Source organism: Nicotiana tomentosiformis, chromosome 6 (genome assembly GCF_000390325.3).
Source record: "Nicotiana tomentosiformis chromosome 6, ASM39032v3, whole genome shotgun sequence".
NCBI lineage: Eukaryota > Viridiplantae > Streptophyta > Magnoliopsida > Solanales > Solanaceae > Nicotiana > Nicotiana tomentosiformis.
The window spans coordinates 8,985,120-9,055,621 of NC_090817.1; the positions used below are offsets into that span (position 1 = coordinate 8,985,120).

The 70,502-nt window shown below is 38.4% G+C and overlaps 4 protein-coding genes across 4 annotated transcripts in view; 2 read left to right on the forward strand and 2 right to left on the reverse strand.

Moving 5' to 3' along the window:
- LOC138893543 (uncharacterized) overlaps window positions 1-8,715 on the reverse strand; it is a gene marked incomplete at its 3' end in the record, with an annotated part of 12,595 nt that extends 3,880 nt beyond the window's left edge. Inside the window, exon 1 of the mRNA XM_070178162.1 lies at window positions 7,819-8,715. Within this exon, the coding sequence (XP_070034263.1) occupies window positions 7,819-8,715 (897 nt within the window). The remainder of the gene's footprint in view (window positions 1-7,818) is intronic.
- A 10,512-nt stretch (window positions 8,716-19,227) lies between these two features.
- Window positions 19,228-20,712, reverse strand: LOC138893544 (uncharacterized). Its single transcript, XM_070178163.1, has 2 exons — window positions 20,427-20,712; window positions 19,228-20,156 (listed from the first exon to the last, which is right to left on the reverse strand). Exons 1-2 carry the CDS (start codon window positions 20,710-20,712, stop codon window positions 19,228-19,230), a joined length of 1,215 nt encoding a protein of 404 aa, XP_070034264.1.
- An 11,712-nt stretch (window positions 20,713-32,424) lies between these two features.
- Window positions 32,425-34,628, forward strand: LOC104113370 (probable xyloglucan endotransglucosylase/hydrolase protein 26). Its single transcript, XM_009623507.4, has 4 exons — window positions 32,425-32,620; window positions 32,956-33,056; window positions 33,236-33,429; window positions 33,941-34,628. The coding sequence occupies exons 1-4, from the start codon at window positions 32,455-32,457 to the stop codon at window positions 34,347-34,349; spliced, it is 870 nt and encodes a 289-aa protein (XP_009621802.1). The 5' UTR covers window positions 32,425-32,454; the 3' UTR covers window positions 34,350-34,628.
- Window positions 34,629-37,852: 3,224 nt separating this feature from the next.
- Window positions 37,853-40,771, forward strand: LOC104113369 (probable xyloglucan endotransglucosylase/hydrolase protein 26). Its single transcript, XM_009623506.4, has 4 exons — window positions 37,853-38,174; window positions 39,113-39,213; window positions 39,337-39,530; window positions 40,112-40,771. The coding sequence occupies exons 1-4, from the start codon at window positions 37,994-37,996 to the stop codon at window positions 40,518-40,520; spliced, it is 885 nt and encodes a 294-aa protein (XP_009621801.1). The 5' UTR covers window positions 37,853-37,993; the 3' UTR covers window positions 40,521-40,771.
- The last annotated feature ends 29,731 nt before the right edge of the window (window positions 40,772-70,502 follow it).

A 70,502-nucleotide genomic window follows, 5' to 3' on the forward strand; every position in this document is an offset into this window, starting at 1 on the left:
ACATATATATATACATAAACGTTTAAAACATATGCCTTTGTGGGCATCATCATCATCATATCGTACCCGGCCATAATAGGCTCGGTAAAACGTACCCGGCCATCATAGGGCTCGGTAGAATCGTACCCGGCCACGTGGAGCTCGGTAAAACCCAACTGATCAGTGGTTGCACAATAGGTGCCATACCCGGCCAACTATAGCGCGGCTCGGTAGAGTAAAATAGATACATATATATGATGCATGCTGGACTCATTGGAATCACATTTTGAACCTTTCGGAGTGACGTAAGGTCGGTATCCTTCGTACACGTTATTAGGATTAACTCTTCATCAAGAATCTTATAAGAATCAGGAACTACCAACAACATTGATAATATAAGAATAAGAGAAGTAACATCAATATCAATCGTTTCATAAGAAGGGCAGCAATGTAAGTACTGCTAGCTTCTAAGAGTAGAGTATCTTTGGGAGCTCGTTCATTACATTATGTACAATTGGAGTCGTGCAAAAGAATGAAGGGGATAGCCTCACATACCTTGTATATACTGCCCAACCTCAAGCTATGCAAATATCACGACTCCTTAGTCTACAATAAGATAAATAACACTATCATTATCGTTTAAGCGTCGTAACTGTTATGTATCGACCACAACCTATTTTACGATGAAACGGACAGCACCTCCCCTATTTATATGACTTCCCACAAGTCAATACAATCACCAAACAGCCCAAACAACATCATTAATAATCATATTGAGCCTCCAAAACAGTCCACAAACCAACAACATTACTACCAAGCTTTTCGATATATATTTCACAAGTTCTAGCTTCAACGACTTAGCTGCAACTTGGATAATCTTAAATATATATAGAGTAAGAGGTTACTTACCTTTAAACAGAAAGAACAACTCCAATTTGACCTTAATTTTCTACGAAATATCCCTTCAATTCTGCCACAAGAACAAGGAAGCGAAACTAGCAATTAATTCGGGTTTTTCGGCACTAGAATTACTTTAGAAGACTTGAAATCACCTAGGGTTGATATTAAAAACTTGAAGGTGTATTTACAGAACATAAAGCACTTAAAACAACCTCCCACACGAGCTGGAACAACACAAAAATCAGCAACAACAAGAAAAACAAGAAACTTACTAGCACCACGGGATTCCCGACATTTGATTTGTGTTGTTTGCCCTTTGTTTGGGTCTTGGATCATGAGAGAACCTTGAGAGAATGTTTTTAGGGTTATAAGGTCTGAATATACTGAAAAATAATGACTTAAAACGGGGTTGAGTTATCTTATATATGTCCAAATGTCTTAAACCGCCTTTGTGGGCCCCATAGAGAGCAGCTTGGCGCACTCTCGCAAAAATGCGAATATCTCTCTATTCCGAGATCGTATCGACGAACGGTTTAATGCGTTGGAAACTAGACTCATAGATCTTCAATTTGATAGGTAGATCACCCCATAATTCCAAGCACATTGGGAGTAAAATGCAGTAACATTTGACCTAAAGTTTAAGTAAAATTATAAACCTAAGTTGCGACAACTTTTATCAACTTTTGTTTCATAACTCGCTTGACTTCAAGACTTATGATGCGGATATTATATGATTCAAATACATTAAAACAAGACCTCTTGGGACAGTTAATCACCTCTAGTGTTACCCGAAAATACGGGTTACAACATCCTTGATTCGCTTAACTTCAAATACTTGTTAACCACTCTTATACACCCTTGTATCGTTTAAGACCAATAGGATTAACTTATTATCATCTCAAAGATAATCTCTTCTTGGATTTACGTCGACTACCTTACGGCGTGATCTATGATATGCGAATTTGGGTTGTAACACTCGCTTCTTAAATCGTGAGACCTAAGTGAACCTAGTGCTCTGATACTATATTGTCACAACCCCAAATCCATTAAAGGTCGTGATGGTGCCTAATACCAATGTCAGGCAAGCCAACACTAAAAGTTTAACTTAATTACTCATTTTTAGTATTTTTGAAATCATAAATTTCCTTCAATTAAATGGTAAGAGATAAAATTTTACAGAGTAAATGATAATATCTTCACAACAACAATACGGAACAACCCATAATCATCCCCAAAATCTAGTGTCATAAGTGCATGAGCTTTTACTAGGAAGTAAAATAAAATACAACATCTGTCCGAAATACAAATTGGACAGGAGAATATATACAACTCTGAAGGAGACTCTGCTGGCTGCGGATCATAACATGAAATGCAATTCACGGTAAGTCCCTGCATCATCCGCACCTCCACGCCCAAAGGACCACCAGACATAAAAGTACTTGCACAAAATTGTGCAGCAAGTGTAGTATGAGTATGTAAATCCACGTGTACCCAGTAGTTATCTAGCCTAACCCTGGAGGAGTAGTGACGAGGGGTCGACATCAACACTCACTAGTTGTCCAATAATATCAGGTACAGTAAAGAGGTGAACAAATATGAGGCAGAGTAAATAAATAAAATAAATGAGTATAAATACGTGGTACAATTCTCCTCTTTACAATAGGTTCAAGCTCTCAATTAGCTAATTTTCTCCTCAACCGGAGCATATATATAAATATATAGTGGACCTCACCAAAATGGGTCGTTATACTTAAAATCAGGAAGAACTCACAGATACACTGGCTTCTTGCCAAATGTTACGCACGATTTCATGAGGATATTTTATAGTAATGCTGAGGCGTACGACCGATCCAACATAAATATTAAACTGTGCACTGCCGAGGGTTGAATGGCACGAACCATAGATGCATCTATTAACCTGCCGAGGCGAACGACCCACTCCCATGAGAGTGTGAAATATAAATCCTGCCAAGGTTAATGGCCCGATCCTATTAGAATAATAAGCTTTAATGGGTCCTTGAACCCTCTCACGAATAAACGTGTGAGTCATAATTTCTTTAAAGAAAAACCTTTCAATGAAACATACATACATATATCGCAGACATAATTTCATAAGAGGAGTACAATTGTTTCATGACTAATCATGAAACTCGTGAAGTCTCTACAATAACGAGTCTTCCACTCTACGCATGTCTAGTCTCAAGTCATAATGCAAAATAAATGAATTAAACAAGCAAAGATAATCTCTATAGTGCAAGTATAGCATGGTGTGAACCTAAGTCTACTCGGACAATAACATGAATCTAGCTACGTTCGGACTCTCATCACCTCGTACGTACGTAGCCCCCACATGAAGTTACACATATTAAATATATCACCTACGGGTAGTCCCCCTCTCACAGAGTTAGACAGGAGACTTACCTCGCCTCAAAGCTTACTTTTCGGTCCACAATGGTGCTTTAAACCCTCAGCTCGGTGCCAAACGACCCGAAACTAGTCAATGTTATTTAAAATAGTCAATACATGTTTAAGAGTTCATATCCTAACTATTAAAGTGATTTCCCAACCCAAATTGAAGAATTCCTAAAATTCACCCCTGGCCCACGTGCTCGGATTTTGAAACTTTTTGGGGAAAATTGTTACCCATAACCTCATCAACTCAAATATATGATTTTTATCAAATTCCATAACCATTTTTGTGTTAAATCCCATTTTATCAAAACCTTAGGTTTTCCTCAAAAATCTCATAAATCCCACCATTTTCCATGTTAACTCTACTTATGATTCGTGTATTTAGCTAAAGAATCAATAGGGATCACTTATCTCTTGGTGTTGATGGAACCCCTCTCAAAAATGCTCTCAAAATCGTTCAAGACCATATGGGAAATGGGGAAAATAAAGCTATGTCCTGCATTAAAAACTGCTGCACAGGTTGCAGGTGTCGCATTTGCGACACCTCATTCGCAAATGCGACAAAACGATTGCAAATGTGAAGGCTGGCCATATCTGCCATGGTCGCAAATGCGACCAAACACTTCGCAAATGCGAAGAGGGCCAGTTCGCAAAAGCGGCGGGTTTTTCTCAAATGTGAAACTCTCAGAGCCTTCCCAACTTCGCAAATGCGAATGGCTCTTCACACATGCGATCAAAGCTTCGCATTTGCGAGACCTGCAACTCCAGCCCAGAAACACCAGAAAACTGGAGCTTTTCCTCATCCTTCTGAACGTCCGAAACTCACCTGAGCCCTCGGGGCTCCACACCAAACATCCTTACAAGTCTAAAAATATCACACAAACTCGCTCGCGCGATCGAAACACTGAAATAACATCAAAAATTACGAATCGGCCCAAAACGTATGGATTAACTCATGAACTCAAAAACTTCTATAAACACTTCCGCGCGTCTGATTCCTACCAAATCAAATCGAAATGACGCCAAATTTTACGTGCAAGTCTTAAATGACATTACGGACCTACTCCAACTTCCAGAATTATAATCCAAACCCGATATCTGTCACGACCCAAAATCTAACCATGGTCGTGATGGCGCCTATCGTGTTACAAGGCTAGCCTATTTCCCAAAATATTACTACTAAATCTATTATAAGAATTTAATAAAATAATACCAACATTTGAATTTCTCATAAACTAAATCAACTATAAATATAATATAGAAAATACGGAAACGAGCCCCAAACATCGGGGTGTCACTAAGTCATGAGCATCTAAAACTATGAACTAAGATATATAAACTGTCTAACTATCCAAAAGAAGAAATGACAAGAGGAGTAACAAGGTCCCGCGGACGATAATAGCTACCTTGCAGTCTCCAAAGATAGCCGGCCTGAACTCAACAATCGCCGCCTTCTAACTCACCTGGATCTGCACATAAAGTGCAGGGTGTAGTATGAGTACAACCGACTCAGTAGTAACAGAAATAACTAAGGAACTGAGCAGTAGTGACAAGCTAAGAAGAATAATCCAATTATTATTTCCACAATTAAGTACAAACAGGAATAGACAGGTAATTTCATAAATCAGTAAGACTACAAGGAAAATTAACAGGTAAATGTAGCAACAGCAAAAGTAAATGCAACCTCACAGCAATGTCACTCCATCACTCAGCACTCGCACTCAGTACCCAACGCTCAACACTCTGCGCTCACTGGGGGTGTGTACAGACTCTGGAGGGGCTCCTAAAGCCCAAGCGCTAAGCACGGACAACTCATGTGCCATCATATCAATACCTGGATCGGCACGGTCAACTCACGTGATACGCAGACAACTCAGGCGCTATGGTATCAATACCTGGACCCGCATGGTTAACTCACGCGCTACGCGGACAACTCATGCGCTATGGTATTAATATCCTCACAACCAGGCCCTCGGCCTCACTCAATCATGTACCTCACTAACCTCACCATCATCAACAAATAAGGGAACACAACCCAGATCAAGTATCATAGCATATTAGCAAATAATAGAGACTGAGGTAAATATGTACAATAATTTTTATGACTAAGTACAAATAATGTGAGCATGAATAAAGCCTAAGCATGATCTCTAACATGAAGGCAGACAAGTTCTACAACAAGTAACTACGTAAACACAGATGATGGCCATAAGGCCTCACGGGACGGACCAAGTCTCAATCCCTTGAGGTATACACCCACATGCCCGTCACCTAGCATGGGTATCACCTCCAAACAGGCACACAATATGAAATTCTCCGGGTTTATACCCTCAAAGCCAGAGTTAAAACGGTTACTTACCTTAACAGCGTAAAATCGTACTCCGGGATGCCCTCGTCTCTGGACTCGGTCTCCAAAAGCTCTGAATCTAACCAAAAATCAAAATACTACTATCAACATAGTCTAAAGAATCGAATTCCATAATAAACACTACATAAATATGCAAAAACTCCGAAATCGGCCAAAACCCGGCCCCCGGGCCCACGTCGCGAAATCAGTCAAAAATTATAGAATAATAAACCTCGTCCTCTCCCGAGTCTAACAATATAAAATTCATCAAAATCGGACTCTGTTTGGTCCCTCAAATCCTCACTTAAACTCTCCAAAACTCAAACCCTAACTCCCTCAATTTCACTTTGAAATCATCAATCAAATCCCAAAAACGAAGATGGATTCATGAAATATAACCAAAAGTGAGTAGAGAACACTTACCCCAATCCTTATGGTGAAAATCGCCCCCTAAATCGCCCAAATCCGAGCTCCCCACTCAAAATATGACCGAATGAACAAACCCTCATTTTATATATTTTTCTGCTAGTTATTCTGCCTTGTTTCTCATGCCAAACGATCCCGAAACTCACTTTGTATGCCTCCAATGGATTCCTTGTAAAATTTAGTCAAGTTAGGCTTTTGAATCACTTAACTTGACTTTATAATGAAGGAGATATATAGGTTTTAATATTTGCAAATTGTGCAGATTTTTAAATACGAATTCAGTGGCAATTGCGTAATTAAGCTGAAAAAGCTGGCAACCTAATTATTTAGTAAAATGACCATAAATTCCTCATACGATGCCCAGATTCGACGATTCATTTTGTTATGGCTCCGTAATTACTATACAGATCTAATTCTTCAATCAAAACAGAAATAAGAGCTCATTTGCTTAATGTGGTACCATTTATGCTTGAAGAAACGACGTCGAAACATAAGAAAAACGAGCGCAACGCAGCCCAAACCTATCCGAAACTCACCCGAGCTCCTCGAGACCCCGTACGAACATACTAACAAGTCCCATAACATAACACAGACTAACTCAAGGCCTCAAATCATGCATAATATCATTTAAACGACGAAACGCGCCTCAAATCAAACTAAATAAACTTTCGACTTCCAAAAACTCGCGCCGAAACATATCAAATCAACTCGGAAATAACACAAATTTTGCACACACGTCACAAATGACAATACGAACCTACTCCAACTTCCGAAATTTCTTTCCGACCCCGATACCTAATTTTCACTATCGACCAATATCGCAAAGTTTTTAACTTTCGCCAATTTAAGCCTAATTTTGCCACGGACCTCCAAATTACATTCCGGACACACTCCTAAGTCTATAATCACCCAACGAAGGTAACCGAATCATAAAAATTCCAATCCAAATTCGTGTACTCATAGGTCAACTTCTGGTTGACTTTTTCTAACTTAACTTTCTAACTAAGAGTCTAAGTGTCTCATTTCACTCCAAAACTACTCTGAACCCAAACTACCAATTCAAAACAACTCAACACAGCTGAACAACACACAAATAAGCAAAAATAGGGGAAATGGGGCTATAACTCTTAAAATGAATGACCGGGTCATTACATCCTCCCCCTCTTAAACAAACGTTCGTCCTCGAATGAGTCTAAGAACATACCTGGAATCACATCATCTGAAGCAAAAGCATCTGGTCTGGATGGGAGGGAATAGAAACGGGCCTGACCACCCCCTGATCTGCCTTCCCCTCTCGGGCGACCCCTAACTGACTGGGCTCTGCCCCTAGCTGGCTGAGATCCATCCCTAGCTGGCTGGGCGGGTGGTGGAGGAACTGGTGTTGGTGCCGGTGGCCGAGCACCCCGCTGTGGAGTCCCACCCGACAACCTAGGGCAATATCTCGCAATGTGGCCAAAATCCGCGCACTCGAAACAACCTTTCCTCTGGAGAAACTGCTGCTCCTGATGTCCAAAAGAATTACCTGATGATACTTGAGTGGACGGGGCATGATGAAAACCCTGCGCTGGCAGTGCACTGAATGAAGACTGGCCCTGCTGAAATTGGTCCCGCTGAAACTGACCTCTCTGAGGAGCACCACTGAAACCACCCTGACTACGAGGCCTCTTAGCCTCTCTCTCAGTCCTTTACTAACCTCGAACCATCTCAATTTATCGAGCAATGTTGACGACCTCATCGAAGGTAGAACAAGATACTCTCTCCCTGGTCATAAGCAATTGAAGCTGAAAAACGAGACCATCTACAAACCTCCTGATCCTCTCTCGGTCTGTGGGAACCAACCAGACTGCATGACGAGCCAACTCAGAGAACCGCATCTCGTACTGTGAAACAGACATCTCACCTTGGCGAAGCTTCTCAAACTGCCTATGCAGCTCCTCTCTGCGGGACTCAGGTACAAACTTTTCCAGAAAGAGAGTGGAGAGCTGCTGCCAAGAAAGGGGCGCTGTGCCAACCGGTCTACGTCTCTCGTAAGCCTCCCACCAATTAAGTGTAGCCCCAGAGAACTGGAAAGTAGTGAATGAGACCCCACTGGTATCCAGAATACCTATGATCCGTAGCATCCTATGACACTTGTCCAAGAAACCCTGAGCACCACTAAATGACGGAGGATGGAGTCTCCCAAACCTCTCCAATCTGCGCTGCTCATCCTCTGGCATCACAAGAGCTACATAGTCCTGAGCAGCTGCAACCGGCTGTGTTGGTGGTACCTCCGGTGTCTGAAGTCCCTGAACAACCTGCTCGGGTGTGCGAGCAACGGGAGTCTGAGTGCCTCCCCTAGCCTGAGAAGTGGTTGCAGCCGTCGACATAGAGACCACCTGAGCAAGGCCAGTACACGCTGTCAGAATATGAGCTAGGGCCTCCTGAAGGCGTGGAATAACAATGGGCACAGGTGGTGCTTGAGCTGGTCCCGCCGGAACATCTACCTCTGGGACCTGACCCTGAGCGGGAATAACTGGGTGAACTGTAGGTGCTGTCCCAGCTGCTGCGTCGGCGATATCTCCGCCCCTACCACGACCTTTATCATGGCCTCGGCCTCTCGCGACCCTAACTGATGACTGTCCCTCTTGACCGGTAGCACGAGTCCTCACCATCCGTGAGAGAATGAAATAACAGATGTTCAGTTACTAGAATACATAGAACGCACGATAAGAATCCAAGAATGTAAAATTTTTCTAAAGGTTCTGTAGCCTATCGAAGATAAGTAAAGACGTCTCCGTACCGATCCGCAAGACTCTACTAAACCCGCTCATGACTCGTGAGACCTATGTAACCTAGGCTCTGATATCAACTTGTCACGACTCAAAATCTAACCATGGTCGTGATGGCGCCTATCGTATTACAAGGCAAGCCTATTTTCCAAAATATTACTACTAAATCGATTATAAAAATTTAATAAAACAATACCAACTTTTGAATTTCTCATAAACTAAATCAACTATAAATATAATATAGAAAATACGGAAACGAGCCCCAAACATCGGGGTGTCACTAAGTCATGAGCATCTAAAAATATGAACTAAGATATATAAACTGTCTAACTGTCCAAAAGAAGAAATGACAAGAGGAGTAACAAGGTCTTGCAGACGCTAACAACTACCCTGCAGTCTCCAAAGATAACCGGCCTGAACTTAACGATCGCCGCCTTCTAACTCACCTGGATCTGCACATAAAGTGCAAGGTGTAGTATGAGTACAACCGACTCAGTAGTAATAGATATAACTAAGGCAGAATAATAAACCTCATCCTCTCCCGAGTCTAACCATATAAAATTTATCAAAATTGGACTCCGTTTGGTCCCTCAAATTCTCACTTAAACTCCCCAAAACTCAAACCCGAACTCCCTCAATTTCACTTTGAAATCATCAATCAAATATGAAAAATGAAGATGGATTCATGAAATATAACCAAAACTGAGTAGAGAACACTTACCACAATCCTTATGGTGAAAATCGCCCCCAAAATCGCCCAAATCTGAGTTCCCCACTCAAAATATGACCGAATGAACAAACCCTCATTTTATATATTTTTCTACCAGATATTCTGCCTCGTTTCTCATGCCAAACGATCCCAAAACTCACTGTTTATGCCTCCAATGGATCTCTTGTGAAATTTTAGTCAATTTAGGCTTTTGAATCACTCAATTTGACCTTATAATGAAAGAGATATGCAGGTTTTAATATTTGCAAATCGTTTAGATTTTTAAATACAAATTCAGTGGTAATATCGTAACTAATCTGACAAATCTGGTAACCCAATTATTTAGTAAAATAACCATAAATTCCTCATACGATGCCCAAATTCGATGATTCTTTTTGCTATGGCTCCATAATTACTATACGGATCTAATTCGTCAATCAAAACAGAAATAGGAGCTCATTTTCTTAATGTGCTACCATTTATGCTTGAAGAAACGACGTCGAAACATAAGAAAAACGAGCGCAACGCAGCCCAAACCTATCTGAAACTCACCCGAGCTCCTCGGGACCCCTACGAACATACTAACAAGTCCTATAACATAACACAGACCAACGCAAGGCCTCAAATCATTTCATAACAATATTTAAATGATGAAGCGCGCCTCAAATCAAACTAAATGGACTTTCGAACTTTCGACTTCCAAAAACTCGCGCCGAAATATATCAAATCAACTCGGAATTAACTCAAAATTTGCACACACGTCACAAATGATACTATGAACCTATTCCAACTTTCGGAATTCCATTCCGACCACGATACCTAATTTTCCACTGCCGACCAAAATCGCCAAATTTCTAACTTTCGCCAATTCAAGCCTAATTTTACCACGGACCTCCAAATTATATTCCGGACACACTCCTAAGTCTAAAATCACCCAGCGAAGCTAACCGAATCATAAAAATCCCAATCCGAATTCGTTTACTCATAGGTCAACTTCCGATTGACATTTTCTAATTTAGCTTTCTAACTAAGAGTTTAAGTGCCTCATTTCACTCCAAAACTACTCCGAACCCAAACTACCAATTCAAAATAATTCAACACAGCTGAACAATACACAAATAAGCAGAAATGGGGAAAACTGGGCTATAACTCTCGAAACGACCGACCGGGTCGTTACAATATCATAAAGTCCACCCTCGGTCCAACTTTCCAAACTTCAAGTTTCCAACCTTCACCAAATGACCCCGAAACGACCTCCGGACCTCCAAATCTACTTTCGGACGCGCTCCTAGTCCAAAATCACCATACAGAGCCATTCACAAGCTCGAAATCCCAAATGGACGTCGATAACGTTGAAATATACTTCAACCTAAATTCATGAAATTCTTTCCAAATGCCAACCTTCCACAATAGGCGCTGAAACGCTCCCGGATAGTTCAAAACCCGATTCGGACATACGCCCAAGTCCAAAATTATCATACGAACCTGTTGGAACCTTCAAATTCGATTTCGAGGTCGTTTACTTAAAAGTCAAATATTAGTCAATTCTTCCAACTTAAGGCTTCCGAATTTAGAATTTTCTTTCCAAATCGACTCCGAACTTTCCGAAACTCAATTCCGACCACACGTATAAGTCATAATACTTGAAGTGAAGCTACTCATGGCCTCAAATTGCCGAATGACGCGCTAGGACTCAAAACGACCGATCGGGTCATTACAACTATGTTAATTCATAAGCTATTAACTTTTCAGCATGAGTTCAAACGAAATTATATGTCTAAACATTCACCCTTCAGTAGTTCAAATGAATTCCTAGCTTAGAAATTTTCTCAATCTATAAGTAGCTTCTACTGACTTATTTAATTAACAAAGAAAAAAAAGACATGAAGTCAAGGACACTAGTTTTATAAATATCTATGAGTCACTAACCTATAATTATTTAGTCCTAGACCCAAAAGATGAAGTATTTTGTTTATAAATTGAAAAAAATATAAATCTATCTTAAACACCAAGAAGATGTATAGGAATTACGGAAAAGGGCCAAAAATATCATTGAACTATTTGAAATAGCTCAAAAATACTCTTCATTTATTTTTGGTACCAAAAATATCCATGACGTCTATGTTTTGGACCACAAATACCCTTTAAACCGTTAGTCTTTCCATTGAAGCTGACATGACAGTCCAACTGAGTTAGATTTGCTTACATGGCTATCCATCTAAGCAATCCAACATGGCAAAATTATTTTTTGAAAAAGTTATTTTTTCGAAAATTTTTATTAAAATATAAAATCAACACTTATTCCGAAAAAAGTAAAAAATTTCAGGAAAAATTATTTATTTCTGATTTTGTTTTTATTAAAACACAAAATCAACACTTATTCCGAAAAAAGTAAATAATTTTCTGAAAAATTATAAGAACTTCAGATGAACCAATTGATACTTACAATAGAGGTGTACCTTTTGTGAAGTTATAACAGATAAGCATCTAAAAATTTAGATCAAACTAATCATAAATTCACAAAAGAGAACAATGGAGTTTTTTTAATCAAATCATAAACCCCAATCAAGAACAATGTTTCCGAATTTTTTTTTTTTTTTTTCGGAATAAGTGTTGATTTTGTATTTTAATTTTAAAAATTCGAAATAAATAATTTTTTCGAATTTTTTTTTTACTTTTTTCGGAATAAGTATTTATTTTGTATTTTAATAAAGAAATTCCGAAATAAATAACTTTTCTGGAATTGTATTACTTTTTTCTCAATAAGTGTTGATTTTGTATTTTAATAAAAAAAATTCGAAAAAATAATTTTTCCAAAAAAATAATTTTGTCATGCTGGATTATATAGGTGGATGGCCATAAGGAAATCTAACCCAAAGACTAACGGTTTAAGGGGTATTTGTGGCCAAAATATAGACGACAGGGATATTTTTGGTACCAAAAACAAACTAAGAATATTTTTGAGCTATTTCAAATAGTTCAAGGACATTTTTGGCCCTTTTCCGTAGGAAATATAATGATTATTTATCATACCACGAGACAATGGTTTAGTTCATAATAGTAACTAGCTAGTTAGCTTTTAACTGTAAAGTGCTCCAATTTGACTTGTTTATGTAAGTAGAAATTGGATTCCAAATCCCATATATTAACCTTACTAGGAAAATTCACATTCTTCCTTATAGACCAAAAAGATATAAATTGCACTCAGTAAAAATAAAAAATTAAAGGACTTGGATTTTCTCTCTAATTTATAAGTGATATCAGTAGTATATATCTAAATAAATATATAAATAGAATGAAAACTTCTGAATTTGAACTTTATTTCACATGGAGATAATAATCATGGGAACTAGAGGAGTTATTTACCTTGATTTAGAGAATGTCAAAGTATAGAGTCTTCACTTTGATAGCACTCTACGTTTCTCAATTGCTTTGCTTTAAAAGTTTCATGTTTCCTTCTTTTCTTTTGACAGAAAAATTTTGTAACCCTTATTAAGCCGAAGGTTTGCCCTTTTTAGTTTCCTTGGGATTTCGGCCCACCTTTACTAAACTTATTATTAATTCTCTTTTTTTTAGCATATGCATTAATTAATTATTAGTATAACTATTGCATTTTTACAGGGTTTTACATTCTTCCCCTCTTGAAAATATTCGTCCTCGAATGCCGTATCGCAAATGTTCTTTAGTCTAAAAGAAAGATCTAAGGACTTGTTCATCTCTTACTTACTCCTTCGAACCCCAACTCCAAAAAAAAATTCAAAACAAATTCAGCAGAGTTTCCTCTATAACTGGAGCTATCCAAAGTTTTCAACCTGTCCGAACAAGCCAACAATAACATTTTTGCACCTCCAGATTCTCTATCCAACAAAATAAAATATCAAGGCACACCAATATACCCCACCAAAGACACTTTACATTACTATAAGCATAATTATCTCGTAACTTTACCATCAAAAAGCATTTAAAGCATAAAATGAATTATGTATCGGAAATATCGAACAAATAAGGATATTTTTTCCTCATGGCTTCCTCTGGCTCCCATGTAGCTTCCTGAGCTGAGTGGTTGCTCCACATTACTTTTACCGAAGCAATATCTTTGGTTCGAAGTCTACGAACCTGCCTATCTTTAATAGCTACAGGGACCTCCTCATATGACAGAGTATCATCAAACTCTATCTCCTTCCTATCAATTACATGACTCGGATCATGAAAGTACTGTTTCAAGATAGACACATGAAAAACTGGATTTGAAGATAACTTTGGAGGTAAAGCTAGATGATACGCCACAAGCCCAATCCTTTCAAGAATTGGATAAGGCCCTATATATCTTGGGCTAAGCTTTCCTTTTCTACCAAACCTCATAATGCCCTTCATTGGATACACCTTTAAATATACATAATCACCTTCTTTGAACTCAAGATCGCGGTGTCTAATATTTGTGTATGACTTTTGTCGGCTTTGGGCTGTTTTAAGTCGTTCTTGAATCAATTTCACCTTTTTCAAAGCATCCTGTACTATATTTGGCCCAAAAGGTTTCATTTCACCTATCTCAAACCACCCTATTAGCGAATGACACCTCCTCTCGTATAGGGCCCCGAATGGGGCCATATGGATACTTGCCTGATAACTGTTATTATATGCGAACTCAATCAAAGGCAGATGATCATCCCAATTCCCTTTAAAGTCGAGAACACATGCTCGTAACATATCCTCCAGAGTCTGGATTGTTCTCTCAGCTTGCCTATCTATTTGGAGGTGAAAGGCCGTACTTTGATTAATTCGGGTACCAAGACCTTCCTGAAAACTCTCCCGGAACTGAGCAATAAACTGAGCACCCCTGTCTGAAATAATGGACACGGGAGAACCATGCAATCGTACATTCTCTTTTATGTATAATGTTGCATACTGGGGAGCCGTGTAGGTTTCTTTAACTGGCAAAAAATAAGCTGACTTAGTGAGTCGGTCTACTATAACCCAAATGGAGTCATATTTCTTAAAAGTTCGCGGTAAACCAACCACGAAATCTATATTTATTCGTTCCCATTTTCATTCTGGCATTTCAATGACTTGGGCTAGGCCACCTGGTCTCTGATGTTCAGCTTTTAGTTGCTGACAATTGAGGCACCGTGATACATAATATGCAATATCTTATTTCATATTGTTCCACCAATAAATATCCTTCAAATCATAATACATTTTAGTAAAACCTGGATATATTAAATATCTGGAGTTATGAGCTTCTACCATAATTGCCCTTCGAAGATTATCTACATTAGGTACACATAGGCATCCATCAAGTTTTATCACACAATTCTCGTCAAGTAAAAAATTCTTAATCTTGTCACTAAGAACACCTTCTTTGAGTTTAAGCAAGCTAGTGTCATCGAATTATTTGGTTTTAACCCGCTCTACTAAAGTAGACTTAGCACCCATACTTACTATCAACCTTCCATCATACTTCTCGTCAAGACGAACCCCTTGACTACCTATTTGTTGGACTTCCTTTACTATTGGACGTTCGACCACAGACAACCTGGCCAAGCCCCCATGGATCTTTTACTCAGAGCATCAGCAATCACATTCGCTTTGTCCGGATGATAAAGGATATCACAATCATATTCCTTAAGCAATTCCAACCACCTGCATTATCTCAGGTTCAACTCTGTCTGGTTGAATATATATTGCAAATTTTTGTGATCTGTATAAATGTCACATTGCTCTCCATAAAGGTAGTGACGCCATTTTTTTAGAGCAAAAATAACTGATGCTAGCTCTAGGTCATGGGTAGGATAATTTATCTCATGATTCTTTAACTGCCTAGAAGCATATGCAATTACCTTGCCATTCTGTATAAGAACACATCCTAGCCCCACTCTTGAAGCATCACAATAGATCACAAATCTGCCTGTAGGGGTAGGTAGAGTCAGGATAGGAGTTGTAGTCAACCTGATCTTGAGTTACTGAAAACTTTTCTCACAAGTTTCAGACCATTGAAACTTCACATTTTTCTGAGTTAAATTTGTCAATGGGGCAGCTAATGAAGAGAACCCTTCTATAAAATGAAGGTAGTAACCTGCCAATCTCAGAAAACTACAAATCTCTGCAGGGGTCATCGGCCTAGGCTAACTTTTAACTGCTTCTATTTTCTGTGGGTCTACTCTAATATATTCACCCGAGACCACGTGTCCCAAAAATATAACTGTATCAAGCCAAAATTCACATTTGGAGAATTTGGCATAAAGTTGTCGCTCCTTGAGTATCTGAAGAACTATTCTCAAATGATTCTCATGCTCTTCCCGGCTGCGGGAATATACCAAAATATCATCGATAAATACTATGACAAAGGTATCTAAGAAAGGCTTGAAGAATCTACTCATTAAGTCCATAAAAGCCGCTGGTGCATTGGTCAACCCAAAAGACATCACTAAAAATTCATAGTGACCATACCGAGTCCTGAAAGCTGTTTTCGGGATGTCTATTTCTATGATCTTTAACTGATGGTATCCTGATCTTAGGTATATTTTTGAGAAATACCTAGCACCTTGTGTCACGACCTAAAATCCATAAAGGTCGTGATGGCGCCGGACACCACTGTCAGGCAAGCTAACAATAATTACTTAATTGGATTCTCATTTTATTATTTTTGAAATCATATTTTCCTTCAAATTAAATAGTAAAGAATGGGGATTTACAGAGTAAATAATAATACTTTTAACAAATTCAATACAGAACGACCCATAATTATCCCAAAATCCGGTGTCACAAGTGAATGAGCATTAACTAGGAATATAAAATAATATACAGCAGCTGTCCGGAATACAAATTGGACAAAAAAAATATAAATACTCTGAAGGAGACTCTGCTGGCTACGGGTCGACAAATGAAATGCAGCTCACCTAGTCCCCGCATGTATACACGCCTATGCTCTCACATGGCCTCTAGACATATATGTACCAGCACAAAAATATGCAGCAAGTGTAGTATAAGTATGTAAGCAACGTGTACCCAGTAAGTATCTAGCCTAACCCTAGAGAAGTAGTGACGAGGGGTCGACATCGACACTCACTAGTGGACCAACAACATAAGGTATAGTAAAGAGGTAGCAAATATGAGGCAGAGTAAGTAAGTGAAATAGAAAAATATAGATCACGTGGTACAAATCCCCTCTCTTTGCGAGGAACTCAAGCTCTTCATTAGAAATTCCCTCATTAACCGGAGCATATATATAGGTATAGGAAATTTACAAATACACTGGCTTCTTGCCAAGTTTTACGCACGATTTCATGGGAATGTGATATAGGAAATGTCGAGGTGTACAGCCCGATCTAAAATATTAATAAAATTATGCACTGCCGAGGGTCGAACGACCCGAACCATATGATAAATTAATTAACCCGCCGAGGCGAACGGCCCGCTCCCATGAAAGTGTGGTACATAAATTCTGCCGAGGCGAACGGCCCGATCCCATTAGAATAAGAAGCTTTGACGGGTCCTTGACCCCACTCACGAATAAATGTGTGAGTTGTAATTTCTTTAACTAAAACCTTTCAATGAAGTGTGTGTGTGTGTGTGTATATATATATATATATATATCACGGAAATATGCCGTAGGAGGAGTAAAGTTACTCAGTGACAAATCGTGAAATCGTGAAGTCTCTACAATAGCAAGTCTAGTCTCAAGTAGTAATGTAAAACAGAGGAATTTAATAGGCGAGAGACTGCTCAACTAATACAGCTATAGCATGATATGAACCTAAGCCTACCCGGATAATAATATGAATATAGCTACGTACGGGCTCTCTTCACCTCGCGCGTACGTAGCCCCCACAACAAGTAGCACACATCAATATACAATACCTAGGGGTAATTTTCCCTCTCACAGAGTTAGACAGGAGATTTACCTCACTCCAAAATTCTATAACCGGCTCCAAAATCCTATAACACCTCAAACCGATGCTCGTCGCTCTAAAACTAGGCAATTAAGTTGCAACCCAATCAAAATGTACTCCAATACTCATAATTAGTCAATTTATAATAATTTTCAACTCCGCTCGAAAAATCGATAAAGCAACCCTCGAGCCCACATGCCCGAATTTCAAAAAATTTCGAAAACAAACATTACCCATAGCACGACGAACTCCAATATATAATTTATTCTCAATTTCATGCCCAAATTCGTGATCAAAATCCAAGAATACCAATTTCTAGGTTTTTCTTCAAAATCCCAAATTTCTACAAATTCTCAAGTCTAAATCCTTATATAATCCAAGTATTTAAATTTCACTTATCTTGACATAGATGAAGAAAATCTCCCTTCCAAGAGCTCCAAAAATCGCCCAACCAAATGAAAAATGTGTGAAATGAACCCAAACCCCACTTTAAAAGCATTCTGCCCAGCCCGACCTTCGCACATGCGGTCAAATAGCCGCTTCTACGGATCCGCACCTGCGGAAATTCTATCACAGGTGTGGTTCAAGATCAGCCCAATATTCCCGCATCTGCGCATCCACTTCTGCGGTCCATGCGTCGCACCTGCGCCCATCGCCCGCTCCTGTGTTGCCCAAGGCGCAGGTGCGCCTAAATGTTCCGCACCTGTGGTTGCTGACCAGCCTCCTTTCCTTCACACCTGCGACTCGTGGCTCGCACCTACGACCCTTTTCACGCAGGTGCGATTGCACCAGGTATCAACTGCCTAAACATTTCATCCAAGTCCAAACTCGATCCGTTAACCATCTGAAATCCACCCGAGGCCTTTGGGACCTCAACCAAATATACCAACACGTCCCAAAACACATCATGAACTTAGTCGAGCCTTTAAATCACATCAAACAATGCTAAAAATACGAATCACCCTCCAATTCAAACTTAGTGAACTTTGAAACTTCAACTTCTATAATCGATGCTGAAATCTATCAAATCATGTCCGATTGACCTCAAATTTTGCACACAAGTCATATTTGACTCTACAGACCTACTCCAACTCCCGAAATCGGAATCCGACCCTGATATAAAAAAGTCCACTCCCGGTCAAACTCTCCAAAACCTTCAAATTTCTAACTTTCGTCAAATGACCCCGAAATGACCTACGGACCTCCAAATCCACTTTTGGACATGCTCCCAATACCAGAATCACCATACAGAGCTATTCCCAGGCTCAAAATCCCAAACAGACATCGATAACATTGAAATACACCTCAACCTAATTTTTATGAAATTCTTCCAAAATTCCAACTTCCATAATAAGCGCCGAAATGCTCTCGGGTCATCCAAAACCCTATCCGGACATACGCCCAAGTCTAAAATTATCATACGAACCTGTTGGAACCTTCAAATCCCGATTCCGAGGTCGTTTACTCAAAAATCACACTTTAGTCAATTCTCCAGCTTAAGGCTTCCGAAATTAGAATTTTCTTTCCAAATCAACTCCGAACTTCCCGAAATTAAATTCCGACCATGCGTACAAGTCATAATACCTGAAGTGAAGCTGTTCAGGGCCTCAAACCACTGAACAACATGCTAGAGCTCAAAATGACTGATCGGGTCGTTACACCTTGTAGTTGATCAAATAAGTCATCTATCCTGGGCAATGGATATTTATTTTTGATAGTAACCTTATTCAGTTGGCGATAATCTATGCACATCCGTAAGGAACCATCTTTTTTCTTCACGAACAACACTGGAGCACCCTAGGGTGAAACACTAGGTCGAATAAACCCTTTATCTAAAAGGTCTTGTAGCTGCTTCTTGAGTTCATTTACCTCAGCTGGAGCCATTCTGTAAGGAGGAATCAAAATTGGTTGAGTTCTTGGAAATGTGTCTATGCCAAACTCAATCTCCCTATCTGGTGATATCCCTGGGAGATCATCCGGGAACACTTCTGGAAAATCTTTCACAGTATGTATTGATTCAAGCATTGGCGAGCCGGCTTTCATATCCCGCACATGTGCTAGATACGCCAAACACCTGTTACTCACTAGCTTTCTAGCCTTAAGGTAAGAAATAAACTTACCCACAGGCGTACACACTTCACCTTTAATTATAACCAAATCTTCCCCAATAAATGAGAATTTAACTGTCTTCATGTGGTAGTCAATTATAGCATGACAAGAAGATAAGCAGTCCATGCCAGATATGATGTCAAAGTCAACCATATCTAACATGTTTAAAGCGGCTAATGTTTCTCGAGCCTGAACTGTGATGATACAATCCCTGAATATATATTCAACTTTAACATATTCCCCTATGGGCGTGGATACCTCAAAGGGAACCCCTAACTGTTCTGGTGTTTTTCCAAAATTGACACAAAAATAAGGAGACACATAAGAGAAGCTTGAACCAGGATCAATTAATACATAAGCAACGCGACCACAAACTGAGAGAATACCTGTAATAACTTTGTTAGATGCCTCAGCATTCTGCCTATCTTGATATGCATAGAGTCTCGCCGGTCTGCCTCCTCCCCGAGATCCACCTCTATTTGAACCACGCTCAGTATGAGTATTAGGTGCCCGAACTGGAGGAGGTGCTACTAACGAGTTACCTGTGGATGCTGCCTGAGTTGCTGGAGCTTTCTCTGGAGCATGCCTGAGTCGTGGACAATCTTTCATAAGGTGACCTGGTTCATAGCAGTGATAACATCCTCTCTGACCCAAAAGGCATTGCCCGATATGTCTTTTGTTGCACGTGGAACAAATAGGATTGGAAAACCGAGTCTAACTTTGACTAGTTGAACTGTGCCCCAGATAAGCCTGACCCTTACTCTGTTGGCCTTGTCTGAATGGAGCTAGATAATAGCAGTGATAACATCCTCTCTGACCCAAAAGGCATTGCCCGAGATGTATTTTGTTGCACGTGGAACAAATAGGATAGGAATACCGAGTCTAACTTTGACTAGTTGAACTGTGCCCCAGATAAGCCTGACCCTTACTCTGTTGGCCTTGTCTGAATGGAGCTAGATAAGGAGACGAGTGAGCTGCTGACTGACTCTGAGCTGAATTATTCATGTTCTTTCCCCCAAGTGAAAGTCCACTATAACTACCTGTGGTTCTAGACTTCTTGCCATTCTCCCTGGCTTCCCTGGTGATTTTATCAAAAACATCATTGCGCGTAGAAATATTAACTACCTGAAGGTAAGTCTTGTCATTCTGATGCGAAGTCATATCTTTCGCCATATATGAATTCAAGCCTTCAATGAACCTTCTGACTTTTTCTCTCTCTGTCGGTATCAAATTAGGTGCATACTATGCCAAGTTTATGAATTCCATCTCGTATTCATTCACTGATATGGTTCCTTGTTTAAGATGTTCGAAATGACGTCGGATCTCATCCATCCTACTGGCCCTGAAATCTTCTTTAAACTGTGGCCAAGTAAGTGGCGATAATGTAGAATCTTTGGCCTTCTTGTAACCTCTCCACCATTGCCTTGCTGCACCCTTCAACCGAAACTCAATTAACTTTGTGGCTTATGTTTCGAGGCATCCCAAAGAAATAAATATTTCCTCTATCTCTTCCAAAAATAACATTGGCTCATTCGGCTTGTCTGTACCAGTATAAATAGGAGGTTTTAATCTCAGAAAGGCATGTGGATCAATTTTTTTTGATAACTACACTGGCTGAGAAATATTTGCAGGGACAGCTGGTGGTGGTACCCCAGGTGGGTCCTGAAAATCATATTATATTTTCTCTTCATCTGAATCATGAGGAACTGATGAGGAGCATGAACAGGTGCACGACCGCCAGCCGGAGGAGCTAGGGATTCCAGAAAATCCAAAATTCTATTAATTCGATCATCTTGCTGCTGTGGTTGATTTGCCTTGAGTAGGTTATGAGGGGGTGTGACTTCTACCTTATCATTATAAACCTGTTGAGGTAGAGCTTGTGACTGACCAGCAGCCCTACTGCGAGCCTGATTAACTCTGGCATTTCCACCTCTACCTCTACCTCTACCTCTACCTCTGCCACGTCCTCTAACTGCAGCCGGTGCCACTGATGTCGTCTACACCTCTGGTGCTGCTTCTTGATGGTTAGCAGCTGGTATCCCCATATCGTTAGCAGCAGAGGATGAAGTGGATCTTGTTCTAACCACCTTATTCTGAAACAAAAGATAAAGCATTGCCAGGATTCTGAAAAATTTAGCTCTAACGCACGATGTAAGAATCAAAGAAAAGCAATTTTCTTAACATGCCCTGTAGCCTCCCAGATATAAGTATAGTGCACAACATACTCATAAGCGGGACTCTACTAGACATGGATCATGACTTTCAAGGACTACCAAAATTTGAGGCTCTGATACTAACTTGGCACGCCCAAAAAACTAAGGTGGGACGTGATTGACACTCGACCCAAGCAACCTGTCGAGTGAACCCTTAACTAAGTTGTACTATGAATCATGATAACTGAAGTGACCCAAAATGATGCCATGACATATTTATCATTAAAAAAAAGGATTAAATTCAAACTGAAAGTTAAGTCATAAGTCTCAACAAAATACCCAACTGAGAATAAATATTGTGTAATACTCATTATACTTACTCATGAGCCTCTAAGAATACTGAATTTTTATGCCCTCGGGGCATACCCCAAATAGTAAAACAATATAAATCAATACTGAGTTTGAGTCCCAACCGAGAAGAGAATCGGGGAAAAACTGAGTTGGAAGCTAGTCCTATCCTGCAATGCCGGGAACGTGATCAGTATTATCTGCATCCATGAAAAACAAAAACAGGCCCTCACGGGCTAAGTATCACGACAGGATACCCAGCAAATCTCATAGGCTACCTCCTAAGAAGACGGAGGAGACCTTCTGGGATAAACATAATAAGAAAAAAATATATCCACATAAAGCATGTACGCAATTTAAGGTCTGAAAACTGATAAGACTAAAACTAAAATTGTAAGTTGAACATGCAAACAAATAACCACTAACAAAAATAGAATTTAAGTTAAACATAGTGACGCTGCATACGTGGGATCTGGCAACACGCACGGGGGAATTTCGACATATTTTCCCAACAAACAATAGCCCCTACGAGCATAGGGTAGTTAACCCTGGCCCTGGTGGCACTCACGCAATGGGAGGTCGTCTAGTTCTCCCTTCTGAATGTGATCACATTAATGCATAAATGAATGTTAAAACTAAATATTAAACTAAATGTAAATGTCACAATTAAAGGCACATAAGAAGTAGTAATACCCGTAGGCCTGTAATTCTGTAACATATAGAGTAGTATTGAACAAGGGTAGAGTGAATTGAGTGTTGGAGTATAAGAAGATATGGCTTAGATTTATCGAACACATGAAGCACAAGTGTTATTGTGGAATTCCCTACTAGGAAAATAAGCCTCAACTTACCTTTAAAGCTTTGGCTCCCATTCGTCTCTTCAAGTTTACCGAATATTTGACAACTCAAAGTCTATAATAATGAGCTTGACAATGTTAATTCATAAGCTATTAATTTTTCAGCATGGGTTCAAACTAAATTATATGTCCAAACATTCACCCTTCAGTAGTTCAAGTGAATTCCTAGCTTAGAAATTTTCTCAATCTATAAGTAGTTTCTACTGACTTATTTAATTAACAAAGAAAAAAAAGACATGAAGGCAAGGACACTAGTTTTATAAATATTTATGAGTCACTAACCTATAATTATTTAGTCCTAGACCCAAAAGATGAAGTATTTTGTTTATAAATTGAAAAAAATATAAATCTATCTTAAACACCAAGAAGATGTATAGGAATTACGGAAAAGAGCCAAAAATGTTCTTGAACTATTTGAAATAGCTCAAAAATACTCTCCATTTATTTTTGGTACCAAAAATATCTATAACGTCTATGTTTTGGACCACAAATACCATTTAAACCGTTAGTCTTTCCATTGAAGCTGACATGACAGTCCAACTGGGTTAGATTTGCTTACATGGCCATCCATCTAAGCAATCCAACATGGCAAAATTATTTTTTTGAAAAAGTTATTTTTTCGGAAATTTTTATTAAAATATAAAATCAACACTTATTCCGAAAAAAGTGAAAAATTTCTGAAAAAATTATTTATTTTCGATTTTTTTTATTAAAACATAAAATCAACACTTATTCCGAAAAAAGTAAATAATTTTTTGAAAATTTATAAGAACTTCAGATGAACCAATTGATACTTACAATAGAGGTGTACTTTTTGTGAAGTTATAACAGATAAGCATCTAAAAATTTAGATCAAACTAATCATAAATTCACAAAAGAGAACAATGGAGTTTTTTTAATCAAATCATAAACCCCAATCAAGAACAATGTTTCCGAATTTTTATTTTATTTTTTTCGGAATAAGTGTTGATTTTGTATTTTAATTTAAAAAATCCGAAATAAATAATTTTTCCAGATTTTTTTTACTTTTTTCGGAATAAGTATTGATTTTGTATTTTAATAAAGAAATTCCGAAATAAATAACTTTTCGGGAATTGTATTACTTTTTTCTCAATAAGTGTTGATTTTGTATTTTAATAAAAATATTCGGAAAAATAATTTTTTCAAAAAAATAATTTTGTCATGCTGGATTACATAGGTGGATGGCCATGTAAGGAAATCTAACCCAAAGACTAACGATTTAAGGGGCATTTGTGGCCAAAATATAGACGACATGGATATTTTTGGTACCAAAAATAAACTGAGGGTATTTTTGAGCTATTTCAAATAGTTCAAGGACATTTTTGGCCCTTTTCCGTAGGAAATATAATGATTATTTATCATACCACGAGACAATGGTTTAGTTCATAATAGTAACTAGCTAGTTAGCTTTTAACTGTAAAGTGCTCCAATTTGACTTGTTTATGTAAGTAGAAATTGGATTCCAAATCCCATATACAAACTTTAACCTTACTAGGAAAATTCACATTCTTCCTTATAGACCAAAAAGATATAAATTGCACTAAAAAAAATAACAAATTAAAGGACTTGGGTTTTCTCTCTAATTTATAAGTGATATCAGTAGTATATATCTAAATAAATATATAAATGGAATGAAAACTTCTGAATTTGAACTTTATTTCACATGGAGATAATAATCATGGGAACTAGAGGAGTTATTTACCTTGATTTAGAGAATGTCAAAGTATAGAGCCTTCACTTTGATAGCACTCTACGTTTCTCAATTGCTTTGCTTTAAAAGTTTCATGTTTCCTACTTTTCTTTTGACAGAAAAATTTTGTAACCCTTATTAAGCAGAAGGTTTGCCCTTTTTAGTTTCCTTGGGATTTCGGCCCACCTTTACCAAACTTATTATTAATTCTCTCATTTTTTTTAGCATATGCATTAATTAAGTTTTAGTATAACTATTGCATTTTTACGGGGCTTTACATGCCCCTCTTGTCCTTTGCTTGTTACTCGTTGTTCCTATCTTTTTCTTGATGGAGCTTTGTATTATTTTTATCTCTATCAGGTCTTTCAACTCTAGATTGTGATGAACCAGTGTCTTGGCATTGAGAGTATATTTTTTTTAATATTTCTATCCGGATGTTTGGGAGGGTCTTCAACTGATTGTTCAACCCTAAGATCGATCATCAACTGAATAGGTTCAACTGATTGTTCAACCCTAAGATCGATCATCAACTGAATAGGTTCTAATGTTCGAAGATAAACTGGTGGACATATCAATATCATTGAGTCTGTAATGTCTCTACTCTGTAGTATCTTCCTTATTAGTAGAGGATTGTATTGTATTCTCCATCTTGTCATCACGGTCCTTAATTTGCTGATCATTGGACTGCCGAGTTTCATCTTTTTCTTTTGTTGAGCTAGTCTCTGCTTCATCTGGTTGATGAGCTACAATACCTTCCTCCTTCTTTGTATCCTTGCTTTCATTTTGGCCACTCTCTTCAATCCCAATTTGAAGTACTTGTGTAGTTGTATTGATCTTTTTTTCCTTTTTATTGAGATGGGTAATGGCAGGCTTAAACATAACATTACTCTTCTTCTTAGGCATCTTCTTCTTTTTCTTATTTTTATTCACGCTCTTTGATCTTGTCAACATAGTTTGTTCTATTTCTTCAGAGTGTCTTTTTCCTATTTACATAGTTTTGGTGTCTCTTTGGTTTTGCTTGTGATAGCTTTCCTTGTTTTTTCCTTTATTATCAGTCATAGTGTTAACTTCAATACATTTCCTATGATCTCCATTGCCTTCACTATCCCCTTTTTTATACCACTACTACACTCTCCTGCTTCTGCCTATTTACTACTTTTAGTATCTTTTTCCAGCTCTTTTTCTTTCATGGTCCTTTTTCTTTACAACACCCTACAATTCATAATATTTTGACCAAGCTTCCTACAATGTTTACAATATTAAGGAACACTTTCATATTCAATTTTCTATACGAATCTTTTAGAGGTGAGTCCTCATCATGTGAGCCAACATATACACTTTCAAGTAAAGGCTTAAGGAGATATATTTCAACTCAAATTTTGGCCATGCTCAGCCTAGTTCGACCATTAGTAGCAATATCTATAGCAAGAGGAGAACCAATTTCACTACATACTTGTTTGGCCGTTATCCTTAAAGTGAAAAACCTTTTTACATTCTCTGATTTAAGGCCAATCATCTTGAGAAACTACACCAACAAGATTATTTTTAAGATTATTGCTAGAAGACACAATCCTCTCCTTAATAAGTTGGCTTCAGTAAACCATAGTGGTTTCATCTCTGGTAGACTTACTACTAAAAATGTTGTGCTTGCACAAGAAATTGTCCATAACATCTCCAAGCCCAATATTAGGGGTAATATTATTCTAAAGTTAGATATGGTCAAAGCGTATGATAGAATGTCTTGGGATTTTATTGTGGCAGTCTTGAATAGATTTGGTTTCTCTGAGACTTGGATCAACAACATTTGGAGACTCATATCCAATGTATGGTATTCTATTCTTATTAATGGCTCCAGAAATAAATTTTTCTCCTCTTCACAAGGCCTTAAACAAGGTGATCCACTCTCCCCCTCATTCTTTATATTGGTTGCTGAGGTACTTTGCAGAACTCTTAACAACCTTCATACCAACAATAGTTTTACTCCTTTCAATATGAATCGCAGAAGTCCCCAGATTAATGATCTTGCATATGCGGATGATATTGTCATCTTTAGCAGTGGTACTAGTAGATCTGTAAAGCTTATTATGAAGCAAATTACCAATTATGAAAAGGCTTTTGGTCATAAAGTGAACAACCAAAAATAGTTTTTCCTCACTGAACCCAAAGCTAGTGCTTACATGATCAATAAGATTAGGGTTTGTACTGGTTTTATGTTTAAATATTGTCCTTTTACATACTTTGGGTGTCCTATCTATGTGAGTACGAATAAGATTTGCTATTTTGATGATATGATCACTAAAGTGGTTAAAAGACTCCATGTTAGCAAGGTAAAATGCTCACTTATGATGGAAAAATAGTTCTTATCAAAAGTGTGCTTCGGTCGATGCCTACCTACACTCTTACTGCTATCAACCCTCCTAAAACTTCCATTAATCTATTGGAAAGGCATTTTGCTAGGTTTTTTGGGGCTCTAGTACTGATAAAGCTAAATATCATTAGAGGTCTTGAAAGAACATGTGTTTGCCCAAATATGAAGGATGGACATTTTTAATACTCTAGCCGTTAAAAGATGGTGGAGGTTTAGGACTCAAAGTTCCTTGTGGGCTGAATTCTTGATGGACAAGTATTGTTGTAGATCTCATCCTTCACCAAAAAAGTGGTACCCTGGTAATTCCCAAGCATGGAAGTGTCTTTAAGTGGTAAAGATATTGTTGAAACCAATATCATTTAGAAAGTCAACAATGGAGAAAGTAGTATGTGGTGGGACAATTGGAGTGAAAAAGGCGCCCTGACAGCTCTGTACCCGTATGATGTTAATAATCAAAAGGCCAAGGTCAAGGAGTACATCACAAATGGCAGTTGGGACCTTAACAAGCTCGGAAGTATTCTTCTAGAGCACATGATTAAGCAGATTAGTAACATTGAGATAGGTCACAATAATCAACCTGACTATGCTATATGTAATGCTACTCAAGATAGGTAATTCTCCAACACATCTGCATGGCATATGATCAGACACTCAAAGGAGAAAAATAGTTGCTTAGGTATGGCACAAAAGTGTTCCTTTTAAACTATCTTTTCTAATTTGGAGATTATTATTGCGTATGTTACCTTTTGATGAAATAATTATCAACTTTGGCAATCAGTACGCATCTAGATATTTCTACTGCTCCAACTGAGGTGTGACTCAATCCAACAAGCGTTTATTGAAGGCGAGGCTATGAACCATATATGAAACTTCTTTAGGGCACCTCTGGGAATCAGACACCAGCATCTATTACCAAAAATGATATTGAAAAGATGGAGGGACATCAAACCTAAGAATAAATTTTACAAATTGCTACTTCAAATTATTCCAATTTGTATATTTTGGGAAACCTGGAGAAGCTGGACAACTTGTAAATATAGAGAGTAGAAAAAATTTATCAAATAGGGAATGGAGGTAAAAATACAATGGACCATTAATGCAGCCGTCTCGATAGAATATCCAAAATTAAAAATAACTGGAACTTGGGCTCAACAATGCCATACTATTGAAAGGCTTAAGCCAGTAGTAATTTGGAGAAAGGTGACATGGAATAAACCTGAGGCAGGGAGGTACAAAGTTAACACAGATGGTAGCTTTCTTAGGAACAACTCGATAGCAGGATGGGAGGAGTAATCATGAATGAAGTAGGTGACTTAATAATGGCATTTTCAATTCCAATCCAATGCAATAGCAACAACCAAGAGAAAGCACATGTATCAAAGTATGGGGTGGACTGGTGGCTCCAAAAGGGAATTACTGCCTTTAACTTGGAACTGGAATCTAAGATTGTGACTGATATGTTGAACAACAAAGACACGAAGAACCTCAAATTCAGAAAGACTATCGCAGCTATCACTGCTGCAGTTAATGGAACAAAGGTACTCTTCAAACATTGCTTTAGGGAAGCCAGTCAGGTGGCAGATTTCTTAGCTAAACTTGATTCATCTAGTGAAAATGGTACCTTCTACTACACTTTCCAACATCTTCCAAAAGAGGTGAAGGGACACTTTCAACTAGATAAGTGGCAACTTCCTAGTATTAGAAGAAGGTACGACAAATGTAATTTCTTTGTAAATTGAATGCATAGTTTGCTTAGGAAGAGTTGTATAGGCTCCCTCTTCTAATTTTTTGCAGATTCACTTTTCAATCACGGAGGTTTAGGTCTATGTCCCCCACCTTTTGTAATTTTAGTTTCTTGTGAATAGGCATAGTAGGGGTCGAGCCTAACCCCCAACACCAATGGCGCAATGCCTTGGTGGTGGTTTTAAAATAATAAAAAAACTCTTTGAAAAAATTATTTTCCTGTTAGTTGTAAACTATGAATTTTGAACGACGTGAATATTTGTCCATCTAAGAAAGAAACCATAATTACCCATCTCCAGTACAAAGAATGAAATCTAAAAGAGATATTGTAACACTATTTTCTTATTAGTCCATTTTAGGGGGAAATGTATGTATATATTTATAAAGAACATAACTTTAAAATTTCTAGTTTAGCCTCAAAGACATGATTTTATAGCTACAAAAATCTGATGGCATCTGAAGACCAAAAGTCTTTATTTTTTTTGTAATTCTTCTACTCCAATTAAACTGTACAACATAAATTAAAGTGACAACAACAATAAACTCAGTATAATCCCACGAATACGGTTTGGGGAGTGTAGTATGTATGCAGACATTACCCCTACCTTGAGGATAGAGAGGTTATTTTCGATAGACCCCCGACTAAAAGAAAGAAAAAAAAAATAGTAACAACAAAATAATAAGAAAACAAGCAGTAACAATAATAACAAAATAAGAGAACAAGCATTATCAACAGTAATATAATAAGAAAACGTGTAGTAATCAAGACTATCCATAATCGAATACAAGGCTGACTACTACTACTACTACTACTACCGATATGGGAAAGACACACACTTGACTACCGACTAACGTTTTACCCTAATCTTCAACTTCCACACCTTCCTATTAAGGGTCATGTCCTCAGTGAGCTGAAGCAACACTAAGTCCTGTCTAATTATCTCTCCCCGATACTTCTTTGGCCTGCCTCTACCCTTTTTCAGACCACCCGAGGCCAACCTCTCACACCTCCTTACTGGAGCATATGAGCTTCTCCTCTTCACATGCCGAAACCACTTAATCCTCGCTTTTCATATCTTGTCCTCCATCGAGGCTACTCCTACCCTATCCCGAATATCTTCATTTCTACTTTTATCAATCCTGGTATGTCCGCACATCCATCTCAGCATCTTCATTTCCACTATTTTTATCTTCTGGCCATGGGAGTTCTTGACTGGCCAAAATTCTGCTCCGTACAACATGGTAGTTCTGACAACTACTCTGTAAAACTTACCCTTAAGTTTGGGTGGTATATTTTTATCACATAAAACACCGGATATGAGTCTCAATTTCATCCACCCCGCTCCAATATGATGAGTAACATCCTCATAAATCTCCCCATTTTCTTGGATAATAGACCCAAGGTACTTGAAACTAGCTCTCTTATGGATGACTTGTGTATGAAGCCTCACGTCCACGTCTGCACCCTTATTTTTGTCACTGAACTTGCACTTCAAGTACTCAGTCTTGGTTCTACTCAACTTGAAACCTTTAAATTCCAAGGTCTGTCTCCAAACCTCCAGTCTCGCGTTAACTCCGCATCACCTCTCGTCAATCAGAACAATATCATCCGCAAATAACATACACCATGGCACCTCCCCTTGAATGTGGTACGTCAGTGTGTCCAACGCCAAGGCAAATAAGAATGGGCTAAGAGCCGATCCCTAGTGCAACCCCATCACAGCTGAAAAGTGGTCTGAATACCCCCTCCCCCCACGGTCCTCACTCGTATCTTGGCTCCATCATACATGTCCTTAATCACCATAGTGTAAGCCACTGGAACACCCCTAGCCTCCAAACACCTCCATAGAATCTCCCCCGGGACTTTATCGTATGCTTTCTCTAGATATGTAGGTCTCTCTTCCTCTGTCTATACTACTCCACCAACCTCCTTACAAGGTAAATTGATTCCGTAGTTGAATGTCCCGGCATGAATACGAACTGATTTTCGAAAATAGACACGCTTTTCCTCACCCTCGCTTCCACCACTCTCTCCCAGACTTTCATAGTGTGGCTCAACAGCTTGATACCCCTATAGTTATTACAGTTTTGGATATCTCTCTTATTCTTATACACCGGAATCATCGTACTCCACCTCCATTCCTCAGGCATTTTCTTCGTCCTAAAGATGGTGTTAAACAACCCCGTGAGCCATTCCAAGCCAGTTCTACCCATGCTCTTCTAAAATTCTACCAAAATTTCATCTGACCCAGTCGCTCTTCCCCTGCACATCTTACGCAGAGCTCTCTCGACCTTCCCCATTTTGATACGCCTACAAAAATTAAAGTGAGCGGAGTATATATTTATACAAACATATTTATGACACTGTTCGTGTAAATTAATATATTATTAACTTAATTTATAGATTATTCCACATTTATTATAAACAATTAACTATAATTGGACTTTAAGTGACTTGATATTATTAAACATAAATAATGTTAATTTTTAAACAGTTAACGAAGAAACTTGGCTAAATGTCTAGGTGCACCGCAGAGTTGTAGGAATTGCACTAGTAGAATGTTCGGCTGAAATTATTCTAAAAATGTGAGAAAAACAAACTTCAATAAAATAACACACTTTAAATTTTGTAGAACGGATATCTTAACTCTCTTCAATTTTTGACCTAGGATTGATCACTTGGAATTAAATTAATTTAATTTGACATATACACCAAGTTTTCAGGTGTAGATAATTTTATTTTGAAGTCAGAATTTAATTAAAGTTTATGAGTTCGAGATTCTAGTCCTTATAAGTGATAAGAATATTAATTAAAATTTTGTATATATTCAATGAATATATATTAAGACAAAAATAAAGTTTGGACCAAAACTAGCTGCTGAGTATGGCCGAACCTATAAGCGAAGCTCTAGCTGCACTCAATGAAGCTCTCAAGAGAAGGATGTAGGGCGTTGAGCAGGGCTAGCCAGCGCGCCCTGAAGTACACAAAATACCGGCTTGTATAAAGCAGATCAGGAAACTTAACATGACAGAAGTTCGAACCGAATCAAGACCAGCAGATATAGTAGGCCGATTGGTAATTCAGGCAGTGGAACTCATTTTTCCTGCAATTATGCATGGAAAGAAAAACCATGGTTTAGTCGCATGCACGTCATTTCATATAACCCCAAGCCGTCTCCCAGCTGTGCTACTTCTATTTTGCAACCTTTTCGTAATCTTCCAACAATTACCTCAATTATGTTCTCAATTTAAATTATGAATAGAATATATTCTAAATATTCTCGCTGTCATACAGTAAATAATTTTTTATAACCGATTATATAATATATCGATAGTGCAAAGATTGTTTACTTTAATCAAGTACTAATAATGAAGCGCGCGAGATCATATTATAATGGTTTTAATATTATTAGACTCATGTCCGGCTGTAACTTCAATTATCTTCACAAATATTCATTCTTTTTTTTTTCTTGCCCATACATAAGCTGATGCAACATACATGTAACCAGACATCTTAATAATTGCCAATTGCCTTATTTGAACAATAAAAACAAATAACCTACTCAACTCTTAGAATGTCAATTTCAGACGTGGACAGCAAAATACATAAAAGAGGTTTACAAAGTAATTGAAAGGGTCTTAATTTTCAGCTATATAAGAGCCTCCACAGCCTAAGAGCAAAATGTGTCATTTCCAAGTGACTCACAAAGAACAAAATTGTGTGGCAAATTAAAGATGGCCAAATTCATAACTTTTTCCTTGGTTTTGATCATTGCAACATTTGCATTTCGTTGTACTCTAGTCAATGGAAAGATCTCAAGTAGCATGTATATCAATTGGGGTGCTCATCATTGTAAAATGCAAGGGGATGATCTTCAACTTGTCCTTGATAAATCTGCAGGCAAGTTTAGTTTTCTTTTCATGTATGATGTGCTAAAAAAAATGCTTATTTGCCTACCCTTCCCTTGTGACTGCTCGAGCTGTAGGAGAATCCAGAATTTAGAGTATATCCGTTCAGAATACGTGTGATCATATTACATGTATATATTTTGAAAAGAATTTTTAATTTATTTTGACATATGTATAAATATATAGTTTAATTAAAAAAATAATGACTTTAGTTGAAACGATAGAACCTGCTTTAGATCCGTCTTTGGCTAGAGGAAAGTGCCTGCCCAAATAATTTGTGCTTATCAATTTCAATTGACAATATTACTGATCTGGTTTTAACTTCAGGTTCTGGTGCGCAATCAAAAAGAACATTTCTCTTTGGTAGCTTTGAAATGCTTATCAAGTTGGTACCTAACAACTCCGCTGGAACTGTTACAACATACTATGTAAGTACAACTATACAATATTCTAGTTTGAATTTTCTTAATAAACCTTTTGGAATTCAACTTACTACATATAAAAGTTGTTAGATTACTCAACCAGCTGTTCAAAAAATTAGTGGAGTTTTAAACTATTTACACTGCTAGTGTATAATAAGACATTGTCTGTTTATTGATTCGTGCAGCTATCTTCTACTGGCACCAAACATGATGAAATCGACTTCGAGTTTTTAGGAAATGTATCAGGACAACCTTACATTATCCACACAAATATTTACACCCAAGGTGTTGGAAACAAGGAGCAACAATTCTATCCTTGGTTTGATCCAACTGCAGATTTTCACAACTACACCATTCACTGGAATCTCAATGCTGTCGTGTAAGTCGATTTTTACTTTTTATCTTTCCCCCAATACTTTTTAGAAAATATTCTCAGAAAATAAATTATTTTCCCGGTATTTAGTTGCCAGTCCTGGGATGACTACCTTCATTCACGTCGGGAGTTATTTTCTTTCACAAATATCTCACCGCTTAATGTTATATCAGCTTAATCAACACTTGGATATTATGTTTAATATTCAAAATTTTCATCAAACCATTATTATGTTTACTAATATTGTTATCAATCTTTAATAAATTAAATAATTTTATTTTCGAAAAATATTTTCCATCCTTTTGCCAAACATTGCAACATCTTCTAGAAAACAAATCATTCTTCAAAAACATTTTTCGGAGAATGACTTCCGCTATACCAAACATACGACGCGCATATATATATATATATATATATATATATATATATATATATATATATATATATATATATATATATATAGTAAGAAAGCCAGAAAATCTTGAAATTTGATGTGTCACTACTTATTTTTTTTCAGATGGTACGTAGATGGTATTCCAATTAGGGTATTTAGAAATTATGAGCTCAAAGGAATTCCATTCCCAAACCAACAAGGAATGAGAATCTACTCTAGCCTTTGGAATGCTGATGAATGGGCAACAAGAGGTGGCCGTGATAAAATTGATTGGACAAATGCACCATTTATTGCAACATATCGTAACTTTAGGCCAAGAGCTTGTTATTGGAATGGACCATTGAGTATTGGTCAATGTGCAATTCCCACAAAATCCAATTGGTGGAATTCACCTTTATACAATAAATTGAGTGCTCCTAAAGTGGATCAAATGAACTCAATTAGAAGCAAATACATGATTTATGACTATTGCAAAGATACTAAACGATTCAAGGGAGTTACGCCTACTGAATGTTCATTGCCACAAAACTAGTAGGGCGTCAAAATTAGAACGATACAGAAAAAATTAACATGATATTTGTGCAAGGATAATATGCATGAATCGAGAAGGACGACGTCAAAGTGAAAGCTGCACTTTTTCCATTTTATTATTTTGCTTGTCATGTTTGTTATTTTTTGTTCTCAATTCTTTCTTTTTGGTTGTTTTCCGCAAGAAGATCTTGCTGAGTTGATCTCATTTATGTATCTCATTCTTTTCTATTAAAATTTGAATGTTTGTATTAAGCTCGATCTCAAGGTCCATATTCTGTGAAAGGATGATCATCTACTAGGAAGAACTAGCCTAAATGGTCGCTCACCTAATCGATTAAATTAAAAATAGAATGCAGATGTATAATATATGTATATTTTATATATAATATGTATAGTCGTATATTATCGGTGTATAATTTATGTATAACAGCTAGAAAAAGTAAATAGTGAATCGATCACTATTCGCGTAAAATCTCATCTACCATTAGTCATCCATAACTATATTTTTTTATAATTAAAAAAAAACAGTGGAAAGCAAATTATAGCAAGGAGACTCTGATAATCTAAATTTTAAGATTTCTTATATCCGCTAAAGTATTTTCGCAATATTGCAAAACTAATAAATATCTCAAGTTTTCAATTGAAACTTTTTGTCTCTATAAAGTTATGATACAAACACACGCAAACACACATTAGTAGGCATTTAAGGGCAATGATGTATAATTTTTTGAGAAAGTTTACGCTATGACGATTTTGGAGCACTAGTTACACTTTTTTATTTATATACACTTCAAATAATTAATCAACTTAACATTACTTTTTATTTTGTAACAATTTAAGCCAACCATTGTACTTCTTGATATGAGGCTCCAATTTTGTAAAGAATTTATGATGTTTATTGGCTTATTTTATATTTTGAGTAAATATAGTGTCATCAAATATTATCCTATAAATATGAAGAGAAAAAAAAATTCAAATTAACATAAAATAAAACACTTTCATACAAAGTATTCATAGTCAAGAAAAGAAAATTGAAGAAATAAGTTAACCTAACTCTTTTCAGTTTGTGACAAATGATTATTAATCAACAAGAATTAGATTAATTAGATGGTGTATACAGCGATTTGGTGGAAAAAATAGAATTTAGTTTATAATATTTTTTATTTGAACATGGAAAAGAGAAATCTTCTTTGAGCCCCGAGCATACAAGACCGGCTCTAATGTTCTACCTAATAAGACTTGTGCCTTAATTTGGGGGCTCATTTTTCAGAAATAACCGGTTTATATGTACTTTAAAATAATAATGTTTAGTACTTTTAATACGTAGACTTTTCATATAGAAAGAAAGATATTATTCTAGATATGTAAATAAAGTAATCGTTTGACTTACTTATAAATAGGCAGCGTGAATAATTTTTCTAACATCTGAATTTGGTTAACGTTTCTAAATTAAAATTGTTAATATACTCCAATCGATATATTGAATCAAATAAAAAGACTTGATTCTTTTTCAAATGCTTATATTACCTAAGACCGATAGTATCTTAACAAAAATTTAATGTGTTGGCTAAATTATCAATTGAAAAGGAATTATTAGAAGAAAACTATTATTAAAAAAATTATTAAGTAACAATTTTGCATCTCAAAAAGCTAGAAAAATAGACTTCAAATAAAAATATATTATAATATTTTCTTGAAAAAGTTAGGCCTCACATTAAATTTTGACTTTAGGTCACGTATATATTTGCGTCGCCTTTGCGAGTACAAAGTCACTTTTATTAGAGAGTGTTTACTCCTAAGTTCTAACATGAACTTTCGAGCGTAAATTCGAATTTAATCATCGAAACCAAAAGAAGTTATGGTTTAGTTGATAACTTGCTAAGTCGAGCCTTTTCATTAGTCCGATGCACGTCATTTTATAGCTCTAAGCCGCGTCCTAGCTGTAAAACGAACGTCAAATTCTAAAAAATAAAACACTTTCACACAAAGTATTCATTGTCAAGAAAAGAAAATTTAAGAAAATAAGTTAACCTAACTCTCTTCAATTTGTGACAAATGATCATTGCAAGAATTAAATTAATTCAGATTGGTATATAAGCGGAGCCTTGGAGTAACAGTAAAATTATTTCTGTGTTATCTATAAGTCACGGGTTCAAACCGTGCAAGCATCCACTAATACTTGCATTAGGGTAGACTGTCTATATTACACCCCTTGAAGTGCAGCCCTTCCCCGGACCCTGCATAATTTGTATATAAGGGGAGCCTTAGAGCAACAGTAAAGTTGTTTCCGTGTGACATATAGGGTCACGGGTTCGAGCCGTGGAAACAGTCACTAATACTTGTATTAGAATAGACTCTCTACATCACCCCGTAGGGTGCGGCCCTTTCCACATGGGCGGATTTAGGGGGGCGGAAGGGGGTTCACCAACCTTCGCCAAAAAATTACACTGTATATATAAGGCAAAATCTGTTTTTTAACTCTATATATTAGGTTTTGAACTCCCTTGACATAACCCAAAAGTGTATCTTAGTGGTCAAGGGGGTTCAAAATCTTTAAAAGGTCATAGGTTCAATTCCCACTAGTTACGATGTTTTTAAACTTTTTTTTTGAACCCCCTTCGCGGAGTTCCAGCCTCCACCATTACCTTTCCATATCATGTATGAACGCGGAATGGCGTGTGCATCAGACTGCTCTTTTTGTTGGGAAAAAAGAATTTAATTAATATCTTATTTGAACATGGAAAAGAAAATTCATCTTAGATTATTAGGGAGCGCTTTATTTCTACCGTGGGTTGATCGGCGCGAATTCAAATTTAATTAGCGAATGTGAAACCAAAAAAGACCCTTTGGTTTAGTTGATAACTTGCTACGTACTTGTGGCCAAGTCGAGCCTTTTCATTAGTCTGATGCACGTCATTTTGTAACTCCAAGCCGCGTCCTAGCTGTATGCTATACTACTGTTTTGCAATCTTTTCATATTTTCCAACAATAACCTCAATTATATTCTCCAAATATATCTATGTAAAGAATATACAGACATATTCTAGCTGCTATATTCCTTCATTTAATGCGAATTTTTTTCTCATGAATTACGGCAACGTTTCTAAAAACCAAAAAAATAATATTATTCCGTTTGTCCCAATTTACATGGTGCGCGACACTTAAGAAAGAGAAAATATCTTTTAAAACTCGTGGTTTAAAATAAGGCATAAATATTTATGTAGTTATAAATTACCTCATTAGGGCAAAATAAAAAAAATTAAATTAAATTATTTCTAAATAATAAATTATGACAGTCATTTTTGGACCGAATAAAAATGAAAGTTTGATATAAATTAAAACAGATGGAGTATTAAGTTTGATATTTAAAATTACTTTTCTGCCCCCTCCACCTAATTTCTCCTTGATTATTGGAAGCAAAATATGTGCTGCAGTGCTGGGAATCCAAGCTGATCTGTAAACCTATAACTAAGGACATGGAAATCAAGACGTGGTCAGATCATCTACATTCTCTACAGGGTTTTTATCAAAATGGTATTATTTAATTTGATTATGACATGTATAAAAACATGGTCATATTCCTAAGAACAAACACACACCATTAATTTGCAAAACTGAGAGAAGCAAGAAATCTATTACAGTTCCATGTTCAAAATTATGGCCAGCTCTCGACTTCTTTCTTTGGCTAATTTGTTCATTTTGGCAATTGCATTTCATTTGGTTTCAGTCAATGGTATGTTCTCAGATAACATGTATATTGGCTGGGGTGCCCATCATTCTTGGATGCAAGGAAATGATCTTCAGCTTGTTCTTGATCAATCCTCAGGTAAAGTTTCATTTACCTTTCTCATGTTTAAACATGTCGCATATGTTGCAACGGTAAAGTTGTCTCATTATGACCTATAGCTATTAATACGTATATTAAATAGTCTATCTACATCACACCCGGCCTTGGGGTAAATGACCCTGCTCCAGAACGAAAAGACCTAACGGACTAGCTCTCTTCCTTAGTGCAACTGCCCAGTCATAATTATTTATTTAATAGTTAGATTGGAATTTACCCTGATGAAATCCCCTGTGGGACGTCTGGCAGAATGCTTGGCCTCCTGCGCTGGAGAAAAAAAAAAGAAATGTTAAACAAAAACGATCTTTAACTTATATATACTGACATTGTCTCCCTTTTCACATAAAATAAACAGATAAATCGGTATATCATTTGTCGGAATTTACTGAGTTCGACCATAGAGCTTTATCTAGCTTTCATTTTTTGAGTGGTTTCTTCGTTCTCTATTTGGATGGAAATAAAGGAAAAGACTTCCCTTTTTTCTTATCTTTATTTTTGTTTTATCCCTTCGACGAATTTAGGCTATGTTAATGTGCCACTTGCTAAATAGGCTAAGAAAAACGCTACCTGAAAAAACAAAATACAACTATTTTTATACTAGCAGTATAATTCAACTTGTTATATAACAAATTATCTGTCTTATTTTCATATTACTAATTGTTCTACTCATTAGAGTAGAAGTTAGTTAAACTTTTTGTCAAGAAACACTTGATATGACACAGCAAAAGTTTAATGTAATCAAACACTGGAAGTGAAACAGAATTCATAGATTGACTGGCTAGGAAGTTTACCAACCTCTAGCTAAATATAGGATAATCAAGATCTCATTTCACACATCTTTCTTTTTTTTCTTCTTCTTCTTCTTGTTTTTTTTTTTGGGTTATATCACTCAACACTACTACTTTGGTTTTCATTTTCAGGTTCAGGTGTACAATCAAAAGGGGCATTTCTTTTTGGAAGCATACAAATGCAAATCAAATTGGTGCCTGGAAACTCTGCTGGAACAGTTACTGCATACTATGTAAGTTCCCTGTTGGTGGCAAAAGTAAAAATATCAAGAAATAGGTTAACTTCCTGATTAATTAGGATGTTATTCTAAACAACTATGACTGAAAAGCCTGATTTCTGGTTGTTAATTCTACAGTTATCCTCTACTGGTGACAAACACGACGAGATCGACTTCGAGTTTTTAGGGAATGTATCAGGGCATCCATATATTATACACACAAATATTTTTACTCAAGGTGCAGGAGGCAGGGAACAACAATTCTATCCATGGTTTGATCCAACTGCTGATTATCATAACTACACCATTCATTGGAACCCCAGTGCAGTTGTGTAAGTCGTTCTATTCCATAAATTTTCCTAATAGTCCCGATGCGGATCTAGGATTATAAGAATATGGGTACATACTAAAAAAGGAGAAAAAGAAAGTATTTAGTTGGAATAAATCCCTCTTTTTTGAGCAAATAACTCAGCATTCGACTAAATGCGTCACTCAACCTTTTGGAGCATGGGGGCCAGCAAATAATATTAGATTAGTTCTAGGAAATATGTACATAAAGTACATAGTTTGGCGAAAAGACCATGTGTTCACATGCATCGTAATTTGGGCCTAAATCAGCCCCTGTTTAATACTAAAAACACAAAACTCCCAATTTTCTCAAAATTCCTAAGTGCCTTAGTTTCCACAGGTAGACGCGGATGTAGAGGTACATTTTCGACGCGGAATATAGATATTTATGTAAAAGTTTAGTACTAAAATTTCAACAAAAATCAAATTCTGACAATAGGTTGAGTGGTAAGAACATTAAAAGTTGAACTCATCAAATTTGAATCCTGAATCCGTCTCTGTCCTTCTGTCCTTAGATCAGAAGTCAGGCAGTACTTGACTCATTGTTTAACCATTCCTATTGCAGATGGTACGTTGACGATATACCAATCAGAGTATACAAGAATTATCAAAGCCAGGGAATTCTCTATCCAAACGCACAAGGAATGGGGGTTTACTCTAGCCTTTGGAACGCCGATAATTGGGCAACTAGAGGCGGCCTTGACAAGATTGACTGGACCAATGCTCCATTTATAGCCAAGTACAGAAATTTCGCGCCACGAGCTTGTCCCTGGTATGGACCAGGTAGCATTAGCCATTGTGCTGCTCCAACTCCAAATAATTGGTATACTTCTCCTGAGTATAGTCAATTGAGCTATGCTAAGCAAGGGCAAATGAATTGGGTAAGGAACAATTACATGATCTATGATTATTGTAAAGATACGACGCGATTCAATGGACAGATTCCTGGAGAATGTTTTAAGCCTCAATTCTAACAAGTGAATTGAGTCGATTGGAATCCCCACTTGTGGGAATATACTGAGTTTGTTGTTGTGTTGTTGAATTGAGGCCATTGTTATACTTTGTGCAAAAGATGTACTAATATATACTATTTTTTCCTGTTTCATATTGTAACAATTCATTCTTTTTCCTGTTTTACCAAGAAATTATATGTACCTTTTCTTTTCACAAATGTTGTTTTGATTGTTGTATTTGTCTTTGAAAAGTTTCTGTATAACATTGGCCAAGATACATAATAAAAGAAAGTATTGATGATAATGCAAAATCCATGTACTGACTTCTTCTGTCTAGAGACAGTTCCGGTATCTAAATTAGGGTTGGCATGTGGGCCGGTCCCGGACCTAAACGAGCCAAGTGGGCCGGTTCAAACGGTCCCGGGCCGGACCCAAATTAAACGGGCTCGGGCCTAAACGGCTTTTTGTAATAAGCTATATTCGATAAGCTATATATACATCTTATATACTATATATAAGATGTGTATATATATATATATATATAAGATGTATATATTCAAATTGGGTTGAAAAATAAACTGTTTAACTTTCTAAAAGAATTTACTATTCCCTCCATTCCAATTTATATATATATATATATATATAAGATGTATATATTCAAATTGGGTTGAAAAATAAACTGTTTAGCTTTCTAAAAGAATTTACTATTCCCTCCGTTCCAATTTATGTGAATCTATTATATTTTTGATCCATTCCAAAAAGAATCACCCCTTTAGAGACAAAAGGATGTTAAAAATAATATCTAAGTCTAAAGACAAAAATATTATAAAGAGATATACCTTGTAATTTTATTATAGCATTAAAAAATATGGCAATATCTTTTTTAGTCTTCATCCCCCTATGGAATGAACACAACAAGGTGCTAATACCACCATTGAGAAGAAAAAGAAACTAATCAAGATGTGCCAAAATATAAGTTACATAATACATACTAATTTTTGTTCATACAAGTTACATGGTATCTCTTACAAACTTCATAAATCTATCAAGGTCCGGAGGAATTTTCGTTGGTGGTGGCGGAAAAGTAGCTTGGTCATCACCACTTTCGGGCGAAGCAACATCTTCCGCAAGTTCAGCTAGCATTTCTTCGTAAGCTTCGTCTTCATTTGGTTGTGATTCAGCAAGTTCAAAATTTCTTCTTTCCGACCGGATCCAATCTCTGAAAAGTACTGATTTTTTCAAACTTTCCCTCATAGACGCTCTATAATCACCGAGTTGAAGTCTTGCTTGACTGAAAGCGCTCTCTGATGCCACTGTTGAAGCTTGAATAGTTAAAATGTCTCGGGCCATCCTTGAAAGAACCGGAAAGTATTTTTCTTTGTCCTTCCATCTTTCCAAAAGATTAAAGGAACCGTCGGGATTCACTTCCTCAATTCTCTGCGACAAATAAACTTCAAGCTCATTTAGTTGTGAAAAATCACTACTACTAGAACCTTGAGAACCCCTAAACCCCACCCAAGCACTAAGTGCTCATACTCCCGCAGTTCTTTTAGATGATTGAGAATCAGAAGAAGAATGAGTTAGAACATTTGGTCTAGCATGATTTAATGCAACTTGATAAGTATTAAAAATAGTTTGAGCATTTATTCTAATTGAGGCTATTATTTTCGAAAGTTGAGATAATTCCTCATCTTTAAGTGCTAAACCATTATAAACAGTTTCATACCAAAAATGAGGACCTCCTAATTTCATACAAGGATTTAACAAAGCAGAAACACCATAAATAGGGAGAATAGGGAAAAAATATTTTTTAAACTTTTTTCTCATAGAATCAATAGCAAGTTTATAAATTTTCCCACCCTCTGAAAAATGAGCAAACAAATTTGCAAGTTCTGTAATATAAACTAAACAGTTAGAAATAGTAGGATAATATTGCCCAGAAAATTTATTTGTAGCAATATGAAATTTTTCTAAAAAATCTACAAGTATTTTAACATTAGTCCAATCCCCATTTGTAAGGTGCTCATCATCATCACTTACATGTGCATTAAATGTTGAGTTTATGGGGTTTCTATATTCATATGCAACAACCAAACTTTCATACATGTAATTCCATCTAGTTGGACAAGGTTTAGGAACCTTTCTTTCTCTTAGGCCAAATTCATCGCATCTTTTAAAATATTCTCTAAGTCTACTTCTACGGTTTGAATAAAAAAGCCAGTTAAGAGCCATTTTAACCTTTTCAATTTCAATATTTAAAATTCTCATACCATCACCCACAATTAAATGGTAAATATGACAAATATATCTAACATGAAAAAAATCACTAAATGTAGGATTTAGCGTAGTGGTAAGCAAGGCTATAGAATTTGTGTTACTAGTAGCATTATCCATTGAAATTGACATTATTTTATCACTAATGCAAAAATATCTACAAATATCTGTAACTGTGCTAGCAATAAACTGCCCTGTGTGACGTGAATTAATTATTCTATAAGAAATAATGCGCTTTTGCATTATCCAATCCTCATCAATCTAATGACTGGTAACAGTAAGGTAATCACAGTCGTTACCACTTCTACCAATATCAGTTGTAATAGAAACACGACAATTTATATAAGTAAATAAATAGCACAAATATTGTTCATATTCATGTTTATATTTATAAATATCTCTCTTTATGGTTGTGCGAGGAAAACCTTTATAAGTAGGATTAAAAAACTTTCTAATATAATGCACAAAGTTAGGGTCAGAAGGAAAACTATAGGGTAAACACATAACAGTTGCCATTTTTGCCAATTCTTCCCGATCTTTTTTTGGATCATAATATAAAATACCACCGGTAACAGTGTTAATTCCCGGTTGAAATTGATTTGAACCGGTACTAGGGTCAACCTAACTAGGAGTAGGTAGACTTTTCCCCTCGTCCAAAGCTTTCAGACGAAGATATCTCACTCTATCTTGAGGGTGTTTCATTATGTGTCTAGCCAAAGTTTCCCCCCTCCCCCACCCCCACGATCCTACGCGCGATCCAAAATATTTAAAAACTAACTCTGTGTTACAAGTTTACACTTAGCCTTATTTTCTGAAATTAGTTGAGTAAAAAATGGCCAAACGGGAGATATTTCCGTCCGTTTGCTAGGTTGTCTAGAAAAAGTAGGGGTAGTAACAGGAGTATCAAATGGGGCATCATTTGGATTAGCGGGGTTATCACTAGTTGGGTTAACATCAGGAGCATGACTAGTTGGTGTATCATCATCCGGTTGAGTTTCATCAAAATCTATTTCTTCGTCATCATTTTCATCAATAGTTGGATTAGAATAAAGAGCATTCATTAATTCATGATCTAATTGTTCACCAGCTCTAATATTATGGCAAAATTGACTTTCAGTAAATTGTAATAAACTATTATCGCTATCAAGAATAGCAGGTGTAGGACGTATATGGAGTTTGGTTCGGGGAGCCTGGGGCAGTGGAGGAGGAACAGATTGAGCACTAGATTCGTCACTCTTGGATTTTCCCTTATTTTTACCAAAATATTTTTTTAAGGAAGCCATCTTAATTAATAAAGTAATAGAAAATAAATAAAACAAAGAAAAATTAAAATATAAAACTTAAGAGATGGAACGAGTTTACCGAATTGACTAACAACTTGTTGAAAATTGATTATCGTTGAAAACTTCAATTCACACACAATTGTTCCACAAATTGTAACAATAAAGTAAGCAATAGTAGCAATTATAGAAGAAAATTAGAGAGAGATTGTGATAGATTGATGATTTTGTAAGAAAAAAAATGAAAGAATGATGGGGTATTTATAGTTGAAAATAGGGAAAAGTGTAATTATAAAAAGTTTGGGATTAAAACAAAGTTGGGGGAGGGGGGAGGGGGGTTAAATGGCTATTTTATAAATAGCCAACGGCTATTTTTGACAGCCCAACGGCTATATTTATTTTTGTTTTTTTTTAAAAAAAAAAAATTGTCGTTGTGACCGTTTGGCCCGCGGTCCCGAGCCTGGACCGGCCCACTTGCCACCCTTAATCTAAATTTAATAGGTTTAACCTACTAAATTCTTTAAAAAAAATGTGGGTTCAAACTTGGTTTTATGCTTTTCAATGATTTTCACACACACATATACACATGGTCTATGCTCATGAAAATAATGAGTTCAATTAAATTTGTTTTTGAGACTCTAGATCCGCTTTTGCTTTTGACTGAGACATCTTCTAGAAAAAAGCTAGACGTATTTATGTGCTAGCTAAATTTTTCTTGTTTACAATCGCCTAAATAGCTTGAGTGAATTACCTCTATCATTTCAGTATAAAACAACATGCAAGAATGCAGAGGCAGAGTCAAGATTTAAAGTTAATATATTTGAAATTGTAATTTTTTTTAAGTTCGCCTAAATAGCTTGAGTGAATTACCTCTATCATTTCAGTATAAAACAACATGCAAGAATGCAGAGGCAGAGCCAAGATTTAAAGTTAATATATTTGAAATTGTAATTTTTTTAAAGTTACTGTGTTTTAAATTAATAATTGTATATATTTAATAGATTTTTTTACGACAAATACAAAATTTAGATAAAAGCTACTGTGTTAAACTATGCCTATAGCTAAAACTCTAGCTCTGCCCTAACAGAAAGAAAACAAGGGGCAAACACAAGTAAAGATTGTCACTTTAATTTCATGATAATCAACAAATAGAACAGCCAATGGTCGACGTACAACGAAAGTTGATTTGTTTATACTCGGGACTTATTCATATCAAGGTTCAATTGGATTCTCAAAAGATTTAAGTTGCAATTAGTAGCACCATTTCCCCTCTACCATGTAACCAAATACTAAAAGCAACAACACAACCTGACAACACAACCTGAAAAGAATAGCTTACTCATATTAGGTTCCAAAATTATGTTTTTATGTAGTTTCTAAATATATAAATTACATTAAAAAAAAACAAAAGAGATATCGACATCGTGGTTCACAAATGTGTCCATTCTCCATATGTTCCAAGATGTTTGATATTTTGATACAACTTTCATAATTTTAATTTCAAGAATTTACATAAAGTGAACAGTTCATACTTTAGATTCCATGTGAAGTCCAATAAATATTTTAAACTCAATATCCAATCAAATAGCATCACATAAAACAAAACGAATGCATCTCCTTTTTTTCTTTTTTCTTTATGGGGGTGGGGGTGGGGGTGGGGGAGGGAGGGCTGGCATTGTCTTACCTATCTATCAAGGAAATTGTTCAATATAATCCTTTATAATTTGAATGGAAAAAATAATCCTGCAAAAATCTCTTGTATTTTAATTTAAATTTCTCACAAGTAAAATAAAGATCTTTTCGGAAAGTTAACATAAACTAAACAAATTTTGTAACAGGCCACAAAACCTATTAACCTCTACTAGCGGGGTAGAAATGACACCAAGTAGCCACTCTAAAATGTTGCTATTTAGAAATTAGCTAGTGCATCCTAAATTTTATTTTTTCAGTTCAAATTTTGGGGACAAAAAATTCATGAATTGTCCTGAAGTTAGGATTTTTAATTTAAATTTTAGGACAAAATAAGTATTGGTTAATCTCTAAATAGCATCCATGAGAATGGCTATCAGTGCACTTGCCTAAATGGCCGGCTATTGGTATAACAATCCCAATTGCATAGGTAGATTTGCAGTCGTACCCTATATTTGTGTCACCTTTTAACATGTACCCTATTTCTAAAAATTATTGATTTGGTAGTCAGCTAGCAAAAAATCCGTAATAATATGACAATTATACCCCTGACAAAAGATATAAAAGATGCATCACGCATTAATCGCGTGATCTGCAACCTCATTCTTGAAAAAAGATCTCATCCATCACTCTGTCCCTCCTCAAAAGATCTCCTTTAACCCTGGTCGAAGATCTCCTCTCCTCTCAGCAGCTTTATCAAAAAAATTAGAAACTTGAACCAGATTCATATTCCGGATTCAAAATTACAAAATACATTGTAAGTATTGCAATTCATCTTTAGATTTCGAATTAGTTTGTGAAACTGATTGATCTTCATGATATATATTTCTACAATTATTTTCGTAATTCGTCATATTTTTTAAGTTTTAAACTTAAAAAATAAAATCTAAATTCAATTAGCGCCTATAGATATTTTCACTTATGCTCATTTAATCACACTTGCATGAAGTTATTTGACGGATATAGCATGAAGTTTTCACTTATAGATCTTCAAAAACTTTTCGAAACTTCAAATTTAATGCATGAAAGATATAGAATAAAGTTGTTTCACGTTGAAGTTTAAAGTTTTAATCAAATACAAGCTAAAACCTCATGCTAATTTATCATAAAATTATTTCACGTTGAAGCTAAAACTTCATGCTAATGGATGTTGAAGTAATTTAGTTCATTTGATAAAATTTCATACCAACACTTGCTGAAGTTTTGTCAAGCAATCTACAGTATGCTGAATTTTTTTTTAGTTCATTTGCTAAAACTTCAGACTAAAAATACTTAAGTTTTTATCCTGCAGTATGTAATTTTCTAAAGAATTTTTGTTAATGCATGCTGAAATTATTTAGTTCATTTGCTAAAATTTCATACCAAAACATACTGAAGTTTTATCGTGCATTCTATAGTTTTGTCATGGGTTTTATCCGAAATTTCAGTCTAAACAAGCTGAAATTTTTTAGTTCATTTGCTAAAACTTTAGGATAAACATGCTTAAGTTTTTGTTCTGCAGTATATAATTTTTTAATGAATTTTTGCTAATGCATGCTGAAGTTATTTAGTTCATTTGCTAAAACTTCATACCAAAACATGCTGAAGTTTTGTAGTATTATGTTGAAGGAAAAATTATGTTTTTTCTTATGTTATTTTTTGAGTTTGAAGAGAATCAATATCAAAAAATAATGCACAAAAAGATTAAAACAAAAACATACAATATTTCATTAAACTACATTAACAGAAATTTAAATTTAGCTAAAACTACATTAAAGCTAATACTTCATGCTACACATTAAAGCTAAAACTTCATGCTAATGTAGCATGAAGTTGTTTCACGTTGAAGCTAAAATTTCATGCTAATGGATATTGAAGTTATTTAGTACATTTGATAAAACTTCATACCAACATTTGCTGAAGTTTTGTCAAGCAGTCTACACTATGCTGAAGTTTTTTAGTTCATTTGCTAAAACTTCAGAATAAACATGCTTAAATTTTTGTCTTGCAGTATTTAATTTTAAGGTAGTTTATGATGTTTTACAGTGGTGAGCTGTTGTGACACTTTATTTTTTACTATTGTTTAGGTTTTTTTTGTTTAATTATAAAATGGGTTCGTTAGATTTATTGTTGTTTTAACAAATTGATGATTGGGGTTTGTTCTTGATGATATTTGGAGGTTATGTTTCAAAAACTTCAGTCTAAACAAGCTGAAGTTTTTTAGTTCATTTGCTAAAACTTCAGACTAAACATGCTTAAGTTTTTGTCCTGCAGTATATAATTTTCTAATGAAGTTTTGCTCATGCATGCTGAAGTTATTTAGTTCATTTCCTAAAACTTCATACCAAAAAATGCTAAAGTTTTTTAGTATTATTGTCACGACCCAAAATCTAAAATGTCGTGACGGAATCTAAACTGACCCGCTAGGTAATCCAATTAACTATAAAATACAATATAATAATACAGATGTGAGTCAAAGATGAGATAACTGAATATCATGACCCAAAAACCAACCGTCGTGATGGCGCCTATCGTGGTACTAGGAAATCCACTACTCAACTATCTTAACACAGTAAAAGCTGTAACATTTTAGACGGAAGTAATTAATATTTAAGAAAACCTTTTAGGAACAGAAATAAACCCGCTACACAATACAATCTATCCCAAAACTGGGGAGTCATCTAGTACATGAGCATCTATACCAGGAACAGTCTAATACAATGTCTAAGGAATAAGAATTGAAATGCAATAAAGATAATTAAGGAGAGCCAAGGCCTGCGAACGCCATGCAACTACCTCGATAGTCTCCGAGATCAGCTGCTCAAATATCAACTCCTGCTATGATCGGGAACACCTGTATCTGTACACGAAGTGCAGAGTGTAGCGTGAGTACAACCAACTCAGTAAGTAACAATAATAATTAAGGAACTTAAAGATAGTGACGAGCTATGCAGTTATAGTTCATTATCAGAAATCTCAACAAGAAAGTAGACCTGCTTTCAAATTCGACAGTTTAAGTCAAATCAATTTATAAATGCCAAGTTCGAGAAAAATCCTGATACAAAATCCCTCAGAAGTTTCAAAACAATGACATATAATAACTATGTGCAACAACAATAGAAGAAAATACCGCCTCTCAGGGAAACAGTCACTCAATCTTTCTCAATAGCTCATCACTCGGCTCTCAACCCTCAACACTCACACTCAATAGGTACCTGCGCTCACTGAGGGTATACAGACTCCGGATGGGCTCCTTCAGCCCAAGTGCTATATCGTCGGTGTGCAGCCCGATCCCATATAAATAGCCATAAGGCTCGTTGCGGCGTGCAACCCTATCCATATGTATATTCAGCCCTAAGGCTCGCTGTGGCGTGCAACCCGATCCATATATACAGCCCTAAGGCTCGTTGCGACGTGCAACCCGATCCATATATATACATATAGCTCACAGCTCGACACTCAGGCCCTAACTTAGTCACCAACCTCTCCAGTCTCTCGGGCTCTCAGAACTCATAAAAAATAGCCCAAATAAAGATAATATAATGTATCAGCAAGAAACAAGAAGAGACTGAGATATGATACACAAGTAAACCGTGACTGAGTACAGAACCACAATTAATTCAATGAGTACACGACCTCTGCGGGTCCCAACAGTGTAGTGACATAGCCTAAGCATGACTCCTAACATGATTTGCAGTCAAATTTCTATAACACAGGGAGAGCATATAGCTAACAACAAGTTATTCAACATTACAGTTCTATGGAATGGACCAAGTCACAATTCCTACAGTGTACGCCCACACGCCTGTCACCCAGCATGTGCATCACCACCAAACAATCATATAACCACAAAAATCCGGGGTTTCATACCCTTGGGACCAGATTTTAAACTGTTACTTACCTCAAACCGCACAAAACTCTGCTCTAAAGTGCATTTGCCTTTCGAATTGGTCTCCAAATGCCCCGAATCTAGCCACAAGCAGTACAATACAATTAATATAGGTTAAAGGAATCAATTCCATAAGAAAAATACTAAATTATAAGCCAAAATCCGAAATTGGCTCAAACCGGCCCCCGGGCCCACGTCTCGAAATCCGACAAAAGTCACAAAACCTGAAAGCCCATTCACTCACGAGTCTAACCATACCAAATTTATCAAAATTCGATACCATTTGGTCATCCAAATTCCCAAAATTCACTCTCCAATTCTCTAGCCCTAAACCCCCAAATTTCACCTCAAAAACTTACCAACTAGATGTAAACTCAGTGGGAAAACATCATTATTGAAGATAAATTGACAAAAGGAGCTTACCTCAGTAATCACTTCAAAATCCCTCTAAATATCCTCCAAAATCCGAGCTCAAAGTGGTGAAAATGGTGATAAATCTCGAAGTCCCGTATTTATATGCTCTGCCCAGGCCTTTCGCATCTGCGACCTCTCATCCGCACCTGCGTAACCGCTTCTGCGGTTATACCTCCGCTCCTGCGGAAACCACTTAAGCCACTGGGCTTGCACCTGCGCTCTAGGTCTCGCACCTGCGGAGGCGCTTCTGCGGCACTTCGTCCGCTTCTGCGGAAATGCCCAAGCCTTCAAACTTCGCATATGCGGAGCCATTCACGCATCTACGGGCTCGCAGATGCGCATCCTCCTACGCACATGCGTCCCCTGCCCTTCCTGGCCTTGCCCGCTTTTGCGGCCTCCCTCTTCGCTTCTGCTGGCTCGCACCTGCGATGAAACTTCTGCAGGTGCGATTACACCAGCTGAGTCCAAACTTCAGCAGTCTTCCAACTTTAAAACTTAGTCTGTTAACCACCCGAAATCAATCTGAGGCCCCCTGTACCTTAACCAAACATACCAATAAATCTTATAATCCAATACGAACTTAGTCGAATTCTCAAATCACCTCAAACAACCTCAAAATACGAATTACACACGGATTCAAGCCTAATGAACTTCGAAATTTCCAAATTCTACAAACGATGCCGAAACCTATGAAATCACGTTCGATTGACCTCAAATTTTGCACACAAGTCATAAATGACACCACGAACCTACTCCAACGTCTGGAAATCCAATCTAAACCCGATATTAAAAAGTCCACTCCCGGTCAAACTTTCCAAAATTCCAACCATGTAAGACACATCACGGACCTTCCTGTCGGCATAGCTCTTCTGTCTAGACTGCGCCGTGCGAAGCCGCTCCTAAATCAATTTAACCTTGTCCAATGCATCATGAACTAAGTCGGTACCCAATAGCCTAGCCTTACCGGGCTCAAACCAACCCACCGGAGATATACACCACCTCCCATACAAAGACTCATACGGGGCCATCTAGATGCTCGACGGATAACTGTTGTTGTAAGCAAACTCCGCGAGTCGCAGAAACTGTTCCCATGAACCCCCAAAATTAATGACACACGCACGTAGCATATCCTACAATATCTGAATAGTGCGTTCGGACTGCCCGTCCGTCTAAGGGTAAAATGTTGTACTCAACTCCACCTGAGTGCCCAACTCTCGCTGCACGACTCTCCAAAACTGCGATGTAAACTGCGTGCCTCTATCTGAAATGATGGAAATCGGCACAACGTGAAGGTGGACAATCTTTCGGATGTAAATCTCAGCCAGCCGCTCTGAAGAATAAGTGGTGCCCACTGGAATGAAATACTCGGACTTGGTCAGCTGATCCACAATCACCCAAATAGTATCAAACTTCCTCGAAGTCCGTGGGAGTCCAACTACGAAATCCATTGTGATCCGCTCCCACTTCCACTCTGGAATCTCTATCCTCTGAAGTAAGCCACCCGGTCTCTGATGCTCATACTTTACCTGTTAACAGTTAAGGCATCGAGCTACAAACCCCACTTTGTCCTTCTTCATCCTCCTCCACCAATAGTGCTGCCTCAAGTCCTAATACATTTTTGTGGCACCCGAATGAATGGAACACCGCGAACTGTGAGCCTCCTCAAGAATCAACTCACGTAGCCCATCCACATTGGGCACACAAATCCGACCATGCATCCTCAATACCCCATCATCCCCAATAGTCACATCTATGGCATCACCGTGCTGAACCCTGTCCTTGAGGACAAGCAAATGAGGATCATCATACTAGCGCTCTCTGATGTGATCAAATAAGGAAGACCAAGAAACCACACAAGCGAGAACCCGACTGGGCTCTGAAATCTCCAATCTCACAAACCGGTTGGCCAAAGCCTGAACATCAACTGCAAGAGGTCTCTCTCCAATGGGAAGAAAAGCAAGACTACCCATACTCACTGCCTTCCTACTCAAGGCATCGGCCACCACATTGGCCTTCCCTGGATGATACAGAATAGTGATGTCATAGTCCTTTAGCAGCTTCAACCATCTCTGCTGCCTCAGATTGAGATCCTTCTGTTTGAACAAGTGTTGGAGGCTCCGATGATCCATAAACACCTCACAAGACACACCATAGAGGTAATGCCTCCAAATCTTTAATGCATGAACGATGGCAGCTAGTTCCAAATCATAAACATGGTAGTTCTTCTCATGAGGCTTCAACTATCTCGAAGCATAAGCAATCACTCTACCCTCCTGCATCAACACACACCCAATGCCGATCTGAGAAGAATCACAATACATTGTTTAAGAGTCCGAAATTGACGGCAAAACTAGAATTGGAGTTGTGGTCAAGAAAGTCTTGAGCTTCTGAAAGCTCTCCTCATACTCATCCGACCACCCTAAAGGAGCACCCTTTTGGGTCAATTTGGTCAAGGGCGATGCAATAGACGAGAAACCCCTCATGAAGCGATGATAATAACCGGCCAAGCCAAGAAAACTCCTAATCTCTGTAGCTGAGGACTGTCTGGGCCAACTCTGAACCGCCTCTATCTTCTTCGGATCCACCTGAATACCCTCACTGGACACCACGTGCCACAAGAATACCACCGAGCTGAGCCAAAACTCGCACTTTGAGAACTTGGCATAAAGTTTCTCCTCCCTCAACCGCTGCAACACAACCCTCAAATGATGGGCGTGCTCCTTCTGACTATGAGAGTACACCAGGATATCGTCAATGAACACAATAACAAATGAGTTGAGATAAGGCTGAAATACATTGTTCATCAGATGCATGAACGATGTTGGGACGTTGGTCAACCCAAAGGATATCACAAGGAACTCATAATGACCATAACGGGTCCTGAAAGCTATCTTAAGAATATCCAAGTCCCGAATCTTCAACTGGCGACACCCAGACCTCAAATCAATCATGGAGAACACCCTCGCTCCCTGAAGCTGGTCGAATAGGTCATCAATGCGCGGCAAAGGATATTTGTTCTTGATTGTGACCTTATTCAACTGCCTATAATCAATGCATATTCTCATAGTACCATCCTTCTTCTTTATAAATAGAACAAGTGCACCCCAAGGTGACACACTAGGTCTAATAAACCCCTTATGAAGGAGTTCCTGAAGATGCTCCTTCAATTCCTTCAACTCCGCCAGTGCCATACGTTCGGTGGAATTGAAATGGGCTGAGTGCCCAGCACCAAATCAATACCGAAGCCAATATCCCTGTCAGGCGGCATGCCCGGTAGGTCTGCAGGAAACACATTCGAAAAATCTCGCACCACCGAAACAGAATCAATAGCAGGGGTCTCTGCACTAACATCCATCACAAAGGCTAGATAAGATAAACAACCCTTCTCAACCATCCACTGAGCCTTCAAGTATGAAATCACTCTACTGGTAACATAGTCTATAGAGCCACTTCACTCAACCCTCGGCAACCCTAGCATCGCTAACTTCACGGTCTTAGCGTGACAATCTAGAACTGTATGGCATGGAGACAACCAGTTCATACCCAAATCATGTTAAAATCGACTATACTAAGCAACAAGAGATCTACTCTGGTCTCCAGACTCCCAATAGTCACCACACATGACCGATATACTCGGTCCACAATAATAACATCGCCCACTAGAGTAGATACATGAACAGATGAAACTAGAGACTCACGGAGCCTATCTAGATAATGAGCGCAATACGAGGACACATATGAATAAGTGGAACCAAGGTCAAATAATACAGAGGCATCTCTGTGGCAAACTGAGACAATACCTGTGATCACAGCATTTGAAGCAATGGCATCTGGTCTAGCGGGAAGAGCATAGAATCGGGCCTAACCACCACCTGATCGGTCTCCCCCTCTAGGGTGACCTCTAGCTGACTGGGCCCCACCTCGAGCTGGCTGAGTGGGTGGTGAAGTAACTGGTGCTGAAGCCGTAGTCTGACTCATCTACTAAGTCGGACCTCCCGTAAGGCGGGGACAATATCTCCTAAAGTCGCCAAACTCTCCACACTCATAGAAACTCCCGGTGCTGGTGGTGGGGACTGGAGGGGGTCCCGAGCATCGGGATAACTGGTAGAAGGACCTGGCATAGACGAGCCCTGACCCGATGGAGCACGGGACAAACTCTGAGTTAGAAGGGCACTCAGAGATGAGTGACCCTGCTGATAACTGTGTGAACCATGGCCAGATAATGCACCACAGTGAACTGGGCGAGCCGTCTGAGCATGCCTAAAAGGACGACCCCTGCCGTGGTAGAACTGACCCCTAGAAGGAACACCGCTGAATCCACCCTGTCCCCGAGGCCTCTTGGCCTCCCTCTCAATTTGCTCCTGGCTATGGACCATCTCTATCTGACGAGCAATGTCGACAACCTCATCAAAAGTAGCACCAAACACCCTCTCTTTAGTCATAAGCAATCGCAGCTGAAATGCGAGGCCATCAATGAACCTCCTAATCCTCTCCCTATCGGTGGGAACCAACCAGACAGCGTGACAGGCCAACTCAGAAAACCTCATCTCGTACTGCATCACAGACATATCACCCAGACAAAACTGCTGGAACTGCCTGCGCAGCTCCTGCTGCGGGACTGAGGCACGAACTTCTCCAAGAAGAGAACGGAGAACTCTTGCCATGTAAAGGGTGTTGCGCTGACCGGCCTACGCCTCTCATAAGCCTCCCACCAACTGAAGGCAGCCCCAGAGAACTGAAAAGTAGTGAACGAGACCTAACTGATCTCCAGAATATCAATTGTACGGAGAATCCTCTAACACTTATCCAAGCAACCCTGGGCATCCTCCGCCTCTTTACCAATGAAAGATAGAGACTGGAGTCTCCCAAACCTCTCCAATCTCCGCTTCTTATCAAGACATAACAGGAACCATATGGGCCTGAGCAGCTGCTACTGGCTGGGCTGGTAGTGCCCCCAGTATTTGAAGTCCCTGTACTACCTGATCTGGAGTACGAGCAACAGGGGTATGAGTACCTCCCCCGGCCTGAGAAGTGGCAAGTGCAGCCTGAACCGAAACCGCCTAAGCAAGGCCGGTGCAAATTGTCAGAATCTGAGCTAAGGCCTCCTGAAGGCCCGGAATCATAATGGGCACAAGTAGTTCCTAAGCTTGTAAGGACCCGTAAATATTTAAATCAAAAACTTGGGGTTTCGTGGTGCCAAGATAGATTCCTGCGTTATTATAGTAGAAATTCTTCACGGCGAGCTTGCTTGCCGCGGTTCAGACTTTTTGGATTGAACAGTACCCCACAGATTTAGAGGAAAATATTTTGCAGAAGGACGCATTTCTGCGGCCCATTATGCAGCCGCATAATCACTCTGTGGACTGCATAATGGCCGCAGAGTGAAGCAGTACGTTGGCCAATTTGAGGTCATCTTTGCGGTTGATTATGCGACTGCATAACCACTATACGGACAGTATATTGATCGTATAATCCCTCTTGAGTTTTTGTGGAGGGAGTTATGTGGTGCATTATGCGACCGCAGAACGAGTATGCGGACCGCATACTGGTCGCATACCTGGGCCGTAAGTTCAGGCCCCTGAGGGCCATTTCTGCGGTCACTTTGCGGACCGCATAACCATTATGCGGTCGCATATGCGACCGTAGACCTGTGTCGGGGCACCTATTTTTTTAATTTAAAACCCGACCCCCATTCCATTAAAACACCCCTTTAGTCCATTTTGAAGCTCATTTCTCATATTTCTAGTGTGAGAGAGAGAGGGTTCAAGAGGGAGGGACTAATTTTCATCAATCAATCTTCAACCATCACTCAAAGCTTGGAAATACTCAAGTAGAGCACCAAATTCTTCATCCAAAAAGGTAAGATTTCATCACCCCAGCTCTTAATTTCAAACATAGCTATAATGGGGTACTAGGGTAATACTTCATGGGTATGAGAGTGGTTCATCTTGCATGCATGTGATAAAGAGTGTGGGAAAAATAAAAAGTGAACTAGAACTATGAACATTTTCCTAATTTTGGGTTCAATTTGTATATTGCTAAAATAGATTGAGGTTGCTAAGGGTTCCGGATAATTGTAGAGTCTAAAGAAGTGCAATTGAGGTATGTATGGCTAACTATTTTCTTCTTAGAATTGAACTCCTAGTGTCCGAATAATTGGTGTAAGTTCCAACTTGATCATACTAAAATTGTTTGCCTTAGTGTGTTGGATTGAAAGATTCATGTTCCCTAATTATTTTAGATGGTTACCATGTCATCATGCTATTTGAGAACGAAATCATGATTTTCCAAGCTCCTTCCCTTATGTGTGAAATGCCTTATGTGATGGTACTTATCAACATGAATGATGATGTTATTTGAACGAATACAAAGGGAAAGACTTGAATTGTAAAATATTCCCAAGTGCCAAGAACTACTTAATAATTGAGGTTGTTTGTGCCATGTAACGAAAGATGGGAAAGAGTTGTGAATTGAGTGAACAATTGAAAGAGGTTATGTCTCAAGTGAGATGGCTTAGCCGATCGGGCCGAGATCGGATGCCATGTTGTACACATGGTGGCATTTGTGTTGGAATCATTGATTTACAATGTGGATATGGATATGTCTCACTTGAGATGGCTTAGCCGGTCGGGCCGAGACCGGACTCCGTGTAGAAACACGGTGGCATTGTGAGTTGTGGCTTTGGCACTAAAGATTATTAACCTAAAAAGATGGAAAGATTGAATTGGAAACTATGTGATCCTTACTTGGTGTTTCTTTGTATTTCTGTGAAGTACTTGTTGATTATTATGACTGCTTTCTCTTTGTTTCACTGTTCATTCTACTAAGATTGGTGTTTGGCTTACATACTAGTACTATTCGACAGTACTAACGTCCATTTTGCCGGGGGCGCTACATCTTTGAATGGATGTAGGTGGTTCCATCGCAGATAGTGCCGATCGCAGATAGTTGTGCTCTCTTTCTCTCCTCACAGCAGGCTTGGTGAGCCCCATTTCTCCCAGGGGTCATGTAGTAATTCTTTTGTATAAGTTTTCATATTTTAAGGTATAGCCGGGGCCTTGTTGCCGGCATAGTCATGATTGACTTTTGTATCACTAGAGGCTCCGTAGACGTTTATGTGGGTCATGTATGTATGTTAAGGTGGTCGTTGGATCGAGTTGTATTTTGGAAACTCAACTATGGCATAATGTATATAAGCATAAAAAAAACTAGCAACGTTTATATATTTATATAACTGATCTCTCCCCTGTTTTACAAATGGTGATGCGTTCCCTTTTTGGATTATGAATGAGTTGGGTAGGAAAGGTTTAATAGGCTTGCTCGACCGAGTTCACTCGGTTGAGCGCCGGTCGCGCTCTCCGAGGTTGGGGCGTGACAAAGCTAGTCCCACATGCTCATCCACAATTGGAACCTGCTCCTGAACTGGGGAAACTGGTGTATCTACATGTGTTGCCCTAGCTGCTATGCGAACTGCACCTCTGCCCATACCGCGGCCCCTACTGTGACCTCGACCTCTCGCGGCCCCGACTGGTGGTACTGGTAGCTGTCCACCCTGCCTGGTAGTACGTGTCCTTACCATCTGTGAGAGAATAGAACAATAGAAGTTTAGTTACCCGAATCAACATATTTGCATGACAAGAATTCAAGAATGTGAAACTTACTAAGGGTTCGGCAGCTTCTAGAAGATAAGTACAGACATTTCTGTATCGATCCGCAAGACCCTACTAAACCTGCTCATGACTCGTGAGACCTATGTAACCTAGGCTATGATACCAACTTATCACGACCCAAAAACCAACTGTCGTGATGGCGCCTATCATGGTACTAGGCAAGCCACTACTCAATTATCTTAACACAGTAAAAGCTTTAAAATTTTAGACGGAAGCAATTAATATTTAAGAAAACCATTTAGGAACAGCAATAAACCCGCTACACAATACAATCTATCCCAAAATCGAGGAGTCATCGAGTACATGGGCATCTATACTAGGAACAGTCTAATACAATGTCTAAGGAATAAGAACTGAAATGCGATAAAGATAATGAAGGAGAGCCAAGGCCTGCGAATGCCATGCAGCTACCTCGATAGTCTCTGGGATCAGCTGCTCAAATATCAACACCCGCTATGACCGGGAACACCTGGATTTGCACACGAAGTGCATGGTGTAGCGTGAGTACAACCAACTCAGCAAGTAACAATAATAAATAAGGAACTGAAATATAGTGACGAGTTATGCAATTATAGTTCATTATCAGAAATCTCAACAAGAAAGTATACTTTCTTTCAAATTCGGCAGTTTAAGTCAAAATCAATTTATAAATGCCAAGTTCGAGAAAAATCTTGATACAAAATCCCTGAGAAGTTTCAAAACAATGACATATAACAACTATGTGCAACAACAATAGAAGCAAATACCGCCTCCCAGGGCAACGGTCACTCAATCTTTCTCAATAGCTCATCACTCAGCTCTTATCCCTCAATACTCACACTCAATAGGTACCTGCGCTCACTGGGGGTGTACAGACTCCAGAGGGGCTCCTTCAGCCCAAGCACTATATCGTTGCGGCGTGCAGCCCGATCCCATATAAATATCCATAAGGCTCATTGTGGCATGCTACCCGATCTATATGTATATACAGCCCTGAGGCTCGTTGCGGCGTGCAACCAGATCTATATATACAGCCCTAAGACTCGTTGCAGCGTGCAATCCGATCCATATACATACATATAACTCACAACTCGGCACTCAGACCCTAACTCAGTCACCAACCTCTCTAGTCTCTCAGGCTCTCAAACTCATAAAAATCAGCCCAAACAAAGAAAATATAATATATTAGCAAGAAACAAGAAGAGACTGAGATATGATACACAAGTAAACCGTTACTGATTACAGAACAACAATTAGCAATTAATTCAACGAGTGCATGACCTCTGCGTGTCCCAACAGTGTAGTCACATAGCCTAAGCATGACTCCAAACATGATTTGCTGTTAAATATCTATAACACAGGGAGAGCATATAGCTAACAACAAGTTATTCAACTTTACAGTTCGACGGAATGGACCAAGTCATATTTCCTACGGTGCATGCCCACACGCCCGTCACCCAGCATGTGCGTCACCACCAAACAATCATATAATCATAAAAATCCGGGGTTTCATACCCTCAAGAACAGATTTAAAACTGTTACTTACCTCAAATAGCGCAAAACTCTACTCCAAAGTGCCTTTGCCTCTCGAATCGGTCTCCAAACTCCCCAAATCTAGCCACAAACAGTACAATACAATTAATATAGGCTAAAGGAATCAATTCCATAAGAAAAACACGAACTTATAAGCCAAAATCCGAAATTGGCTCAAACTAGCCCCCGGGCCCACGTCTCGAAATCTGACAAAAGTTACAAAACCTGAAAGTCCATTCACTCACGAGTCTAACCATACCAAATTTATCAAAATCTAACACCATTTGGTCATCCAAATCCCCAAAATGCACTCTCCAATTCTCTAGCCCTAAACCCCCAAATGTCACCTTAAAAACTCACCAACTAGGTGTAAAATCAGTGGGGAAACATCATTATTGAAGATAAATGGACACAGGGAGCTTACCTCAGTAATTACTTCAAAATCCCTCTAAATATCTTCCAAAATTCGAGCTCAAAGTGGTGAAAATGGTGAAAAATCTCGAAGTCCCGTATTTATATGCTCTGCCCAGGCCTTTCGCATCTGCGGCCTCTCATTCGCACCTACGGAACCGCTTCTGCGGTTATACCTCCGCTCCTACGGAAACCACTTAAGCCACTGGGCTTGCACCTGCACTCTAGGTCTCGCACCTGCGGAGGCGCTTCTGCGGCCCTTCGTCCGCTTCTGCGGAAATGCCCAAGCCTTCAAACTTCGCATCTGCGGAGCCATTCACGCATCTGCGGGCTCGCAGATGTGCATCCTCCTATGCACCTGCATCCCCTGCCCTTCCTGGCCTTGCCCGCTTCTACGGCCTCCCTCTTTGCTTCTGCGGGATTTCACCTACGATGAAACTTTCGCAGGTGCGATTACACCAGCTGAGTCCAAACTTCAGTAGTCTTCCAACTTCAAAACTTGGTCCGTTAACCATCCGAAATCAACCCGAGGCCCCTGGGAGCTCAACCAAATATACCACCAAGTCTTATAACCCAATACAAACTTAGTCGAATCCTCAAATCACCTGAAACAACCTCAAAACACGAATTACATACGGATTCAAGCCTAATAAACTTAGAAATTTCCAAATTCTACAAACGATGCCGAAACCTATCAAATCACGTCCGATTTATCTCAAATTCTGCACACAAGTCATAAATGACACCATAAACCTACTCCAACTTTCGGAAATCCAATCCGACCTTGATATCAAAAAGTCCACTCCCGGTCAAACTTTTCAAAATTCCAACTTTCACCATTTCAAGCCTAATTCTATTCTTGATCTCCAAATCACAATCCGGACATACTCCTAAGTCCATAATCACCCAACGGAGCTAACGAAATCATCAAAATTCTAATCCGATGTCGTTTACATATAAGTCGACATCCGGTCGACTTTTCCAACTTAAGCTTTCAATTAAGAGACTAAGTGTATCAATTCACTCTGAATTCTCTCCGGACCCGAACCAACTAACTCGATAAGTCATAAAGCAATAGTGAAGTACAAAAATGAGCAGAAAAAGGGGAACGGGGCTACATCTCTCGAAACAACCGGTCGGGTCATTACACTGAATTTATACAACTCCCCAAAGACTGGTAGTACAAATCATGAGCTTCTAAGATATAGAGTTTACAAAGCTGATTTGAAATAAAATACACCATCTATTTGAAATATATATGAACAAATTTGAAATACTAAAGCTACCAAAATCAAGAGGCAGCTATGACTGGAACGCAGGTACATCTTCAGATCCAGCTCCCGTTGTACGCAACTACATCAACATCCAACATTTGCACACAAGGTGTAGAAGTGTAGTATGAGTACAACCTACCCCATGTACTCAATAAGTAACAAACCTAACCTTAGGTTGAAAGTAGTGACGAGCTGGGATAAGGGTCAGAGTCCAACTCCAATAGCCAGCAATAGTTCATACCAATATAATTAAGATGGTACAAGAAATAACTCAGCTGGTTCACAATTACAGAAAATAGGCATGCTTTCAAGTATAACATTAGATCCCAGATCTTTCACCGAAAACCTCAAAAATATATGAATAAGTTTGAAAACTGTGATTTTTCCAAAAATAAAAAAACCTTTTAACAATAAATAAGTTGTTTCATTTTCAGATAGCATGAGGAAGATGTATCTCTATGCCTACATGTCAATATACAGGTTAAATCATGAAGGTCACCAAAACCAGGTAGTATGATGAAATGCATCTCTATGCATATATCTCAAGTACGCATGCCAAATACAATGCATCTTAAAGATGAACTCATGAACTCACTCTCAGAGTACTCAATCACTCAGTACGGTACGAGACAGGTCTAGCCTAGGAAAGATCCATCCCTCAATATAAATGTATAGGGCAACTCCATGCCTAGGGAACTCCATCTCAGATGTGAATATATAAGGCAACTCCATGCCCGGGGAACTCCATCCCAAATATAATATACACTGTGCTCATTGTGGGGGTGCAGACTCCGGAGGGGATCCTTTAGCCCAAGCGCTATAATAAGCCAGGTCCAGGCATAAATAGATAAAAACATGCTGCAACGTGCAGCCCGATCCTATAAATATCACTCATAATCAGGCCCTCGACCTCACTCAGTCATCAATCTCTCCAGTTTCTCGGGCTCACAATGTCATGAAACTAGCCCAAAATGATGATATGATGTATCAATAAATAACAACAGAGACTGAGATATGATTTGCAATGAATGAATATGATTGAGTACAAAATTATAATTTAAACATATAATTCGACAACAGAATTGACCTCAGTGGGTCCAAATAATACTAGCATTTACCTAAGCATGATTTCTAATATGAGGCATCGGTGAGCTTCTCTAACATAGGAAAAATACAAGTTAATTGACTACACAACTCTACAGAATCGACTGACTCTAAATTTCTATGGTGCACGCCTACACGCTCGTCACCTAGCATATGCGTCACCTCCAAACAAATCACATAACATGTATAATCAGGGTTCATACCCTCAGATCCAAGTTTAAAAGTGTTACTTACCTTGAACAAGCCAAATCCAATACCGAGCAAGCCAAGCGATGCTCATACCGCACGTACCGACCTCCGAATGGCTCGAAACTAGCCAAAAGCAACTCAAATATATCAAATAATGCCAAAGGAAACAAACCCAAATGATAAAGATCAAATCTTTAGTCAAAAGCCCAAAATCAACCCAAAAGTCCAACCTGGGCCCGCACCTCGGGACTCAACAAACTTATAAAATCCGATAACACATTCAATTACGAGTCCAACAATACTAGTTTCACTCAATTCTGACTCTGAATCGATGTTCAAAACTCAAAAACTCACTCTATGAAACTTTACGCTAAAACCTCCAATGTCTCTTTAAAATTCATAATCCAATTACCAAAAATGAAGATGGATTCGCAAAATATAATCAAAACCGAGTGTAGAACACTTATCCCAATCCACATGATGAAACTTGCCTCAAAACGTACCTCAAACCGAGCCCCAAATCTCAAAATATGATAAAAGAAGCAAAAACCTTGATTTTATAGCTTCTGCCTAGCAAATCCCGCATATGCGGTCACATTGTCGCACCTGCGACCTCCGCTTCTGCAGAACAACTTCACTTCTGTGAAGTCTCTCTAAAGACCAGCCTTCCACACCTGCGAGACTTTCCCCGCTTTTGCGCACATGCAGGTGCGGTGCAAAATCCCGCTTCTATGCTCAATCTCGCTTCTACGCCCATGGACATCGCTTCTGTGTGACGCAGATGCGCCTCAAGCTCTGCATTTGTGATCTTCCTCACCCAGCTCTCACCTCGCTTCTGTGACTCCTTTGTCGCTTCTGCGACCATCGCACCTGCACAAACCAGTCGCAGGTGCGATCACACCAGATCCTGCCACCAGCAGCTTTAGCCAAAAATGATCCAATCGATCTGAACCTCGTCCGAAACTCTTTCGAGCCACTCGGGTCCCCGTCCGAATATACCAACTAGTCCTATAACATAACACGGACCTACTCAAGACCTCAAATCACACATAACAACACCAAAATGATAAATCGCACCTCAAATCGAACTTAATGAACTTTGAACTTTTCAACTTTCAAAACTCGTGCCGAAACATATCAAATCAACCCGGAATGGACTCAAATTTTGTACATAAGTCCCAAATGACATTACTGTAACGATCCGGCAGGTCGTTTTGTGTATTACAGCCATGTTCCCCCATTTACTGCTCGCTTTATGCTTTACCATTATTGTATGACTTGTCGAGGTAATTAGTTCGGGTCCGAAAGGATTTCGGAGTGAAATTAGACACTTAGTCTCATAACTAAAAACTTAAGTTGGAAAAGTTGACCGGATATTGACTTATGTGTAAACGACCTCGGATTTGAATTCTGATGATTCCAATAGCTCCGTTGGGTGATTTTGGACTTAGGAGTGCGTCTGAATTGTGATTCGGAGGTCCATGGTTGATTTTGGCTTGAAATGGCGAAAGTTAAATTTTGGGGAAGTTTGACCTGGGGGTTGACTTTTTGATATCAGGGTCGGAATCCAATTCTGGAAATTAGAATAGGTCCGAAATGTGAAATGTGACGTGTGTGCAAAATGTGAGGTCAATCGGACTTAATTTTATAGGTTTCGGCATCGGTTGTGGAAGTTGAAGTTTCAAAGTTCATTGATTTTGAATTTAGGTGTGATTCGACATTTAGATGTTGTTAGGTGTGATTTGAGGCCTCAAGTAGGTCTGTATTATGTTATAGGACTTTGGGTATATTTGGTTGAGGTCCCAGGGGCCTCGGGTGAGTTTCAGACGAGGTTCGGATCAATTTTGTTGCATATTGCATTGTTAAAGGATGTTGGTTCTAGTGTTTTCGCACTTGCGGAAATGGGCTCGCAGGTGCAATGGTCGCAGGTGCGACAAAGGCGTTGCAGATGAGAGATAAGAGTTGGATGAGGAGGCCCGCAGAAGCGGAAGCTAGGGTGCATATGCGCATGCGCAGAAGTGGCCAATATGCGCAGAAGCGCGATCGAGGTGTGGTCCTAGGCATCGCAGAAGTGATCAGGGCTGGCCAAGATGTTCTCGCAGAAGCGAGATTTTTCCCGCAGAAGCGAAGGTCACAAATGCGACCTCTAGTCCGCTGGTGCTGATTGACTGGACAGAACCCTTTAAGTTCGAGGGTTCGCGATGTTTCACCCATTTTCGGATTTTGGAGCACAGTTCAGGAGCCTTTTGGAGCAATTTTTCATCACAGGGATTGGGTTAAGTGTTCTACACTTGGTTTTGATCTTATTCCATGAATCTACCTTCGTTTTTGGTGATTGGATTGTGTATTTTAAAGAAGAAATTGGGGGTTTTGGCCTAAAGTTTCATAATATGAATTTCTGAGTTTTGAACATTGGATTGGAGTCAGATTTGAGTGAAACTAGCATGGTTGGACTCGTAATTGAATGGGTTGTCGGATTTTGTGAGTTTTTTGGGTTCCGAGATGCGGGCCCGGGTGTGATGTTTGGCCGGTTTTGGGTTTTGATTAAGGATTCGATCTTTATCATTTGGAATTGTTTCCTTGGGCTTTATTTGATGTATTTGAATTGCGTTTGGCTAGTTTTGAGCCGTTCGGAGGTCGTTACGCATGTGATGGCATGTTTGGAGCATTGCTTGGCTTGCTCGGCATTGGTATTGACTTGTTCGAGGTAAGTAACTCTTCTAATCTTGGAGCTGAGGGTATGAAACCCCGAAATACGTGTTATGTGATTTGTGTTGAGGTGACGGGCGTGTGGGCGTGCACCATGTGAATTGGGACTCTGCTATTTTCCATGGCACTGTATAGTGGTCCCACTTTGTTAATGTCCGTGTTTTTACCATGTGATAAAGTAATTGAGCTGTCAATAATGCTAGATAACATGTTTAGGCTTTATGACGATACTGCTAGGACCCATAGTGGTCGTTTCTTGCTGCTATTTCACTGATTTCATTGATATTTCGTACTCAGTCATATTCATGCATTCATATCATATCTCAGTCTCAGTTATTTATTGATATATCATATCATTGTTGTCAGGCTATTTTCATGACATTGTGAGCCCGTGAGTGAGACTCGAAAGATTGATGACTGAGTGAGGTCGGGGGGCCTGTTTGTGAGGATGTTGACACTATAGAACGTGAGTTGTCCGTGCGATTCCAGATGTTGATATATAGCACGTGAGTTATTCGTGCTATTCCATGTATTGATATCATGGCACGTGAGTTGTCCGTAGAGCACGTGAGTTATCCGTGAGGATATAGTGCTTGGGCTGAAAGGAGCCCCTTCGGAGTCTGTACACCCCCAGTGAGCGCAGTCGACTATAAATATGGATCGAGTTGTACGCTGCATCGGGTATTGCACAACGCTGAGTGATTGAGTGTGCTGAGCATAGTCAGAGATAATGCAAGACGGTGAGATTGAGTACTCTGAGAGTGTAAGTACATGAGCTCATCATCGAGATACATTGCATTTGACATGCATACTTGAGATACATGCATAGAGGTGCATTTCCTTCTGCTACCCAGTTTTGGGGACATTTATGATTTTACCTATATCTTGACATGTAGGCATAGAGAAGTACTTTCCTCATGCTATCTGAAAATGAAACATCTTACTATTTGTTGAAAGGAGTTTTGGGAAACACCCCAGTTTTCAAACTTACTCGTATTTTGGCTTTTTCGGTAAAAGATTTGGGTTTTCACTGAGATACTTGAAAAGAAATGCCTATTTTTCTGGAACTGTGAACAAACTGAGCCTTTTATTTCTTAGATACTCTTTTGTTATTGTACTATGCTGTTATGAACAGTTGTGGAATATTGGTGTTGGACCCGACCTTTTTGTTAGCTCGTCACTATTTTCAACCTAAGGTTAGGTTTGTTACTTATTGAGTACATGTGGTCGGTTGTACTCATAGTACACTTCTGCACCTTGCGTGCAGATGTTGGTTGTTGATGTTGCTGTGTTCGATGAGAGATGGATTTGAAGATGTACCTGCGTCCCGGTGGCAGCTGCCTCTTGTTCGTGGTAGCCTTAGATCTATAAAACTCTGTTTATGTACTTTTCAAACAAATGATGTATTTACTTCATTTCAGCTTTGTAAGATCTATTCTTAGAAGCTCATGATTTGTACTACCAGTTCTTTAGAATGTATCTGATTCAGATAATTTCTTTACTTAATTGCTTTATTGATTATTATTGGAATTGGTTAGTGGTTAACTCGCTTACCTACCGGGTTGGGTTAGGTGCCATCACCACTAATTAGATTTTGGGTCGTGACAATAATGAAGTTATTCCAATTCCCGTAACCACAATCCGAATCTGATATCTTCAAAGTCAACTCTCGGTCAAACTTATGAACTTTCCAAACCTTCAAATTTCTAACTTGCGCCAATTAACACTAAATCCTTCTAGAATTATCCAAATGCAAATCCGGGCATACGCCCAAATCCGAAATCACCATCCGGACCTAACGGAACCCTCAAAACTCCGTTGCGTGGTCAAATAAATAAAAGTCAAACTTGGTCAACTCTTCCAACTTAAAGCTTCAAACATGAAATTCATTCTTCCAAATCACTTCCAAATAACCTGAAAACCAAAACCGACGATTCGCACAATTCATAATACATCATACGGAGCTACTCATGCCCTCAAACTGCCGAGCAAAGTGCAAATGCTTAAAATGACCGGTCCGGATGAGTTTAATGAGAATTAATATAAAAAAATAATGCAAAAAAATATTAAAACAAAAACATATAATATTTCATAAATAAATTACTTAAAACTAAAAATAAGATAATAACTCTTTGAATAAAAGTATTATTCAAAACAAAGAACAAAAAAAAACTAAACATCCATTCCATCATCGTCGTCAGACCCACGAGTGGCTTCAAGACTATCATAGGAGCCATCTCTGGCCAGCATCTCCAGCATGTCGAGCTTGGTGTTGATTTCTTCCAAATCCCTTTCGTACTTGTCTATGAACTCATCGAGTTTCAACTCGTATGCCTCTATGATATCTTGTTTTATTTCATCAATGATTTGCTTGATGACAACATCCATTTTTCTCTTTTGTTTTTTATCAATTGAAAATATATATGTTTGAGTGAATAAATTCACAAGGCATAGCATACTTATATAGGTGAAAAAACTTATGCATTGTATATGAAAAGGCATAAAGGAATTTTGAACGTCCAGTGTAAAGGGTGCATGAATGTCACAGAAATATAATTATTACACTAACACATACCCCAATGCAAAATAATTACTATATTAAATGTGTTTGTTACATTTTATGGTTAAAAATGTACAAAACATACTCATGTATAGTACCATTAATGCATGCTAAAACTTCATGCTAATGCATGCTAAAATTATTTAATTACTTTGCTAAAATTTTATACCAAAACATGCTGAAGTTTTGTAACGTATTCTAGAGTTTTGTACCACCTTGTCACGACTAGTTGGATTTTGGGTCGTGACAAGGTGGTATCAGAGCTCTAGGTTCATAGGTTCTACAAGTCATGGGCAAGTGTCTAGTAGAGTCTTGCGGATTGGTATGAAGATGTCCATACCTATCTTCGAGAGGCTACAGGACATTTAGGATATACTTCCCATCTTTCTTTCCATATTGTGCGGCATTGATTCAACTTGAAGCGTAACTCTTTAATTCCTTCCAAGCATTCGTATGCGCACATGAGCTCTCGGTATCAGCTGTGCATCGCCTGCTTGTGATTCTATGAACGAGGTTCAAGATATGTATTCTGTGTTTTGGTGATGGGCCAGTCTAGAGTACTTGAGGCCATGGTTAGACCGTAGCTTGAGCTCGGTAGCTTCAGTGGAAACTTATACATTTGAACTCATATGTCCGGTAATGTCCCTACGAGAGAAATTTGTGGCTCGGTGAGCGGTGAAATGGCTTTGTGATGAGTACGGTGTAACTGCGGGATGTGTTAAGACGATTTGAATGTGACGAGAAGTGTTTCCTTGGAATGTAAAGGAAAGGCCATTGGGTGCTTGATTTTTATTTTGATGTGATGTACAGTCTCGAGTATTAATGTTTTGAAGGATCTTTCACGTTGTTAAATTTTGGGACAAATTAAATTTTCATATCTGGTTAATGAGTTTGGACTCAGAAAATTAAGTGATCTTATAGTAATTGTAACTGCGAAAGGGTATAACAAGATACTAATTTAAGGTTAAGCAGGTGGGTTATCTCCTGCAGGGTAATCTACGTAGGTGTGTTCCTTATAATATGAATGAAGAGTCTTTTTTCTGCCAGCGGGGCGTATGTGTTGAGATTTGAATTTGAATCTGGTTGAGAAAGTTGACTTGAGTGTTAAGAGAATGAATGCGAGTCTAGCGGACGATTGAGGTATTTTTATGATTGGCGTTGTATGAGCTTGAGAAGAATTTTTGTTGTACTGACTACGGTATTATGACAGTAATAGAGTATGGGTATTGTGAATTATGGAGTATTTTAATCTCTGGCTTTGAGCCAAGTGGGGGAGTTTGCTATTGACAATTCAATTCATGGTTATGTGTTAAATTTTAATTTTGGTCTGAGGCATACTTATGGATTAGTTATGACTGGCAGAGGTTGAGTTCGAGAATGACTCGAGTAAGGAAATTTCTGGAATCGGGTTATGGCACTTTAGGAATATTTGAAAATCATGGGAATCATAAAATAATTAAGTGGTTATTCGCGAAGGATGTAGTGTACAAGGAGTGGGAATTTGCTCGGTTGCTTAGGAGTATGGGTTACTCCCTTGGGTGTGGGTATGTTAATGGGGCACAGGTCGTTCCGTCCGTTTGGTCGGTTTAATTGAGATTTGAGTAGAGTGGATGACTCTCAAGAATGGTTCTAATGGATTCAAGATTTATATGTAGCGATTTGGAATTTTCAAGATGTGTATATGGCTAGAAACTAAGAGTTACATTGGATGGTGTCGAGACGGCCGGTCGTTTCGGGAGTTATAGCCCCGTTTTCCCCATCTATGTTTCCTTTATGCTCTTAAGCTATATTATGATATACCAGGTTAGTTGTTTCGGGCCCGAAGTGGTTTCGGAGTGGAATGAGACCCTTAGTCTCTTATTTAGAACCTTAAGTTAGAAAAGTCAACCGGATGTTGATCTATGTGTAAACAATCTCGGATTTTAATTCTAATGGTTCTGTTAGCTCCGTTATGTGATTTTGGACTTAGAAGTGCGTCCGAAATGTGATTTGGAGGTCCGTGGTAGAATTAGGCTTGAATTGACGAAATTGGAAATTTGGCGATTTCGGTCGGCAGTGGAAAATTTTGATATCGGGGTTGGAATGGAATTTCGGAAGTTGGAGTAGGTTTGTAGTGTCATTTGTGACGTGTGTGCAAAATTTGAGGTCATTCGGACGTGGTTTGGTTGGTTTCGGCATTGGTTGCCGAATTTAAAAATTTAGAAGTTCTTAGGCTTGAATCTGAGGGTAATTTGGTGTTTGGATGTTGTTTTGAGTGATTCGAAGGTTCGACTAAGTTTGTATGTTGATATAGGACTTGTTGGTATTTTTGGTTGAGGTCCCGAGGGCCTCGGGATGATTTCGAAAGGTTAACGGGAAGTTTGAAGTTGGAAAAATGCAGTTGGTGCTGTTGTTCTGGTTTGGCCGCACCTGCGGGTTGGGAACCGCATGTACGAGTTTCGCAGGTGCGGAATTTAGTTGTAGGTGTGGGGTTTGGAAGCCTGGGGTTTTATCGCAGAAGCGGATGAGGGGTCGCACCTGCGAGACCGCAGGTGCGGGTTTTAGGACCTTAAGTGACTTCCGCAGATGCGGGCTTTTGGGGCGCAGAAGCGGAGGCCGCATGTGCTCTATTTGAACCGCAGATGCAGTTTTGCTCGGCAGAAAGGCATAAATTGAACCCTTCGCGAATTTTTGGTCATTCTTCACAATTTTAACTCGGTTTTTGGAGCTTTTGGAGAGTTTTGAAGAGAGAATCAAGGGGATTTCATTGAGGTAAGTTACTTGAGCCTAATACTCGTATATATGGTGATTTTTTCGTTGTTTAATCATTGTAACTAGTGAAAATGAGGGGTTAGGGCTTGGAAATTTTTGGAGAGTAAATTAAGGATTTGAAGGACCAAACGATGTCGGATTTTGATGAATTTGGTATGGTTAGACTCGTGAGTGAATGAGCTTTCTAGTTTTGTGAATTTTGTCGGATTTCGAGACGTGGGCCGGGTTTGAGCCAATTTCGGGTTTGGGTCTAATTTTGAAGCCTTTCTTGTGGAATTCATTCCATTAGCGTATATTG

Bases quoted from the DNA above. Each gene is read 5' to 3' on its own strand.
- LOC138893544 (XM_070178163.1), bottom strand. From the start codon at position 20,712: ATGGCGAAAGATATGACTTCGCATCAGAATGACAAGACTTACCTTCAG. The intron at 20,157-20,426 runs GTTAGACTCGGT...GCTATGAACCAG, and splicing joins GCACAGTTCAACTAGTCAAA to GTCACCTTATGAAAGATTGT.
- LOC104113370 (XM_009623507.4), top strand. From the start codon at position 32,455: ATGGCCAAATTCATAACTTTTTCCTTGGTTTTGATCATTGCAACATTT. The intron at 32,621-32,955 runs GCAAGTTTAGTT...TTTTAACTTCAG, and splicing joins TGTCCTTGATAAATCTGCAG to GTTCTGGTGCGCAATCAAAA. The intron at 33,430-33,940 runs GTAAGTCGATTT...ATTTTTTTTCAG, and splicing joins TGGAATCTCAATGCTGTCGT to ATGGTACGTAGATGGTATTC.
- LOC104113369 (XM_009623506.4), top strand. From the start codon at position 37,994: ATGTTCAAAATTATGGCCAGCTCTCGACTTCTTTCTTTGGCTAATTTG. The intron at 38,175-39,112 runs GTAAAGTTTCAT...TTTCATTTTCAG, and splicing joins TGTTCTTGATCAATCCTCAG to GTTCAGGTGTACAATCAAAA. The intron at 39,214-39,336 runs GTAAGTTCCCTG...TTAATTCTACAG, and splicing joins GAACAGTTACTGCATACTAT to TTATCCTCTACTGGTGACAA.